General features: G+C 39.9%; 2 protein-coding genes across 2 annotated transcripts; both read left to right on the top strand.

The window, feature by feature from the left end:
- Positions 1–4767: 4767 nt before the first annotated feature.
- On the top strand, positions 4768–6658 carry olig2 (oligodendrocyte lineage transcription factor 2). Its single transcript, XM_041807566.1, has 2 exons — positions 4768–4842; positions 5211–6658. Exon 2 carries the CDS (start codon positions 5231–5233, stop codon positions 6050–6052), a length of 822 nt encoding a protein of 273 aa, XP_041663500.1. The 5' UTR covers positions 4768–4842; positions 5211–5230; the 3' UTR covers positions 6053–6658.
- Positions 6659–29126: 22468 nt separating this feature from the next.
- olig1 (oligodendrocyte transcription factor 1) lies at positions 29127–29894 on the top strand. Its single transcript, XM_041807885.1, has one exon. The coding sequence runs from the start codon at positions 29127–29129 to the stop codon at positions 29892–29894; it is 768 nt and encodes a 255-aa protein (XP_041663819.1).
- The last annotated feature ends 42195 nt before the right edge of the window (positions 29895–72089 follow it).

Raw genomic sequence — 72089 nt, forward strand, 5'->3', positions numbered from 1 at the left:
GCTTTTTTTGTTCCCTTTCTTTTTTATTTTGGAGGCAGATTAGCAGGATTAAGTATGGCTCACATATGCTCCTCCTCACTATTTGTATTCACCACGACACCGGGCCCACCGCCACCCAGAATGATGGACAGAGAGAGGCAGAAAGACGGAGGTGATGGAGAGGAGGAAATGTTGGAGACACTGTCGTCCACGTTACTTTGTGTACTTGTGGTTCAGCGCTATTTCCCCCACATTCAGTCTGAATAAAAATACCAGCATACTACACACACATTATAACAGATATTCTAAACTTTCTGGTGAGATTTAAACATGAAGAGCTAAATCTGGATTTCTGAATTTGATTTGGAAGGACTTGCCTGGCAACCTGACCTTAACCCTTTCTGACCGGCTCCATGGAGGTGAATGGGAAAGCTGACTGTGAGCCAGGCCGTTACAACACGCATCAGGGTTGGACCTCTTGTGGCTGAATGGGGACAAATCCCTGCAGCCAGGTCTGAAATCTGCTGGAAAGCCTGAAAGCAGAAGAGTGGAGGCCTGTAGAGCTGCAGAATAATGCCTCTGATGTAGGAATGATCGTCTTATTCCAGCAGCAAGAATCCGCGGTTTTGATTCTACTAGGGTTTATTTTTAGGCTTTTATGCCTTTACTAAGATGGGACAGTGGATAAGAGGGCAGAGTGGGGACTGGCGTGTGGGAATGGAGCCACAAAACAGATTTCAAGCTGAGCTGCCTGTTCTGAGGGCTACTGTCTCTGTGGGGCATGCAGACTTAACCTCTAGGCTACCTATGCCCCATGGTCCTGTGATTTTTAAGAATTACTTCAGTCATAAAAATGACAGATAATGTCTTAAATAAAAGACCAGTGGAAGAGTGCAGGCCTACAACTTAGCGATTTCAAACTGCCTACTGCCACTGAAATATGAAATTTAACAAAAAAAGAAGGAAAACAAGTCTGATTCAAGATTTTATTTGCATTGATTTAATTTCCTTTCTGTCATAGATTAATACAAAATCCGGTAGGTTAAAGTCCTCATGTAGGAATAAGCTTTCAAACCAGGTTTTAGATTTTTGACATTTTTCCTCCATGTAGAATATTCTCTACTGCAGAAACAGTGACCTTTCTTTTCATTCAGTAGAATCACGTTTTTTTACTGAACATGTTCAGTCATACACAAGCCTAACCACAGAGTTGGCTGGGCCCTTGAAAACCCCAGGGCCCTCCCCAGTTGGGATTTCTTGATGATGTCAATGCATGTGTGTTAGATCAGTAGCATTAATGCTAACGTCCTGGCTAGCAGTTTCTTCATTTTGAAGCTGAAAAATGTGTGAACTTATCGTGTGGTTCTGCTTTTGAAATTCTTTATTTGGGCTACTTTTAAACCAATTTTTGCTACTTTTTGACAGTATTCGCCACTTTAAACCAATTGTCTCAGCTTTTTGCCCTCATTTGCCCTCTAATTTTGCCACTTTTAAGCAATTTTTTTCCGCTTTTCAACCACTTTTGCCACCTTTTCACCACTTTTTACCAACTTTTGGTTGTTTCTTCCCACTTCAAACCCATTTTAGCCACTATTCACTCATTTTGCTCACCTGTTTTGTCACTTTAAGCCAATTTTTGCTGCTTTATTTGCCACTTCTTTTTGCCTCTTTAAACCCATTTTAATGCTTTTTGGCGTCATTTGTCACGTTTTTGCCACTGTTAACCCATTTCTACTGCTTTCCCCGCATTTTGCTGTGTTTTGCCCCTTTTAACTGATTGTTGCTGCTTTTCACCCACTTTTGCCACTTTTAACCAGTTTTAATGCCTTTTTTTTTGCCATTTTTTACCACTTTAACCCCAGTTTTTGCTGCTTTTCCCCTACTGACCACCTTTTTGCCACTTTTACCACATTTTGCTGCCTTATACCAAATGTTACGTCTAATTCTTGCTCATACAAATAACTTGATTTAGTGTGCAAATAAACATAGAATATAGGAGGAAAATGATTTTAAAGTAGTATCAAGTAGAACCAATAGCCTAAACAAAGCTTTAGAAAAGCAGTTTTGAATGGAACTATAAAATAATAACACAAAAAAGTAAAAAAAGGTCAGAAAAGTAATGTAAAATATCTATTTAACCCAAAACGAAGGTGCAATGTGGGGGAGCTTTTGCATCATTATGATTGGCTGCAAACGTCTTAAAGCAGGCTCTAAAAATAAAAAGGAAACCACAGTGTGCAATACAGATCTGGAGATGAATAAGGCCTTTTTGATCTGAACTCCTCTCAGGATTAAAATCAAGGTAAATAGAAATAAGTCTGATCACTGTAAAAAAAAAAAAAGTCAAAAACAATGAAACGAAATAAAATAAGGAGGAAAGAACCCCAGCAGAATAGAGAGGAAACGGTGTGTGTGTCTCCCTGTGAATCCAGTGGCTCAGTGAGACTGTGGGAATGTGTAATGAAGCAAACTGTGGCACAGATACAAACCTCCTGATTTAAAATGCCTCTTTACCCGCCTTCATTACCATAATCTTATTTAACGGGAGTAAACACGCGCAGGCAACGGACACAGGCGGGAGAAAACAAGCAAACAGAACGAAGGTGGGGGGCAGCGTGTGTGAGTCCGGGGGCAACACTGAGTTTTTTGGCATCGTCGACGGATGGACGGCGGTGACACCTGAGTGACGGTTACAGTGACGGGGAACAGTCGTCTCTAATTGGCTGGACAGGTGACCTCATAGTTCCGGTCAACTGTCATATCAACGTTCGATATTAGTGCGCGGGTTATGTTTAACTACGGCTAACCATGTCAAAGGCGAAGTCTTAATTATTATTATTATTTTTTTTATCAATAGAGTATTGATTAGGCTCCTCATGACTAGTTTTAACTTTTTAAATGCTTGTCATTTAAGACTTTGCTGTACTTTTAGCTTCAAGTTTTATCAGTTAAGGAACTATGTTCTTTTTAGCTAGGCTACTTTTCATTTTTGAACATACGTAGCCTTTAGACCTGCATTAAGCTTACACTCTTTATGAAGAAGGTGGCTGCCAAACAAAATATCACTGTATTTGACAATATTTGACAAGTCTATCTATCTATCTATCTATCTATCTATCTATCTATCTATCTATCTATCTATCTATCCAGAACTAGCATATATGGCATAAAATAAATCTGGTTTATTTTTTTGTATCAGGCTTTTAGGAATGAGTAAAAAACTAAAACAACAGATTTAACATTTTTGAGTTTCCTTATTGTTTCTTTTTTTGTAAACCAACACCAAATGTTTGCCTCTCTTTATTCAGCCTATATTAATAATGTGTTTTTAAGGCTAATGACACGTACAGCATACTTTGCCTGTATGCCCTACTACAAGAACTAGCTTAGCAGAAAATAAATGGGCTAGTCTGCTTGATATCTGATTAATGTTTTATATTTGGCAGTTTTAGGACAGAGTAATTCAATAAAAATAGCAAATATTACTTTTTTGTTGCTTTATTGATTTTTAAAAAACGTAAATCCACACCAAATTCGGCCTTTCTTTGTTTGGCCTATATATAAATACAAAGGAAGCTCGTCCTATTTTAGCCTATATCCTGTAAATGTACAGGATGTTTATTTATTTTATTTTATTGGTCCCTTGTGATAGGGTTGTTGTAGGGTTTCGTATATTTTTTAAAAATAGAATTGAATAACAAACTGTGAAGTTATTTCAGGCTAAAGCCTGGTATTGGGTGAATATTAATTTATCAACATTAGATTATTTCAGTCTTCGACTACTCCTTTTCCTGATTCAGTAAACAAACAGGCCTACAGGGGAGATGTACCGGGCCAGTTTTATGAAGACTTGTTGAGGCAATTATCGTTGATTGCGTCTGACTGCACAGCCCAGCTCGCCGTATTTGGTAACAAAGCAGCTGTCAGCTCCAGTTCACTTCAGCGGCTCGAGCCCTTCTGTCAGCCAGAGGGCCGTCTGAGCGCGAGCGGCAGGCCGCACTGCTATCGCTCACGAGGCACTAATTGAAAATGTTACGGATCATAACCGTTAAAAACAATTTTGCACACTTCATTAATTGACGTTAAAGATGCACTTTAACAGCAGCTGCTGGTCGGCAGCGGCTACAAACGGAAAACAGCGCATTAACAGCAACACTGCGAGCAGGAAACATATTGCGCTGCTTATTAAGTTTCGACCCGTTATTACTGTTCATTTGAGGCTTATTTTATGGTCCGATAGGCTGAAGACGGAGGTTTAAGAACAATAAAAAAAAAAGTATGGAAGGAGGGGAGAACTTTAGGCCAGAATAAAGTATTATACCTTCTGCGTTATGGGTGTGAATTTAAAAAGAGTTTGAATTATTTTACCGAGGATAGAAACGTATTATTCAGAACGAACTAATTAACTCCTGACCCGCAAAAAAAAATTTAACCCGTGTTTAGTTTCCAGATCAGGAATAAATCTTTCACATTACCTTTCACTTTTAAAAGGTTCAATATGGTTTATGATTTGCGTGTCTTAATATTAAAATCCACTCATGCGCGGGCCAACATTTCCACAAGAAGGAGCCATATGTAGGAGGGAGTGTGTCTGATTTCACTTAATGCGCTGCGTTAGTAATTACATCAGGCTGGAGGACCCTCAGTCATCTCCTCCTCCCTCTCGCTCTCTGATTGGTCGCAAGGAGGCCGTCGGTACAGACACGGCGTTGTCCTGGTGACCCGGCCTCCGTGCGCTCGAGCGCAGTATAAAAGCGCGCAGCCTGACGCAGGCGTGCCAAATGGACTGTCAGACACGATCCTGGAGTAACAAGTGGATTTGACGTTTATCTTTTCTCGCCACCGTGTTTCGAAACTCGTTCGGTAAGTTTTCCCCCTCATGTTTGTTTATTTGTTTAGGACAGGCTGTCTGGATCGACATTTAGTGCAACTTTAATCAACTTTTTGGATGTTTTTAGCTTCATTTAGCAGACAAAGTGCTGCGTAAAGGCAATAAGGAAAAAAACAAGGATTGAAGCAAAATGAATTTGCATGGCTCATGCTGTGTTTTCAACATGCTTTCAGATTTGTGCGTCAAACTAATCAAAATTTTGTTTAAAGTATTAAACTGATGATGACAGCATATTTCAAACAGCGCTGCATTCAGTTAAATGTATGTTGTCTTGGTGCGTCTGTGCGTAAAATGTGGATGTGTCTGGCTCCATAATTAACCCAGTTTTAATTTCTGACAGCACCGTGCTGGACCTGGACCATGGACTCAGACACAAGCCGAGTATCGAGCAGACCGTCCTCCCCAGAGGTGGACGACATCTTCCTGTCAACCCTGAAGAAGTCCGTGCATGGTTTCTCCGGCGCAGTGTCCTCCACACAGAGCGACTCTCCTTCAGAGATCCCCGGCCTGCGCGGCCTCTCCGCCTCCGATGAGGAGTCCCTTGCTCTCCGGCTGGCCTCAAAGAAAGACCGTAAACTCCTGTCAGAGAGCGAGCTGCAGTCGATCCGCCTCAAGATCAACAGCCGCGAGAGGAAAAGAATGCACGACCTAAACGTGGCCATGGACGGACTCCGGGAGGTCATGCCGTACGCGCACGGACCTTCTGTGCGTAAACTCTCCAAAATCGCCACCCTGCTGCTGGCGAGAAACTACATCCTGATGCTGAGCAACTCTCTGGAGGAGATGAAGCGGCTGGTCAGTGAAATCTACGGCAGCAGCGGACACCACAGCGGCTTCCACCCGTCAGCCTGTGGGACTATGACGCACGCAGGACCCGTGCCGGGACACCCCACCGCTTCACACGCAACGCACCCGGCTGTGCACCACCCGCTCCTCCCGCCGGCTGCCGTCTCATCCGCCTCCCTATCCGCGCCCGGCATCGCAGCTGTCACTTCAGTCAGACCACATCACGGACTTCTCAAAGCTCCCGCTGCAGGCGCAGGGCCGCTGGGCAGCAGCTTCCAGCACTGGGGCGTCGGCACCGGGATGCCGTGTCCGTGCAGCATGTGCCAAGTCCCGCCTCCGCATGTGTCCAGCATGAGCACCGTCACCATGCCGAGGCTGACCAGTGACTCCAAGTGACTCCACGATGCACGGAAGCGAACTTTAGGGGTTGCCACAGACTCTCTCCCCACATTATTACCACTTTTATTTATCATTGTTGCATCCATGGAAAGACCAATGCATTGATTCTCCTCTCTGGGACTTTTTGGGTTTACAACTAACTTAGTGTTTATGATTAATAACATCAACTGTAACAATTGTTTCTTCAATATCTCTTTGTGCAAACACAAATTCAGACAGCTTTGATGGCTCATGCATCTGTTATTTAAAGATCTAATCTGTGGGCCTGCAGGAGAAAAAGGGTCTTTATTTAACCCCAAAATGTAGAGTGTAAATATGTAGATGGATTCTTGAGTTGAAATAGTTGGAGATATTATATATTAGAGTCTTGTTAATGTGTGGGAAGACTCCCCCACCCCTCACATGTTGCACCTGCTTTATTCTGTCTGTCTTATTCAAAGCTTTTCTTTTTGTTTCCTCCTCAGTAGGCTGTCGATCTCTGCAAACAAGGACAACTTCTTTATTTTTTTATTGAAAAATGAAAATATTTATTTACTTATTTGAAGGGGGATTACAGATGAAACTCTGATTATGTTGGGATTTGAAATGTAAAATAAAGATGATTAATTGGAAATGGAAAAAGGCTTTGATGATGATTTCTTTTTTTATTTAAGTGAAGGAACTAAATGTGAGCTTTAAAGCAGCGCTGAAAATAAAAGACAGAAAGCTGCATCAAGACCAATCTTCTACATCACTCTGCTCTTATTTGTGAATTTTTGCATGCATTTAATGCATTAAATTTACAATTTTACCTGAAATTTTTAGGTATTTAAAGTCTCAAAGCTGTAAAAATGCTTATTTTCCACCAAGGAAACCAGAGGCCTGCATTAAGCTTTGCATTCACCTGCCATTAATTGCTGTGGAAGTGAAAATAGCTTCATTCAAGTATCCTCTGCTAAAAAAGTCATCTTTAGCTATAATAATAAATAACAATCTTAGATGAAATCCATGTTATTTATAGTTAAACTTCAGCCAGAAAAAGGCCGACAGGTTCTGTTCTTTTAATAATATCACAAATTAAACAACCCTTAATTGAGATAGATGGAATAACCATGTTTTAAATATCACATACTGGAGTTTTACTGAGCTGCTGGATGATATTCAGATCACAGTGTAAGAGTTTATGATCCTTCACAGCTGTGCACCAGGTAACTTCAGCTGCTCTGAATCAAGCACAGTGAAGATTTTAACACGCACCTGCTAATCCAACTGGCTGATTTAATCTGCAGCAACAAGACAAAACTTTATACATCTCAGCTGTTTTACTTTTTCATTAAAAAAAAGTGACAGAAAAAAAAAAGTAGTCGAGTCAAACAAAAAAAAGCTCTTCAGGCAAAGAGAGGCCAGTGACGAGTTAAGTCCGGTACACTCTAGGAAAAGGTAGCAGCTGCACAGCAGATTGTGCATGCTGTTGCAATGTTTTCCAAAGGCTTTTGAAGCTGGAACGATATGAACTAAATCTCTGAATATTCATGCACGCATTTGTTTATTCTTCTCATTACTGGGATTGAATTATTCAGAGTCCTTCAGCGTTTTGTAGGACATTTCAGTGAGGGAGAGGTCATTTGGTGCAGCACCTCAAAACACTGTCTACTTCCAGATAGAAGTCTGTAAGAGTCTCCTAAAGACTCACTGAAATCAACTTGTTCTGAAGTCAATAATTGTGATGTTTAAATGATTCCATCTGACCTCTGTTAGGGTGAATACCTTCACCATAGCACTTAAACACATTTCCTCTGACTTCTTCTCCTACTAATTGGAATTTATCCACATTTGACGATGCTCTTTGCAGGTCATTCACCAAAAGCACAACCACCTAAGGGTGCTGCCCACAGCCCTTGGGGCTAAAAAAAAAAAAAAAAAATTAAAAGAATCATATATAAATAATAAAAAGCATTAAAGTGCAAATAGGTTGCGTTAACTAGACTTCTGACCCCATTCTGCCGTTCATGTTTTGTGTGGAACCAAAAATCTGTGTTAAAATATGGTTGAACTTTTCTTACTTTTCATAAATCTGTGTCAAGATCTATGAAAAGTAAAGAAAGAGCTACTTAAATTGTAATTTTTATAAAAGCAATATTATCTTTAAACATAAGCTACTTTTTTTTTTTTTTACAGATCTGACAAAATAGAGACAATTGCAAAAACTTGCTTTTCTCTTGTTCTACAATTTAAAAGTTTGTGATTCACCAAACAGGATTTTTGTGTTGGTTGTGGCTGACATTCGTCCTAACCTCCAGATGAAATAATATTTTTTTAGGTATTTATTTGGCAGAAAATAACAACTGGCTAAGACAGCAAAGAGATGCAGTAAGTGTCATACCCCCAAAAATGCAACATGAAGAGATTTGATTTTTAAACAATACTTATGTTTTAACCTAAGAAGAGTTCAAAAATCAATCTTTTGAAAAACTATGTAAGCAGCTTCCTAAAAAATGTGAGACCACTCAAAATTGTTCCTAAATTAGCATCCTCACACGCATGGAGGTGATTCTATTCCAGTGTCTGATGAATTTGAACACGTTCACACATGTTTATTCATCAGTGACCAAAGCAAGCTGCCTGATTTTTTTTTGCACCATCAGTGGCATAACATCACCCATCAGCAGTGCTAAAAGAGACACCTGAAAAATGTTGTTAAAAATGAGTTATTCCAGTTAATGCTTATTTATGAACTCTTCACTTTAACCACTTAAAGCCTGAAAACACAAATAATAGCCAGAAAATTCTCATTTTTTGGAACTGAAACATTTATTTCACTTTCTACTGAAATTGAAAAAAAATCTAAATTTCCCTAAAATTTAACAAATATATTTTTAGTGTATCATTTCATTCATTGGGTGTTTTTGGTAACTGATAATCCACTTGAGGGCATTTTATCATTTATCAGATTGTGTTCATCAGTTTTTGAGTAATTTATTAAGCATTTTGTCTCCTACAGAGCAGAAACATTCAACAGTATTTAAATATAGTGTGAGAAGCGTCTCAGTACTGTTTTTTGGAGGAGCAGAGCGAAGGAAAGTGAGAGCTACAGTTACCCTCAGCCCATCATCCTTTGTGCTCCACTTACTGGTTTGATCTAGCAGCATGAAAATGATCGATGCTACCAGTGGTGAGGGAGAACCTAGTGACTACGTTTTTAAGATTGTGGAGGCTTCAGCAACTTTTAAATCTGACATATGGAAGCATTTTGGTTTCCCAGTGTCAAGAAATAAAAAAGGAGGAAAGATGACAGACAAACAACAAAAAAACAAAGCAGACATTGCTAGACTGCAGTGACACACATGAGGGTTAGAGCGGCCACTTTGCAAATCAGCCCAAAAAGATTTGCAAAGATGTGAGGAACAGAATCCAGCCAGGCCAAAAGACTCTTATATCTTCAGCACTATTGTTTAATAACGCTGATGTCACCTTTGTCCTAGTCTTCATTTGTTTTTGTTTTTCATATTTTTGGACTGGACTTGTTACTGAGGTATTATTGCACCATGACATTTTGATACACCCCTGTTCAGTGCTGTGGTCTAAGTGATGTCACCTCCTGGTTTCTGATGTCACAGAATGGCGTTCACCATGCTGGAAATGTGATCCCAACATAACTCTAATTCACTCTAGAAACAGGTAAAGAAGTTGAAGTTAAGATTGACTGAAAGGTCAACAGAAACCGTTTTCACATCTGCCCAAGTGTTTAAAAGGGTGGACTGATTATTCAGAGCTGTGGCTGCAGCTCCCTTTCCCTCTCTCTGTCTGCCTTGCAGTGAAACACTGTGATTTGCCCATGTAAGTTATTATGTGAATGTCAATCACTGAGCTTGATGCCATCACAGCTTCATAGTTGAGGGACTGAACAGAGAAGTTGCTCTCTCACCCCAGCTTGGCGCAGCGTGGTGACACACAAGCTTGTGCAAATACACACTATATATACACTATATAGACAAAAGGTATAACCATTTCACCAACAGGGACTGTAAGGACTTATCCAACTAGATCGAATTGTGGAAGAACTGCTGAAAATAGCCAAAAGCACAAAAATAGTGGAAAATAGCATAAAATGGCATAAAAGTAGCTGGAAATAGAATTCAATAGCTCAAAAAAGGATAAAAATATAAGAAAGTAGCCTAAAAAAGCTGAAAGTAGCCTTGAAACAGCTGTAAATAGCATAAAATAGCTGATTTTGGCCTAAAAGTAGCTGAAAATTGCATTCAATAGCTGAAAAGCATGAAAATACCTATATTTTAAAAATTATAAAAGTTAGAAATGAAAAAGTCAAAGCAATCGAATGATGAAGAAACTGAATTTTTTAAAGTTCAAACCGTGTCGATACAACAAAGTATAAAGGAGCAGTTAGCCGGCGCTGAATAATAACAAACAAAATGGCCAACGCCAATATCACTAGTGTAGATGATCAGTGCATCCCTGCTTATTACATGTACCTAAATATGGAACCCCCCAAAAGTTTTGATACTTCTCAATACCATTATTCAATAAAAATGATACAACATTTGCTATTTTAATCATCAAAAAGTTGCAAAATATTTAAACATCTGCTTCATAAGATGGGTGTGCTGGAGAGGAATGAATTCATCGAAAATTGCAGAAAAAGACATACACTCTGTCTAAACTGCACAAAAACACTGGCAACATTTTGGTACCAAATTGTGTCAATGATTTTGTGTATTTGTGTAATCAGGGTGCAGGAGTTTACTTGTTATTTTAGGAATTCATAATCCCCAGATGTATCCAGTATTGGGTCCTGGTTCCTACACAGGCCTCAGTATCATTTGAGCTTTACTAGTCTTGCTTTAAAGTTCAAAAATCTGGAGTTGTGGTAGCTAGTTCTAAAGCATATAATCCAAATAATGATTGTACTTCAAGCACCTTCTATTTAATATGTTTCAGGTGTCAATTATCAATGAAACCCAACATAAACAGCAGTCATTTCTTCTTTAAAGGGTTTATTTATTCAACTCAAAAATAGCTGGATAACTTTAATAATGTTTCCCCTGAAACATTTTCAAATAAGTTGATGCAATGGCATCTGAGAGTTTTTCTTCTAAACACAAAGATAAACCAAAAGTTTAAAGAGTAACAGAGAGAGGAGCATCTTTTCAGCTCTGCCTGAGCTCTGTAGCCAATAGCAGCTGGGCTTCACATGCCTATGACTGGATTTGAATAAACAGCTCCTTATCCACTGTTGGTGGCAGGCTGACTTATCCATTGATGCTGAGAGTGTGAGGTTGATTCTGCGACAGTTTAAATATTCATAACTTTGGACAGAAGGGGAGCATCGGTCTTACACTGTTGTAACTGGATTTAAACCTTTGTGAAAACAGCGCACAGATGTACGCTCTTTCAGCCCCACGCATCGTGTTGTGTTAGCTGAAGGGATTAAAGATTGGTGGGATGCATCAAAGGTGGCCGAATAACAGAAAGAGAAACAGTCTATGATGGAGAAAAGGAGGAATAAGGGAGAGGAGATAAACAAACAGAGATGCTGTCACAGACAAAGAGAGGATTTAACTCTTACAAGGGAATAGACGGAGCTCTAAGGTGAATATGAGACCTCAGAGGTCGCTCTTTCCCATGGGACTGATGTTTACTTGGACTCAGGCTCATCTGCTCATCTTTAACCACCTTTAAGCACTATGATGGACTCTAACACATAAAGAAACACTGACTGTATGGGTTAGATAAGCAACAAGTGGTGGCTAAGATGACTATTTAGCTATTTTTGTGTGCTACTCTGTTTTATTTTGGCCAAAAGGAAGAATTTGCCATTTTGGGAAACATTTCTCTCTTAATTAAGACTGGAAAGATGCAACTCTGATACAGTTTATTTGGATTTAATGTCAACCACTGAGCGAGTGGATACTTCATGGCATTAGAAATCCAGAACATAACATCGCCTCAACCGCAAAGTGCTTTTAACACTTCAGTTTCTCCATATCAGTCATAAAACAAGCAGCAAAGATTGTCTTTCAGTCTGTGTGCATACACTGTTAGGTTGAGCTACAGTTAAAGCTCATTACAGCCAACTGACTTGAACCACTGCACTGTCACCAACATACATGCACAGCAAGAGAATCTATTTAATGACTGTAGCATATCCACCTCCATAGACGTAGGTGGTGACCCCCCTCTCCCCTTTTGGCTAGTAACTGTGGACCCCCATATTTTGCTAATAAGTTAGAAGGCAGCTAAATGATTTTATGTTACACAATAAAAACATATACAAACTTTATATCTCATGAAGCTCAGCATTAGTTCATAGAGGACACAGTAGTCAAACACCCAGCCGTGATCAGCTGACAGCCAGCTGAGCCAATCTATTGCCTCCCACAGCCAATCGCAGGTCTTTTTCTCAACACAGCGGCCCATTTAAATATGACGGACTTCTCACTAATTCCTGCTTACATTAATACTGATGCACCATGCTGCTGCCGGCAAAGCTTAACCTCCTCCACCCCAGCCTTCTCCTTTATGGCATAGAGCTTCACAGCCAGCTCGTCCATGTGGGCCCCATATGGGTTTGTCCTTGGGTTCCATGGTGGCCCTACTGTGATTGCCCATGTGAACTGCAAATCTGGACCAGCCCGTAAGAAACCGATATATAGGCCCCATTCTGGAGATCCCTGCAATTGTTTACTACAAGTAGGATCTATCTTGGATCTCTAGAATGGGGCCTATATGGGACTCATTGAGGCTGATCCATACCTGCAGTTCACATGAGCAATCACAGGTGGGACCACCACGGAACCCACAGACAAATCCACATGGGACCCATATTGTAACCCACATAACCCATGTGGAGCTCACAAGGACATGCTGGCTGGGTTGTTGCACCATCATATCAAGATTCATGCTACTATGTATTAATTACCTTTGGGCTAATATTATTGTATTCAGTACACATTGTCATAAATGTGACCATCCATATGGGGGTTTCTAGCTCCCTGGAAGGTCAAAGCATGCTTCTTGACTAACCCAGGAAGCATCCTTTGAGCAGAGCCTTCTCCGCCAAGTAAAACTGTACATACATTTTTTCAATAAAATGGTGAAATGTATGACGAGAGTGTTCCTGACTGGAAAACATTTTTCTTGGTTCAGAAATATGATTTAGTGTGATCGACTGAAACGTTAACATGCCTTTTAGTAGTTAAGCTTTTGTCAGACTTACACAATTCAACCTGTGTAAAAGTGCTGATTGCCTCCAATCATCCCCTCCTTTCCTAATGCAAACATTTCTGATAGCCTAAGTCTCCAATCTGTACCTCCATCAAGCAGCTGAACTGAAGACTGGAGCAATGTACAACAAAATATACAACCACTTGAACACATGAAGCTTATAATATGTAGAATTTTTTGCTCTGAAATATCTATTTTGATTGTAAAATAACTCATTTTTAGTTGAGTGCTTACATTACTTCAGATATTTCCAACATTAAAGAAAATAAATTCTTGATTATCATATTTGAAATGGGACCTGTCTTGTTACTGTGGCTGTCATGACGGGGCCACCATCACAGATGTGACTTGTTTACAGTACATATAAAAGTATTCACCCCCTTGGATGTTTATTGATTTTACAAATGAATCATGATCAATGTAATCTGGCTTTTTAGACAAAAAGATTCACAAAAAACTCTTTGATGTCAAAGGGAACACAGATTTCTACAAAGCACTGTCAATTAAATAAAACTATGTCATGTAAAATAAGTGATAACATAAATACTCGCCCCTTTAAGTGACTGACCTGATTCAGCAGAGGCAAGCCAATTGGTGCTAGTAGTCTCACAATTAGTGAAATGGGGATCACCTGAGTGCAGTGAATGTGTCTCAAGTGATTGTAGTTTGGAAGGTTCAGTCACTGGTTGATCAAAAATCCTGGCTACCATCAAACCGTAATGTAAAAAGAACCACCGAAGCACCTCAGAATAAAGATTATTGAAACGTATAAGTCAGAGGATGGATACAAAAAAATTCCACAGCACTGAACATCTCCTTCAGTTAAATCCATCATCAACAATTGGAAGGAATATGGCACACGTGTAGATCTTCCTAAATCAGGCCATCTTCATAAACTGAGTGGCCATGCAAGAACGAGACCAGTGAGAGAGGCCACCAAGACACCTATGCTGTAATGTCCACTAGACATCTACTCCAAATTGGTCTATTTCCTCTCACAGCTGTAACACTTTAAGTGTTGAACAACAACAGAGTCTCATTAGGCAAAATCTGAAATTACAAACAACAGCATCTGATGCCATAATGACAGTTTCTACTTTTATATCAGAGAGTAATTATATGAATGTGTAATAGGATGAATTCACAGCATCAGTGCATCATTAGTAAAGAACATACTTCTAAGCAGAAAGGAGAGCAAGGCTGCCTCATGACATGCATGACAGTTGCACCTAACCTTCATCAGATGCTCACTGGTCACATGATGTAAACTACATCAGCCCCACTTGCCACTGCAGATTTAATTTTCTTGAATATATCCTGCTACATCCACACATCAGCTTACCAGGACTTTACACAGATATTTACATGGGGATTTGCATGAATACATCCAGTTTGAAGTTGGGGCTGAAAAAATAGTTTGTGTTCATATGTGCATCACACCTCCACATTTTGAGACAGTTTTCATTTTTAGGTTTTGTGCCAGAGTGAAAACACCAAAGCGTTCTCTTTACGCTGTGGTTGAAATGTAGGACTAAGATGTTTCTGCACAGCAGTCTAACTGATTGTAGGTTTAGGCCAGCACATTGACAGCTCTAGTTGGAAATAATTTAGATTATTACTGCTAATAGGTTGGTTATGGCATTGTCAGATGGGTCCATGCAGAAACTCTTTACCATTTATAAATCAATCAGGATTTCTTTAACCTTGGGTATTTAACAACTTAACAATACTTGTGCCTGTGTTTGTGTGTCTGTTCAATAATCTATGAACAGCAGCAGATGAACTCCTCTTTCGGGTGGATCAATGTGTTTAGTAAAAAGCCCAGAGGGACAAAGACAGAAGGGAATAAGAGAGTGAGAGAGTAAGGGAAAGCAAAAGAAACAAAGCGAATGAGCAGAAGATCCATTGAGTGTGTTTTTTTGTGGCTGAAGAATCGTCCCCAGTAGCTTTGAAAAGAGGGATAATCCTGTCAAGTAAGCAGACCTTTGGATATTCATGACTGGCCGAGCGGCTCGGCGGACTGAAGGAGGACACAGTCAGGATGGGATTAAACATCAAAGTGAATCTGAGGAGAGAAGGACCGGGACATGAATCAACCAGTGCAGGAACACAGAGGTCTCAGAGGGGTGTGCTGGGGTCCAACGGGGGGCCAGTTGTCTGGTGGGTGGACAGCACTTTGATGGGGGCCTCTGGATGGCCATTCAGGAGGATGATATGGTGCCATGTGTACACCTGCCCCCCAATCTGAGAAACATAAGAATCAAATTTAAAAACAATACTAACTTCTCATTGCTGTCATCCTTCAGTCTGTTGGACATTTGGAAACTAGCAGTGGTTGTGAGCAAAATGCAAAACCAAGGGCCAAAGATACACATCAGTCTCCAAATGTTGGCAAACAGTGGACACTCTTCAAAGGTCGCTGCTTTGTCTGCCATTTCTGCATCATCTTTTATACATGATGTCCTTCCTCTTGAGAAATTTCTCTTATCCTACCACTTACACTTTGTAGTATTTGGTGTCATTATCTATACAGGGTTTGATGTTTAGCCCTTTCAGCAATAATATTTCTGCTCACAGCAGCCATGCCAACATAAGATGTTTTAATATCCAGAGCCCCAATTTGTCAAGTTACTGAAGCCTGCTATCACGTTGCGCTGCAACATATGTCTCTCTCTGAGTTGTTGCTTCCCCAGGGGTCCCTGTTTCATAAATCAAATTAGCACCATGCTCAGAACGGCTGTCATCTGATTTACAAGCAGGCTGGACAGAAGTGTACCACTAGTATGAGTTCTTTTTTTTTACATTTTTAGGTTTGCATTGAGTTATTTTATCAAGAAATGTGGAAGAAGGAGTCAGCAGCTGCTCACATCATCTGAGGTAGTTAACAGTCCACAGCGGGGGGTCCATCGTGAGTTGTGTCAACATCTGTGATAAACCTGCTGCAGTTTAATCAGAGTGGAGGCTGAATAGAAAGGGAGAGTGTAGGCTGCTTCAGTCCGATCTCCAGGTCTTAGAGGGGATTTTAATGTGCTGAGAGGCTGTGAGGAGCAGGAGCACAGTGGGAGGTGAATGAGCTGCAGGAGGAGGTGGTAGTTGTAGAGATTTTGGTCTCTCAAAGGGGGGTTGGTTGGACTGTTTGTGTGTGATGTAGGCTGTAGGCTGACAGATGTGTCCATCAGCGCCTGAAAGAATCATCTTACATGCACTGCATCCATCTGCCAGCCCGCTATGGCAAGATTTGGTGGAATCAGAATGTCTTCAAATGTAAAATAATGCGCTCTATTCACAAAACATGTGAGAGCAGGTTTCTCACAATGGACACATAGACTTAACCTTTTAAACTCTGCCTTATGGCACGCTTGTTCAAAAAGTCTAAAGAAACAGTATGGATCCACATGAGACTCAAAATGTTCTAGAAATACCAAGTACATCAGGCAGAGTTCTACTTAATGCCATTATAATGCTGCACAAGAAAACTGTTTTTCAATTTAATGGAATAGCGCTGTTATTGAAGTTCTTCTGGTTTAGTTTTTGCATTTCAAAAGCACACATAGGTAAAAAAATATTAACAATAAACAGGGCATGGTTTAACATTCAAACCTAGTCTAAGAAAGGTTGTGGGGGGTTGGTGTGATGGATGAAAAACAACCTCCAAAGGCCCCAAGCTGGAACAAATCTGGCAAAGTTAATATCCACTGATCCAACAACCATCCATTCATGGTGTAGCAAACAGAGGCAATTAAAACACCGAACACCTTTACTCCAGCAGTTCCTTTCATCTCTTCCTGGTAGATCCCTCATTGCCCCCCGTCAGCTGGGAGATGTGATCCCTGCAGCATGTCCTGGTTCTGCTTCGGCGTGTCCATCTAGCTGGCGGTGCGCGAAATTTGTCGAGACGTACAACGACCAACCGCAAACAGGCCATGTCTACACATATGTCAACGTATTTGGGGTAAAAAGTAACACATACACAGAAGTACTGTGTCCCATCAGACACGGCTAACATTGGTGAAAACTCCAAAAATCCAGCAGACTAGCTTTTACTCAGAGATAGAGAAATGCCTTAAGGTGCTCAGGGAAAAAATCCTGAAGACTCTCATGCTGAGATTCTTGTTGATTTTACATCAATTGTAGGACACTGATTCAGTATCTTCCACCTGTTTTTGTGCATACCTAATCATAGTTAATAGTAAAGGTCAATGGTGTTTTTGGAATTACTCTAATGTAGAGATGTATCAAAATCTCACAACACTTAATACCTCAGAAACAAGCCCTTGGTATGGTATCTATTGTGACATCAGCATTTATTAAAAACAGTTGCATTTGTAATATTACAATATGTGCAAAATAGTGCTGTAGGTGCACATTTGGCTTAAAAATACTGTGTATACTAATACTAATAATAATACTACTAATAATACTAATACTAATACTAATGTCCACCACTGAAAAGAGCTGTAGGTTTTTGAGGATATACCTTGTGAGCTGCTGAGTCCTTGTGCTCCAGTGAGGAAGTGGTATTGTGAAGGCTTCCTAAAGAGTCTTTTGGCCTGGTTGGATTCTTCTCCTTGCAAATTTTTAGGGTTGATGATTTGCCAAGTGGCTCCTCATGTTAAGGCGACCTTACACCTAACAAGTTTTCCTCCGATTTCCAAGTTGCAGACAAAATTCCAAAGGTGGAATAAATCACTGGAGTCTTGCGAAACACGCAACTTGCTCGCGTTGTCTCAGTCATCAGGTGTAAGGTGGTCATAATACTTGATTTGAGCAGTTTTAAGGCAGTCTTCCTCAGTCTTGGCGTTACGACAACGTTGCTATTGTCCAAAGTCTTAAAGGGATAGTTCTGGATTTTTGAAATTGGGTCGTATGAGGTGCTTGGCTATAGTAGTGGCATTAGCATCCAGTGATTTCTGTAAAAGTCACTCCTGTGGTTATAAACAGCTCAAAGAGATCTGTGGCATAATAACTATAGATGGAAATGTTTTTATCCCCCATAGTTTAACAGGTTTTACATAAAAACAGGCCAAGAAAATATGTTGACACGCCTGTACGTTGTGTCGAAATCATACAAAGAACTTCATTTCTCCCAAAAGAACCCTCAGTGTCAGGCACTAATTTATGACGCAGCTTTCTGTGTTTGGTGTCTTTCCGCCGTTCACCGATATCCTCTGATCAGCTGTGTGGGTCTGTTGGCTTCTACAGGAATAATAACACCACGCCAAGCTAAAAACAAAGATAATATGAGCGAGTTTCAACTCAGATGATGATGTGCCATTTACTGTGGCTACGAGAATGAAGCGGAGTACATCGAAGAAGAACTTACACAGATGGAGAGTCAGCAGGCTGAAATAGAGAGCAGAAAAACTTGATTTGAAAGTTTTGAGCAGGAGAGATCCTGAGTTACCTGGTGGTGTAGATTTGGAAAATGCAAACCTATTCTCAACAGGGAAAAACATCTGGATGAAGAATTCAGCAGTTTGAGTTAAAACATGCAGCTGACCAGAGAAATTCAGGAAATATTGGGAGTTTTGTGCACATGTGAATTTGAATTAAGGTGTCTTAGTGCGATTAATGCTAACATTTTAACTTGTATTTTAAAGGTTCAGCTTTAACTGACTAGAATTAAATACGCTTTTTTTAACATCATATAACAGTGCTGGCGTTTCAGGGTTTTGTTTTGCCACACAGGTAAAGGCTAAAATAATCTTCACGTCTGCTAAGTGATCAGCTGCATTGATTGTGCTTTCTTGGAAGACAAATCCAGAAAAAAAATATCCTTGTATTTGATTTTGCCTTTGATAAAGGTTTAGGTGACTTGAATTTTTGCCTGATTATCTGATTCTTTGTGGGCCTTAAATACTCCTTTAAGCAATGCTACTGCTTTCAGTCCACTTCTGTCATGCAAAAACAGCTAAACAGACTATTTAAACAAAGAAATAGAAAGAAAGGTTAGTTAAAGATTCAAAGAAGCAATCAGTGGGTGAAAATGTTGAATATTCCTTACAATTTCAATGAAATAAGTTCCTCCCCTCAGGTCCCAGAGACCAACCCCACATTTTCACCCAGATCACCCTGATTTTTGTTGTCGTCTCTTCATGTGTCAGAGACACATTCAGTGTCTTTTCCTCTCTCTCCCCGCTAACAGGCTCACTCTCAGAAGTCTAATTTTGAAGACGTGTATCCTCATCCATCATACTGCTATCACCTTTCACTTTCACAGTGACTTTGGCCTCGCTGCACCGCCCTCCATACAGATGGGGATAACCTCTGAAAACCCACCCTTGGCCTTGTACCGCTAATAAAACCCTAAAAAGAAAGCCGCCCCCACAACATTTAGACTTTAACTCTCGGCATTAATCACTAAGTGTGGAGAAGAAGGAGCTGCGTGTTTGACTTTGGACGAGGATTCCTGTGATAGTTTAGAGTCTGTGAATCCATCATTGTCACGCTTAAATAGGATCGGGGGGTTTAAGGATCCTTAGTGGGGTAACTGACACTTCCCTATTAGCAAAGATCCTAAATCTCAGAAGTGGCATTTATAAAGGAACATCTGCTAGAACAATAGGCAATTGCTGAGTTTGGAAAACTTTTAATGCAACAGTGAATCATAGAATTATGTTTTAGAAAATCAACATAAAACATGGGAGAATGCTAATGAACATTTTCAGATTTTCCAGGATTTTTAAGGTTTAAACTAAAAGAAAATGTCCCATTTTGCAGGAATACAGCTATCAAGCTCAAAACAAGCAACATTTGTTGATAGGAAGTGTCAATAAAGCACTTAGCACCCTGAAATATAAATGTGGCAAATGTCCATCTGTATTTAAACAACCGTGACCAACTGAGCGTGTGCAGCTATTGAGAGAAAAGTATTTAGGCTCTCTTTCACAAAGGGCCCGAGGGTTGAAACCTTACACCCCTCCCACCTTCATTATCCCCGCCGCGCTATGATCAGCACCAAATGCCGACTATCCCAGGAAAGCGCCCACAAAGCATGCTGGGAAGGACAAAAGCAGACCTTCAGCCGATTGGTTCCACCTTATTAACAGCTTGTAATCTTCTCATGTCTTTGGCCGCGGCTCACAGAGCAGGAGTTAGTGCGTATAGAGGAGCGAGTCCGCCCGTCAGCGCTTTGAAGCAGAGCAGGCTTTTCCCTCTGAAAAGTGCTGTTCTGTTATGTTTCCATTGTGTCTACTGCTGCACCTGTTGGCCTGCAGGGACTCATGGAGGAAATCAGTCATTGGCAACTGTTAATTTCTCATTAGAGCCTCTCTGCACATTGTCAACAGATGACAGTTTGACATGTAAAGACCATAGCAGGTGCAGCTCCTCATTTAATGCTCCTATTAGCAGTTCTGTCAGAATCACAACAAAACAGACAGAGATAAAACAGTTTTTTCCTCCAAAATGTCTACGTTTTTTATTTAACTTTGACTCGGCCACTTTACCACGGTTATGGGCTCCAGTTTTTAAATTGATATGGGAAGAAAGTTGGCAGAATTTCCTCAAGATTTGAAGGTCCTGCTTGTTGAAGACTTTTCTAGACAAGTCAAGAATATTCAGGAGGTGGTCGGCTTAAATCAAGAGATTCCTTCATGAATGCAAATACAGAGGCTTTACATCAAGGTGAAACCCACAGGTAACATTCAAGAACTGGCAGGCCAGATTAGAGTTAACCAGATAACATGTAGAAAAGCCACAAGATAAACCTGTTCTATCAGCATTGCATTAAATGGTACAATCACCTTTCAAATTTCACAGACCTGTGGCGGACCAATCAAAGAGTGATCCGTTCAGGAGGTTCTGGGCAACAGGCAAGACAACGATAGAGATCAAAATAAGAAAACAGAAGACAGCTGTGTAATTGCACCCGATTCAGAGAGGCTTCTTCAAACACTGCCATGATAACACCTCTCAGCACAGCAAAACACATCGACACGCCATCAAGTGATGCACAAAAGGGCTCAATCAGACCCCTGACGTAAATGGACTCCATTAAGTCAAGATTGAGCCCAGACCTGGAGCAGAGAGCCTGAGGAGCTGTGTCTTTCTATACAGTGAGATTCATTCATAATTATGCCAATTTGTACTCAATTTATGACACAATGAAGGATGTTTTGTGTGATTCTCACTGAGGAACAACCTGCTTACTCAACCCTGGTGGTCCAATCCAAGGATGCAACTCTTTTTTAAAAAAACCTGAAACAAAATTTGAATTGAATGTTGCGTCATAATGTACACTATGTATAGTCATTAACATATTTCTTAAGAGCATAATTTAAAAAATCAATTTCAAAAGATCAGAAGCAGTTCAAAATCTACTTTTTCTTCACTGATGCTAAACAATAATACAAAAAACACCACAGAGTTCAACAATTGTATTTATTAAATATAGTTGCTATATTAGCATTCAATTTCTCCAGTTTTTGCTTCAAGTCTCATCAACCAGAAGTACATTTTGTGCCACCATGGTGGCATTTAGGATGAAATTAAACCTCTTTTAATGAAACACTGGGAACTTATAGATTAGAAATCTTGGCTACAATCAAATGCCATTTTTGCAGAGGTGGAAAAGGTACCTGACTGTTGTACTCATTAAAAAGTACAGTTACCTTTAAAATCTACTTAAGTAAAAGTAAATGTCCTGGTCTTTGAAGCTACTCACATAAATGTAAAAAGTTTAGTTTAAGTGTTGAATAACTACTGAGGAGTTGTACACTTAACTATGATCGTTCCTAATTGGCAGTAATAACAAGAAATTGATTTCCAACCAGTTTGTTCAGGAAAAGTCACATCTCTATAATAATAAAGTCAGATACACAGCAATATTGTCAGTGTTAATTAAAACCATATAGAGTTACATTTAACACTTTAAATGTATTGGCCCACACTACATGTAGTTAAACTACACTTTTAGATTATAGCAGAGCTACAGTATCTATTTAAAACCAGTGGGAAGGGCTCCTCTGTCAAGAACAAAGCAGAGTCAACCACATAGCAAGGCAACGCATACTGAAGAAGAATATGCACTGTGTGTCTTTCAGGAGCATGTACGGCAGAAGCTCTAACCCAGTGAATAACTTCACTTATGGTGCAAAATGTGTCCCACATTAAAGATGGCTTTACACCATCTCTCTGATACTCATGTAGTAGCTTCACATGGTTTACAGCTCAGAAAACTCCTCATGTTTCTCACACTGGCATCCTGAAAAACCCTTATTTTAACCTCCGTCTGAAACGCTTCGTTTTCGCTGCTGTCTCTTTAACAACCCACCGCTCCACAGACCTGCTTTCCTCCGATTGGCTTATTTTCTGGAGGCTGGCAGGTGGCAGGACTCAATGTTTTGTGCCCGCCCCCTCCAATGTGGCTATGTTGCTATGTTAGTACTTGTAAACTTTGAATGAACCGGTCCGATTGAGTAAATATGGTGAATTTTGATATACGTCCGTACATGTTAGACCAGGAGTCTGACCCTGGTAGTTTGGAGAGAGAGGGGGAAGAAAACCAGCAGCAGCGAAGGATAGAGAAGGATGTATCTGTTTGGTAAGTGTTACTGTGTTACTAAATGGCTAAAAGGCCTTGTGGGGGCGGTCTGTTCCGCTTTGCCGGCAGCACGGAGGAACCAGTCAGGAGATCCTATTGCGATGACCTCATCAGTTCGCTCCATCGAAATCTTGTCTCGGGAGAATCTCGGAGAGATTCCCAACGAACTGTTTTCATCAGTTTACAGTCTAATTCCAAAATTACTGCCACATACATTTATCTTGCCATTTAAAAATTTACATACGTGAAGTATGGACTCCCAACATTGTGACTTTATATTTATGTTTTAAAAATTGTTAAAGTATAATACCCCCTCTTTAAAAACAAGAAGATTCCACCAGAAAAACGAACAAAAAAAGAATCACTGAGCAACAGACAACACCCAAACACACATAAGCCCATGTAAAACAAATCTAAACACTTGGCCAAAGGGCATGATGGGAAACCCCACCCCAGTAGGTCAGTTGACTCTTAACAGAGTTGAACTAACACTGATGGATCAACACTGTCAAATAACTCCAACTCTGAAGACCACTTCACTCAGAATGGAGTTAGAAAGACACTTTGTAAGTCGAATACACTATTAAATGTTTAACACTGAGATATCAACACTTTTGCTGTTTTGTGAGGTGATGTGGAATCATTCTCTCTCTGTGGGCAACTGCGTGGTCAACAGAGGTGTATTAAAGTACAAGAGTATTGTACTCAAGTGAAAGTATAGTTACTCTGGTCCAAACTTAAGTAGAAGTAAACGGACTGATTTCAAAATGTACTGAAAAAAATACAAGTAGCCAAAAAACCCCGACTCAATTACATGAATTTGAGTAAATGTAATTAGGCACTTTCTACCCCTGGTACTCAGGAGGATTGAAAGGTTTACAATAATTCCTGCAGAAAAGCTTTTAAGTGTACAATAGTGCCAATATTGCACTACCTCTATTTTCAAAAAAGGAAAAACTTTTATTTTGGAAAATATGAAGTCAGTTTGAAAGCAGTGCTGTAAAAACTTAAGGTTTTGTAGCTTTTATGTTACTTAATAGTTGTATGTTCTGATTTGAGAAATAGACACTTCTAAACTATCATTAATTTCTGCATTTTCATTGATAACCAAGGAAGTAGACTAATGACACCATTTATATTGTAATCACAATGTTGATTTGTAATATTGTCCATAGTTGCACATTATTCCCACATCATATAGCACTTAAAAACATCCTACATTCATTTATTCCTTCAGTTGATCACAAAAGAAGAAATAAGTTTAAATAAATTATGTTTTTTTTTAAAGACTGTATCTCATTTTTAGGGGTTCCTTATGCTACTAAAGTAGCAAAAGTGCCTGTTTTTTAAGAGGTATCACTATGCGTGTATTTTTCCCTCTGTATTGAGAGACAAATTGACCCAGGAGGTTGGCTGAGGTGTCTTCCTGTCTGTCAGCCGCAGGAAACGACGCCACACAGACGACTCATTGAGCTCCCAGGTGCAGAGCCACCATTGGACGGTTCTCGCCCAGATGGATAGTCCTCCTTCCACCATAAAGACACTAGTCTTCCTCCTGCCCTGAAGCCACCGGTGCTCCTGCCCTGCTCCAGCCTCATCAAAAGGAGGCGGATATGCTGGCCTGCAGCCCCAAATACAGCTCACTTTTTTATCCCTTGTAAGTGTGGATTCAAAAAATGGGGGAGGTGCAGTTTTACTTGTAGACACCGGCTTCTTTCTTTATGACTTTTGCATGAGTTGCTCCTTGCAGGTGTCCTTATTCTCCTCCTGACACTGAAACCACATCCAGACATACAGTGAAAACCATCATGTCTTTTCTACTCGTTTATTACGTCTCATTGTTGAAAAAGGCATTAGTATCAAATTGGGCTTACAGGCACGCACACAAACGCACACATGCACACATTCATCGTGGCTGCCTGCACTCTGTTCTCCTGCAGGTGCGAGGGCCATCCGCCGGGCCCTTTTCATGAGGCCCTCCCTTTCCTGTCCGTCTGCAGCCGTCCTTTCAGCTTCAATCACAGCAGCAGCCGGACGCCACCGGACCGCTGGCGGGGAAGGGAAGCGCCTCCACACACATCTTTCACTTGTTGAGCGACAAGAGAGGAGCGGCTGGGGGAGAAAGAAAGGGTCTTCCTCCTCTGCATCTCCTTCTGCTTTCATCGTAAACAACTTGCTTTCTGTGTGTGACGGTGCTGTCCTCCTTTTCAGACGCTCAGATGGGCTTTACAAGAAAAAGGAGGAGGAGGGGGGGAAGGAGTGCAAAAAAAGGACAGAGGCCAGGCTCCCCGTGCTATGGAGTGATGCTGAGGTTCTTTTTTGTGGCTCATGAATGGCACGTTTGAGGTTTCCAGCCTTGCTCGGTGCCCCCGGCCAGCTTCACCTGTGGTCGGAGTCAATTGGCCTGTTGTGTGCCTGTCTGGAAGCATGCCCAGCTCTCTGCCAGCTAATTTGGTTAGCTTAGCCGCTAAGAACTGAGCAACAATAACCTCCACCTCAAAACCATCAATTAACTCCCGGCACACAATGATGCATCCATTCACTGTCTGCCAAAACTGTTCTCTGACACGATTAACGCCCCGCTAATACTGCTAATACCTGCTCTCTGTCACATCACAAAGTCCTGGACACTTTGATTTAAATTAAAAGAGCTTTAATGACTCTAGTGTTACTTTCCATTAAGCTAACAATGCTTTCAAAAAAGGGATTTTCAAAAAACTTCAGAGAAATAAGTCTCTAATGTGGTCCTGCATTATTAGGAGTCTACTGTGTAACTTGTGTCTGCACAGTGGAACACCATCCTGCTAATGCACATACAGTAACAATGCATATTTAAGGGCATTATTTTGCTTAATATTTGCTGAACCAATCTAGCATTTTATCACTCAAATTGTGGTTTTACATCAGGGCTCAGGGCCAGGATCTGAGTAAACTTCCTTACCCATAAGTCAGATTCATTTTATCAGTGTCCACATGGCAATGGCGTTTTGGTGCCTGAAAACGGAACTTTTTGGAAATGGGCTCCAGAGTAGTTTTTCAAAACGCCCCCGTCTCCATCTCCATGTAAACAGGGAAACCAGCACTTTATGAAAACGGACGTGCACACTGCAACTGCAGTAAATATCCATGCGCGAGTAGGCTTATGACGCATGCGCGGATGGCAAGCGAGATGTATTTCGTGCCTGACCCATACGCCGTTGAAGGGCGTATGGGTGGAGTCAGAATCTGGTGCAGGCCTGAAAATCCCACCATCATCTATTGTCCTGTCATGTATGCTACATCGTTTTTGGTGTTTCCCACAGTCTTGTGTGAACGGAGATCGTTTTCAAAATGTTGCCGTCTGACCGTGGAACTTTTTGGAAACGAAAACGGAAACGTAGTGTAAACGAGGCCTTACATGGTCTACGTGTACTCAAGTGTTGTCCGCAGGAGATGTGAATACAACCATGCTCGAGTACAGGTTACTCTTCCACAGAAAGACTTATGAACATCTCCTCTCTCTTCAAAAACTGTTATATTCAGAAACTTTATTATGCCAACTTTATTTACAAAGCATGTTTAAAACAACCAGGGTTGACTGAAGTGCTTCACAGAGCACATGCTATTTTATCCTCTGAGCTGCATGGTAGATGTGGAAGTAAAAGGAGGGTTGTTGTTGGAATCTGAAATATTAAAAGCATCCATGGTAGACTGTAGGATGGACTCCATGTAGTTGCCATTGTTGCTCCTTCCTCTCGGTGAATTTTCAAACCAACATAAATACAGTTACTGACTGAATCCACTTGTGTCCAGGTCTAGGGAGGGAGGAAGTGGGGAGTAACTGTGCTCTAGTATGGTTCAAAACAATTGCCCTAAAGCACGGCACACAGTAAAGGATTTTTAAAATCTTAACCAATTGTTTTTGTGTGAGAGACTCCAGAATAAACAAGCTATTTGTTTGCTTCCTACTACATCTAAATTTGTAGAGCTCTTTCCTTTGTGATATGTTTTATAGGACACATTGCATAAACACTTGTGTTGTTGTCAAAAACTGAATAGTCGGTCCTTCATTTCAGACTTCTGTCTAACTTGGTGCTTCATGGTTACTATAATTGCCATGGCTGTGTTTCATGTGCTTCCTTCTTTGTTTGGCTTTCTTCCTCAGCTGCCCTCAGCGTTCCCGCCACACTATAGGATTTCTGATCGTAAATATTGAACGTGTTTACACTGTGTGAATTTCACCCGATTCAGCCACAAAGTTTGAGTCGTACGACTCACTTGGAAGTTGCACTGACTTTCAGTTGGATCTTGCATCATTTGTTGCGCCGTATACAGGGGGTACAACAGCTGACCACGACCCGACTACAGCCCAACAAGCTGCTCCCAGCTGGTCCGATGGATTTCACACTCGTTTGATATTTTGGTCATACGACGCTCCCAGAGTGAGAGCAGAATCACAAGTGGAATCCTCAACTTTGGGGTATTTTTCCTTTGTTTACTGTCAGACAGCATCTTAAATCACGATGACTTTTTATTGCCCTCCCCACCCCGGCTATAATAAGAAAATAAACGAGCAGGAAATTGTCATCCAGCTGACACAGCAGAGATAGCAGGAAAGTGAGAGAGTGAGTGGATATGACTAGATGATATGACTTTTACCTCAGTGTGTGAAACTTATTGAAAGGAAACTCCTTTTCTGTCACGGTCTGTCCCAACTTCACTCGTACAGTGTGAGCACTCAGGTCAAAATCCAACCATATAGTATGAGCACATAAATTGAGCTTACACTCCACCGTGACTGTCATAGAGTCGACTTGATATCCCACAGAGTATGCCCGGCTTTAGCAGATTGGAGAGGGAAAGATCTCTCTTAACACACCACACCAAACAAGAAATCCGGTCAAAATTCTGTCTTTAGAACCATCTGATAATCGGGCCTTTGCTGACTTTGGACAGAAGGAGGAGGTCAGGCTGAAAATGAGCACTATTATCTAGTAGTGTTTGCTCATTCTAAGATGGTTTTGGACAGGCTGAAAATGCCACCAAAGACAGCAGAATCCATCTACTGGAGACAATGAATGTTTTTCTCCTAAAAAGCTTTACAATAGCATCACATCTAACCATGAACTGATGACTTGCATGATTTAAATAGTACAGGTCACTTACTAGGTCTTCCATACAAAAGCTTTTAATATAGGCTTATTATTTTAAAATGCTAGAATCTCTTCAAATATTGTAAAATCTTAGAAACATTTACCAATATTTATGTTTTTCAACAATGTTTCACTTCCTTTGGGCGCTCTATTTTTCTTAGATACAGGTATGGGGGCTACAAGGGGAAAAAATGGGACTCATTATGTCTTTCACTCACATTAACTTGTAAAGTTAAGCCTTGGGAAGCAATTTAGGATTGCCTTTGGGTTTTTTGAGCCTGGGATCAAACCACAGATTTACCAATCACTGTTGCCGGGCAAGCAGGAAAAAATACCTTAACTTAAGTGATATTGGTGCTCAGAAAAGTCCTCCTTTGATGTGTGGGACTTTTGCACTGAAATGCCTGTGCAGTAAAATCCATTAAAACCTCTTTTATATTCATCATAATTTAATGTTATTATAATGCATTATGGTCCATTTGATTTCAAACAAGCATTTAAAAAACAAGTAAGCAGTAGCAATGTCTGATATTGCAAAATATTGTATTAATATAATATTTTTTTTATGACCACTGGAGGAGGATCATCCTATTTCAATTAGGGTATAAATTAGGCATTACTGGATACTTATACAAAAGCAAAAATAACTTCAGAATCAAAATGTATTAAAAAGATCACTTAAATGTCTATTGAATATATGCATATCTCTGTATAACCCCTGCTTTAAGACTGTGGAGTCGTCTTGGACACAGTTCAGTCAGAGAATCTGATCTTAATCTGATTATAATACAGGATTAATAAAATGATCCACCAGCTTTTTCTCCCGTTAACTGCCCAAATTTCTTATGACGCTCTAATGGAGATGTCTTAAGTGTGTTTCTAAAGAGAACATCATGTGTCTGGGAGGAGTTGAGCTGAGGTGGGGGTATCTGAGGGGAGCATTTAGCTCACTTATCCTCTGTGTGAGCTGTCATTCTCACTGCACGCAGCTGTGGAAATGAGATCAAACTGAGCTGAAGCTCTCTGCAGGCAAAGAGGAGATCAACAGGTAGAGGAAATGAAGGTCTGACTCCTGCAGATTGTGGATTTCTCAAGCAGTTTTTGTTCTTTTGCTGAGACTATTTTTATACCTTCTTAAAAGATATTTTGAAACAAACTTCAATCAGAAGACAGGATGAATGTCCCAGTGATGAGGGCCCAGGAGCAGCCTCATCCTCTCTGCGGCCCTGGCCCGGTACAGGATTTACCCCACTGTCCTCCAGGGTTCAACCTCAGCTCCCGCCTGAATCCCGCTCCCATCCTGGGCCTCCAGAGCACCCAGAGGTCATCCAAACCACAGAGGGAGCTGAGCCCTGAGGAGCAGCAGGAGCTCCGTAGGAAGATCAACAGCAGGGAGAGGAAGAGGATGCAGGACTTAAACATCGCTATGGACGCTCTGAGGGAGGTCATGGTGCCCTACGCCTCCTCTCCGTCCGCCTCTTCTTCCTCTCAATCCCATCAGCCTGGAGCTCCTCCAGGACGTCGGCTCTCAAAGATCTCCACCCTGGTCCTGGCCAGGAACTACATCCTCCTGCTGGGCTCGTCTCTGCAGGAGATGAGGAGGCTGCTCGGGGAGGTTAGCGTCGGGATGGGGGTCAACTCAGGCCCTGTGCCTCGTCTACTCCTTGCTGGAGGTTGGCCCCTCATCTCCGGTCCCAGTCAGCTCCTCCTCACTCAGGAGTCCCTCCTCACGTCAGCAGCCTCTTCATCCTCCTCGTCTTCCTCCGCTTCGTCATCCTCTGCTGGTAAATGTCCTCTGCTGTCTCCAGGCCCCATGGAGGCCTCGTTGGCTCCTGTGCAGTGGAACTCTGCAGGAGCCTCAGGAGGGCCACTGTGCCCCTGTGGAGTGTGCAGACTACCCAGATTCACTCACTCCACTCCTGCTCCGAGATTCCCAAAGTGATGCTTTGAAGAGCTGGGTGAGAGGATTTCTAGAGACTTGATGACTGTTACATATATGCAACTATTTTATAAGATCTTATTTAACATTTTTTAACATGTTTATAATTGTTTATGCTATTAAACATTATGATTTTGTCTTTTTAAATTCAGTGGATCTATTATGTAGTTGGTTAGCCAGTTTTTGTGTGTTATAAATCCATTAACCACACTTTTTATCCAAAAATAAGTTGCATTCCCTTTGTTATTTTGCAGCAAGCACTGACTTGTCAGGTGACAAATGAGGGGACTCATAATCATGAAGTACCCAAATCAAGAACTGTAAAAAAGCTGCCAGTTCAATCTATATCTATGTTTGTTCTCCTATCTGTGATTTTTTGTTGTAAAAAATGAGATGTTATGTATTTCCTGGCACTAATAACAACTTAGCAATATAACCAGATGATATTTGTTTGCTTGTTTTCTCTTACCACTTTATCACCTGTGGAACAATAAGTATTTCAAATTCAGTGAAAATGCAGTTTTTTCCCTTTTGTGTTTTTGGATTGTTAAAATCAGAATATATTTATAATGAGTGCATTTTCTATAGAGCATTTGCATGCAGAAAGAGTAAACACTGTATAAAGGTCCTGCAGCAGATGTGGTCTATAGTTTAGAGAAGCACAAAGGTTGCTCTCCATTCTTTAGCTTGCTGAAATAAACCTTTAAATAAGAGTCTTAGGGAGAAGTGTTAAGGGAGACATCTCTAAAGTGAAAATCTCTCTATATTAAACAGATTTCAGGTGCTGGTGGCCTAGTAGTTATGCATGCTATGCTTCATGTATAAAGGCAGTCTTTCCTTTACAAACTTTCTCTCTTTCCACCTCTATCTGCTGTCCTTGCTCTCCAATAATGGAATGAATGGCTAAAATAAAAATATTTATTTAAAAAATTTTCACTGTTCTTTTCCTGGCCAGATACAGACGAGGATGAAATCAAGAAAATTTCCATTTTTCCCAAGAATTTTCCCAAGTGCTGTTAAACTGTGCAGAGCATTTTTCAGCATAACATCTGGGTTTTATTTTGGAAGCTAACATTATTTTGCTTTGCAGAGAGCAACAAAAATAATTTCACAAATAACATAAACTAACAGTGTCTAAATTATTACCCCCCTGATGCTAATAGTCAGTTGTGTCTCCTTTTTTCTGAATAACAGCCTGCAAATGATTGTTACAGTTTTATACAAGCCTGTGACACGTCACCAGAAGAATCCCAGCCCATTCTTCTTTGGCCAATCTCTCAAGCTCCTCCAGAGTTGATGGTCTGCTGGCATGGACCTTGGTCTTCAGTTCATCCCACAGACTTACAATGGGATTCAAGTCAGAGCTTTGTGCAGACCAGTCAATAATGTTCACTTTGGTTATCTGGAGCAATGTATGTTTTGGGTCTTTGTGTGTCGGAAGATAAAGTGTTGACTCAGACCCAGTTTTGAAGCTGACTCCCTCAGGTTTTCTTTCAAAATCTTTGCATATCTATCTTTCTTTATGATTCCTTCCACCTTTGCAAGATTCCCAGTTCCAGATTTGGGTGATACGCCTCTCCCTTCTTTCTCCAAACATGACTAATGTCTCTCTGGCCAAAGAGCTCTAGTTTGGTCTCATCTGACCAAAGGACATGCTGCCAGTCTGCAGAAATTTTCTGCAGCTGATCCTTAGCATACTTCAGTCCGTCTTGACGGTGTCTCTTCTGCAGACATTTTTCTTGGTCTGAAACCTCTCAGTCCATTCCTGTGTAGGGCTCTAGTGATGGTCTTCTTTGAGAATACAATTCCTGGCTAGGCTAAGTCCTTCACTTGTATCTTGGCAGTTGTTCTGGGATCTTTAGACACATCTATCACTACTTTTCTTTCCAGAGTCTGAAATTTTCCACTTCTTATCTCTGCCAGGCTTGTGGTTCTCTTTGAATTTCTTAATGATACTTCTCACTCCAGTTCTTGACAATTGTAAACACTGTGATAACTTTGCAGATTACTAAATTAAAGCACATCATTGCACAATAGTGGTGCAAGCTATTGAACAGTTCTTAACTCCTTGGTCTCCAAGAACAAAAAATCAAGTCTTAAAATGGATTATCTGTTCCATATTAGTTGTACAGAAACTTAATTTCTAAAAGAAAGAGTCTTCAATTCATACAGATTAAATCTGACAGGACATTTTTTCAGAAAGTTAGAAACTTAAACTACTGATTTCCCTTTTTATCTCCACTGAATATGCAGGGAACAATTGGAGGCAAGCTCCCTTTGCTGTCCCACATTTACTGGGTCTGTAGCGATGATGCTGAGTTGAATCACCTCCTCTGCCTGCTCCACTGCCCGAAACACAGTGAAACAGTCCATCTCTCGCCATTCATAACCCCAACAAGCAAAAGATCAGAACCCACCCGTGTAATTACATTTCTGCAGAAAGAGGGCCTTTTGATTATTAGCCCCCTCCTCTCAAATTCTTGATGTTGCTCTGTGTTAAGGAGCCAGGACGAGTGATTCGCTGCTACTCATTACACTCACTTCACAATATGTTCAAACGCCCAGAAAATGTGTCACCCTGAATGGGACTTCACTCCCGCAAACTCGCCTCCCCTCTGGAGGAAAGCAGGCGGCGAGAATAAGAGGGCACTGGTAGGAGGGAGGATATTCTCCGCCGCCGCCGCAAACCTGGCCCTTAACACGGTCTGCATGAATAAAAATAATGCAAATAATCATAATCATAATGCTGATAAAATACTCAAAATAATTGCTACCCCAGAATAAGAGGATTATGGAGGGGGATATGTGAATGGTGGCGAGTGAAAGGATGGGAATCTATTAGCATCAGGGAGCACAAAAGAGGAGCTGGATGCCATTAAGTGAGATTAAGCTAAATAAGGCTTGATTTTCTTACAAGGAAAAAGGAGGAAGGAGAAGAGGGTGAGAGTGAAGGAGAAGAGGAGGAGGAGGAGGAAAAAGAGGGGAGAGTCTGATTCACAGATCAAAGTAAGACGACCAAACTTCACGTCTTTCATTTACATATAGCTGCTTTATCTCCGGGGGGATTAGCTACCTTGCTATTTTCTCTGGGTTGCTCTCTATCCCGCCACCTTTTGCCCACCATCCATTTCCTCCTGCTCTTAGGATGGTTCAGCCCTTCTTCTTTTCTCTTCTCCCTCCTTAATTTCTCCCCCCTCTCGTTCTCCTCTCTTTCTCTCGGCTCCTCCAAGAGGCTCTCACTTTCTCCTGTTTGGTGGTTTCATTGTTGCGGCGTTGCAGGGGTCTGTTCGGGCTTTGTGTTAGCACTTTAACTCATCTCCATTTCATCACTGTTGTTCAATGGGCCGAGGAGAGCTTGTAAGACAATGAACACACACATGCACACATGCACACACAGAGACTTAACACTGAATACAACTCGTTAGAGACCAAACATACGAAATCTGTGTCACTTTTCAAGGAATGTTTCCTTTTATAAAGGGATATTTTGGTATTCTTGAAGTTGTATTATATGGGGAGCTTGGCGATAGTCGTGCCATAAACCTCCAGAGATTTCAGTTAGTGTTGCCTCTTCAAACAGGACATGCATGGGGAAGTTAGGCAATGTAACACCAAAGATGGGTAATTTAACGTGACCGCCAGAAACAAATTTCCATTCAGCTCTTCTGGTCTAAGTCAGTTTCTTCAATTTATCTGCGGAAAGTTGAAGAAGGCCCCTAAAACACCGTGTTCAATAAGGCAGGGAACTCTGTATGGGGTGTGATGCAGGCTGTAGGTGTCTGTGATCTGCTATCTTTTGGGATAAAGAGATTTCGAGTCAGGCCTTCTCATCCAAGATTAGTGCATGACCTCATAAATGCTCAAGAGAAGGAATGGGCAGAAATTCCCAAAGAAACACTCCAAAATCTTCTTGAAAGCCTTCCAAGAGGAGTGGAGGCTGTTATAGTAGTTAAAAGGGGGGCAACTCCAGACAAAATAACATGCATTTGAAAGCAATGTCATTACAGTCCCCATTGGTGTAATGCTTAGGCATCCAAATACTTTTGTCCGTATCGTGCTTCTTGTGTAGGTATGTCAATGTTGCACAATAAATCAAAATGAAAGTTTTAGGGTTTGAGATTTTACTATTAGCTACCGCACACTGTAAAATACTGGAGCCTAAGTGAGTTCAGGTATCTGTTATTGCAGGCTGATTTTGAAGCCTGTGGTTTCTGGGATATCAACCACATACAGTGTGCACCCATAAAGACATAAACTATTCTAACTTGGTTATCTACTCCCATTGGTTTTGTTATCCAACATGATCCTAACCCCCTTGATACGTCGTATGTATTCTGGATGTGACTTCCAGTGCCTTTTCAAATCTGTGTTTTCCACAGTAATGAGATGTTAAACCCTTTCATTGAGTTCTACAATGTAATGTCAAATAAAAATATGTAATGTAAAATAAGTGGCTGAGTAGATAGGGCTCTGTTCTTCTTTGCTTTGTCAGGTTTCACAGGGATTGGGCGTGAACAGTTCTTTTCAAGTCCAGCAACAACTTCTCTATTGGGTTGAGGTATGGGTTTTGGTTCGGCCACTCCAGAACGTTCACCTTGTTGTCTTCAAACCATTTCTATTGTAGATTTGCTATATTCGCTGTATGCTTCGAGTCATTGTCTTGCTGGAAAATAAATCTTCTTCCAAGCCGTAGTGCTCTTGCAGACTGAATAAGATTGTCCTCCAGGATTTTCCTTTATTTTTATGCATTCATTTTACCCTCTACCTTTATGAGTCTTTCGGGGCCAGATGCTGAGAAGCATCCCCACAGCATGATGCTGCAACCACCGTGCTTAACAGTGTGGATGGTGTGTTTGTGGTGATATTCAGTGTTTGGTGTCCGTAAAACAGAGCGTCTTGTCTGATGGCCTAAAAGCACCATTTTGGTCTCATCAGACCAAAGAACTGTCTTCCACTTGACCATGACTTTTGGTGATTTTTAGTTTAGATTATATCTGAGTTTTCTCCAACAGGAGATTTCTGTTTGCCATTCTCCCACAAAGCTTTGACTTTGTGAAGAACCAGGGCAGCAGTTGTATGTATCAGTAACCTTTCATCTGAGTTACGTGGAGTGTTCTTTTGACTTGATGGTGTAATGGTAGCCAGGAATTTCTTGTATTCTTTTTGAAAGCCAAATTATATTGACCATATTTGATCTATAAAATTCTAGAGGGTGAATACTGTAAATGAGTATTATTTGCTAATTTATTTTTTTAAAGTATTATTCTGAAGTAATTAAGTTTGCAGCAATGGAGAAAATGGAAATCAGAGCTTGATTTTTGTTGTTTTGACCTTAATGTCTATGTTTGAGTAGCTGCTCCATAGTTCATTTAATATGTAACCACAATGTCAGTACATGAGAAGCAACTATTCAATTGAAAATCAGCCCTCTAACAGCCCTAATCCAGATGATTTGCAAATCTTTAGAGCTACCTTCAGATTTTGTAAAGACAATGCCTCCTCCTGTGACCACACACCCTCTCAGCTGTCTTTTAGCCGGCACATTCGGGGTAATGAGGTTTGATGGTGGCCTGTAAACTTGTAATGAGGGCGGCGGTGTGAATAGGGCGGAGGGCTGGGATGGGTGGGAGAGAACACGATGCTTAATGAGCGGGCCGGCGGGCTCAGCGGTAACCCCGTTGTATCGGCTCGGTCTGAGAAAGCCGGGGTGACGGAGGGGATCGGGAGTTTGAGGGTGGGACGGCACAGGAGGGCTGGATGTTATTTAGGGAGGGGAGGAATAAAGGCTGGGTTAGAAAGTAAATGGGGGTCCTGACCAGCCCCTGTGCTCGGCTCATTGTGGAGATGAAATTTATGGCTCAGGACTTCCTCAGCCAAGGACTCCCCACGTTGACTGGTTAAGTGTCGTGAAACAGTCGACAAAGAGCGGAGGCAAACAACACTCTGAGATGAGAGGCTGCAGGAGAGGGGGACAATGTGTACGATCAACACTGGAGACACATGTTGGAGTATAAACATGCTTCAGATGAATCCAAATGGATGAAGACACTGATGCTGGGCAGATAGTCTGTCATTTATGCTTTATATATTATAAGAATTCAAAGCATAAATCATCTGGGATGGCCAAAGCAGGGAGACGTTGTGAACGTATGATAAAGTAATTCAGAATTTAGACAGTATATCAGGTAATTTATAGACTGCAAATACAGAATTTACTGGTTCAACATTTAAACAACTTCTCAAATACTGTATCTTTTTCTCAGTCGGTCAGTGTTGCTGTATAGGTTCCAGAATGTTGCCGTTTTTATGCAATTCACACCATTTTCACTCTTATTTTCTTGATTTAACTTAAAGCTAAAAATTTGATGGAAGATTCAAGAATTTTTTACAATTTTGGTTGGAACATGGGGAAAAGCCGCTACTCCTTTACACTGAAAAGAAGCAGCAAAGGTGGTGTAGGCATCTCACAGGAGGTCTTTCAATCACATCCTGAAAGGAAACCACAGAGAAGACCAAGAACTCACTGGAAGGATTATAAAGTATATCCTGTCTGGTCTGGGACAACTTGGAATCCCAGAAGGAGTAGGAAAATGTTGCTGAGGAGAGCGATCTCTGGGCTGTCTTGCCTGCTACCACCAGGACCTGGCCCTGTGATGGATGGATAGATCGATGGATGGAAATTTTGACAGCTTAAAGGCTCATTTATGCTCTGTGTTTGAAATCCATACAGATCTGTTTGTTCATACTCTGCGTTCATTTCACTTGTATCCAAAATTATCCAAAAGGGCGAACTCAAGTGGATCAGTTTTTCAGTGTCCACTCCAACATAACCGACGCACATCAGTATGAGGGCAACAGTTGTAAAGTTTATAATGCATGGATCTATTTACATACACGCACAGAGCATAAATAAGCCTTTAGTATACAACTACGTGCTGTGATGCAACATGCTGAATGTTAGTGGTAAATAGACTTTAGCTTGATAGCCCTTTTCTAGCTGTCTCACTACAAAAAAGTGCGTTTTATACCAAGTATGTAACGCTTAAACCAGGTGTCAATTGTGCAATTTTCAGCTGATTTAGACACAACTTTTGAGACTCATGACTCACTTGGAAATCACTTAGGACGGTTTTAGCCTGATGTGCGTCATTTGTCATGCAATGTACAGGGGAGACATGATGGTCAACACTGGCCTGACCAGCTGCTTCTGACTGGTTAGATGGATTTCTTGCATGGTATACATTTTAGTCTTAAACCCGATACACTCGCATAGTAAGAGCATAATGAGCAGAATCCTCAACTTTGGGGCCTATTTTTAACCCACGCCGATGAAATCGGCAAGGGGTTATGTAAAGTGTTCCGTATCTTTGTTTGTTTCTTTGTTTGTATGTGTACAAGATAACTCAAGAACGGAAAGTTGGATCTTCATCAAACTTCAGGGAATATTGGGATAGTGACAGGGAAGAATCGATTAGATTTTGGTGATGATCTGCGCACCCGTTTGGTTTTTCTCTGACTTTGAATTTTGAACACCATAGTAATCATGGGAGCATGAGTTCCTCGGTGGTGCTGCTTAGGCGTGGGTCTGCCCTTCAGACGGCCGTTCTAGTTGGCTTTAGAGACTGACTTCAGTCACAGCGAAAACAACAGGAATACCTTTTTGATGTGCCTTTGACTACTATAAATGAAATAAACAAGCAGTAAATAGGCTTACCAGTGGGTCTCCAACTTACAGGGAATATTTGTTTTTATTTAGCCACTGGTTGTGCTTGCTGACACGGCTGTGTGTGTGTGTGAGATAGAGGATGATGGGACCGTTTTGTTGCTGTCTGTAGCTATTTGAAGTGTGGAAACAAGACAACAGTTCTGATTTCAACCTCGCTTGAGTTGAAGATTGTATGACACTTGGCCGATGAATTCACTGAAATACACTTGTGCAGTTTTTCAGCAAACCCTCAGGTTTTGGGTGGTTATTTTTTAAACAATACTTTTTTCAGACGGCCTTAGGTCTAAATTGGTTAAAGAAAAAAATTTATAGAAGCTAATTCAACTGAAGAAGAAGAGGTAATTTACTATGAATGCACTTTTTTGAGGTTTAGTACATAGCATATGTGGAGGAATATGTTTGACCTAAAATATGTAGTACTGATAATTACTCAAATTTATTTACAATCTAAGTTCAAACAAAGGTCGAGCAAAGATACTCAAGAAAATACCCTCTAAGTTTCCAGGAAGGTATCATAGAAGTTTCCCAAAAGTCCCTGAGACACATTCCAGATAAAACTCCAAAAAGTTACACATCACCAAACATTCATTGAAACCTTGTGGAAACGACTGCTGAAGATTATACAAAAGTCAAAATAGTCACAAGCTTATTGACAAACAATCATTGTTTTTGAGATTCACAGAAAAGTCCTAATGATTTTTTTCATTAGATGTACAGGAAAATTCTTGGAGATATCAATAAATGTTTCTCAGAAAAAAGCCCACAGAAAACATTTTGTTTCCTCAAAGATTTCAGAGAAATTAACAATAATAATTCCTTTATAATTTAAAAAAATGCCAATAACAAGTTTCTTTTCTGCTGTCTAACTAAAAAAATACAGAGAAAATAAAATGAAAGCACTTCATGGACTCTGATATTTTTTTTCCTGGCTCACATTCATGACCCACTGGAGACAGCTCTGCTACCCACTTTTGGGTCCCGACCCACCAGTTGAGAACCAATGACCTAAAGGGTGTTGAAGCCTCCAAAAAAAGGGTTTAAAATCACCTATGGATGAAATGAAACTTGCAATAAAATGAAAAAAAAATTGCCAAAAAAGAAATATGTTGATAATTGAAGTTTTTTTTTCAGTGATATATAGAAAAGATTAAATATTGTTGATTTTCAAATCAAAAATGTGGATCATTTCTGGTATCTGCAGATGGCTATAGCTGCAAAACTAGGTTGTGGACATACTGGGATTATATTGGATGTTCTTTTATGGCATCAACAGAATGAACGACTACTGCCTAGGCATGAATAGTCAGCAGATTATTTGATAGATATAAAAAGTAAAGATGAAGCCACAAACTGATTTACGTTGGTTTGTTCTTAATGTTTCCGGCCCTCTAAATTAAAGGCCTTTGTGTTGCCAAACCATCCTGAAAGCCGGGACCTGCTTCATTTTTACTGGTGAATTTTAGGCTAAAATTTCTCCTGTTTTTTTTTTTTTTTTTAAACATATTCCCTCCATCAGCACTAGAGGTCTGAGTGATGCCAACGGTGCTCTTACTATCTCTTTTCAACAAAAACAGTCATTTGTATTATCACTTGCTTGTAATGAGATTTACCACGTGAAGACATCACACTAAGTTTCTAGTCGTAAACCAAGGTGCCTGCAAGGGAAGTGAAGTTTTAAAGTCAAATATTCTTTATAAAAAACACAGAAGTCGTCTCTTGTCACATGCCGTTTCAAAGCTGGCTAAAATGAGCCAAATCTGGGGTATATTCCTCTCAAATGTGTGTGCTTGAGTGTGTGTCGCTGTGGTAATGAACCCCCTGGCCCTCCGTTTGCCCTCTGAACCCTCAGTGGCCTTGGAAGCAGGAATTCCAGTTAACACATCACAGATCGCTCCTCTTGTCTTCTCGTTTTGTGCTTCTGTCTCTTCTCACCAAACGATTGTGCCGCCTGTGGACGCGGCCTGACAGCCACCGGCCCTCGCCCTCCTCTGTTTTCCTGTCCGCTTTCTTCCCTTCCTTTCTCTCACTCCTCTGTTTGGGCTCCTCTTTCTTGCCTCCCTTTCTGCTTAATTGAGTTGTTTGGCAGGCGGGCTTGTCAGACAGCGCCGTCTATGTGGGGAGTCTGAGGGGCAGGGGGGCACCGCCATTGTGCTCCCAGAGACGGGTTAGTTTTTCACTGTTACTGCTGCATGAGTGAGCATGGCCCAGATTCAGACGGGGGGAGTCACAGTCAAATTTAGGTAATATTGTGATCGTCTTTTTCCCCTCATATTTGACTAATGTAATAATATCCACACTATGTTTTGTCTCATGTTGCTGCTAATTTTGCAGTGGATCATTAAAACTTTTTTTGTGCAGTTAGATTTTAGACTCTAAAACATCAAAAAAACCACATTTTATAGATCCTCACTGGAAAATCACATAATTTATTCTTCAAATCACATAGAAAACTCCTAAATGTGAAAGTCTAGACAGGATTTTAAGTGTAAATCTAAATTATTTGAAATGATTCTGTATATTTATCTGGCTGAATGATAAAGTTTGGACATTTGAAGACATGAGAGTCTCCTCAGAGTAAAGTGCTCTGCAAACCAATAAATATCCTGACCATACGAGGCTGTAGAGCGGTGTGAAGAAGGCAAACAGTGACTGTGTGTTCAGTCATCAATCATCAGGACAGAAGAGAGAGAGATGCAAAGGAGGATTCTTTTCCGCTTTCTTTTTTACGATGACAAGTGTCTAAGTTCAGCGGTCGTGTTAAACCAGCTCAGTGCCAGCATGAGAAATCCAGGATTTAAAATCAGAGTTCCCACTCTTTTCTTTAGGTCATTTTCAAGGACGTTAACAGGTCATTTTAAGTGGCGTGTTGGCTGGTATCATGAGGTTCATTAAGCAATGATACTTTGTTCCTTTTAGGGGAAGTCTGGTTCTAAAAATGCACAGTTGATGACGATACACATAAACTAAATCCTGCCCATAAATGATGACAAACTGACAAAATACAAACTGCAGATCAAAAGCACTTCATTTTAATAATAAAGGTGCCTTACTGTCATTTATGAGTTAATTTGACATCTTCACCTAAAATTTAAAACAAATATCTCAGGAAAAATAAAAATATCTTGTGCTTGCCTTCCGCAGTATGTTAGAGTAAAATACAGTAAATAATAGTAATATTACAGCAAAAACAATTCTTTTCTTGCTGGTCTCATACATCAAACTTAGGTACAATTTTCTGGTCTACAGCTCCAGATAGCATGTATTCGATCCTTAATACTGTCCATAAACTACTCTTATCATTTGATGTGATTCGTAACATTATTTAGCACCTCTGATGAAAGAGCCAGCCGTTTGGGAGACTCTTTAATAAAACAAAAAAGAAGACAGTTTTAGTCATTTTCAGAATAGCTAGAGGTTTTCTAAGACATTTTGATTTTCCATGACTGGAAAATTGGTTTTCCAGGATGTGCTAATGGGCCCATCCTGGCTTCTATCTACTGCTGTAACTTCAGAATAAACAGATGCAAAAGGAAATTTTTGGACCATGGCAAAAATATTTTTTACTTCAGTTTGACAGTGAAAGTTTTGTTTTTGAGTAAAATATACATCTGTTGTTTCATTGCATACATATTTCTCCCTACTTACAAATAAGACTTCTTAGTTTGAGTCCTTTATTTGCAGGAATGTAAAAAAAAAACTGCTTCACAATTTTTTTTCAACAACAGAATATTGAGGTTTTAAGGAAGAGTTCAGAAATCTATATTTAGTGGTATAATCCTGGTTATTTATTACAATTTCATGCGTCTTTGCATGCCCTCTGTTAGTCTGAAACACTGCTGCCGGGTGACTTCTTAGCACAGCCCAGCTTTGTTGGATGGCCTTCAGATGATAACTCAATCAGTAACAGTATTTATGTCTTAAAAAACAACATACAACTAAAAGTGTTCATTGACAACCTAAAAACCTTAACGCAAAGAATGTTCAGATTTTGTCAAGAAGACTGAATGGGACTAAAATGTTAGCGATCGATTGTCAGACATCCAAAATCCCTGATATTTCTCCACTGTGTGTATGATCCAAACACAAGCAGAGACGAGGTGAGAGTCGAGGTATCTCAGGATTTTTCAAAGATATTTTCAAAAATGAATTGAAGTGCTGATAGTGCGTAAAATAAGTATACCAAATTTAAATTAACTTAAAATATTACTGATTAAATTCAGAAAAAGCAAATAAATGTTTTTACAGAACGTTAAGACGATAATGTCACTGGCTAAAACTAGTCTAAAATGTTTGTGAGTTTTCATTGACCAAATCAGTACTTAAACTTTAAACAGAGGACTAAAATACGACTAAAACTAATGAACATTTTAATCTAAAAGCTAAGACTAAATAATAATAATAAAAAAAAAAGCTGCCAAAGTTAACACTGATCAGTATCAAACTAAGAAGAATGAAGGTAACTGTAGGAATTCAGAAAGCACTGGAGGAGAAAGTCTAACATGCATTTAGTTTAAGGGAAGATCAGTTAGTCTCCATGTATTTTTCAGAGCTTACATGAGAAGAAAAAAAAAATATTTAAGGCATAGTCTCCCAAAGCTTACCAATTAATACAACTTAAATCTGGCTGTTCAATTAGCTTTTATTTTTTAAAAAGAATTTCACAAATTGTTCATCTTTTTAAACTTGAAATCGTTTCCCATGAAGCTTTTTGCTGTTCTTTGTCCTGAGATAAAACCAGCTTCTGGGTGCCAAGATATAAACAAATCTAAAAGTTCCAGTTTATTTATTGTGTTTATTATTATTAGTGAAACATTCACAGTAGCAACATATGGAACAGACCATCTTAAGTGTCCTTGGGGTCCTAGGATCTCCTAAGAAATGTAGTCATAGCTACATGTTGTTTTTTCTCTTCTAAGAACACTGTTTTATTTAGAATTTTTTAAGTAACAATTATTGGAAAACATTTTTAATTGTAAAAAATAAGTGGAAAACGTGTGGAAATGTCATGTGCATCCATGTTTGTCTCCTTCTAATTAAGTGCCTGAGTGTACTGCTGAGGTTGTAGGAAACTACGAATTATGACCTATGAAAATCAGTGACTCTTTGAATAAATAGTTTGATTTAATCACAGTATGCGTCTACTCGTGGCTGTTTGACAAAGCAGGAAAGCAGCATGAAAAAATGGTTGATAAATTTACGCAAACCTGGAAATAATTGAATGAAAACACATGTTAACTTATAGAGTTTATTCTGCTTTCTTATCATCCTTTGAGTGTTAAAAGTATAAATATTAAATGAAATATATGATGGTGTGCCTGTTCACAACTCAGATATATAGTTTTGGATGATTATAAAGCCAGCGGCCTCTCATCTGTAAGAACCATCAAAATTAAGAACTTCATTTAAGATCATTTTATGCTTCAGTCATGGTCTAACTGAAAGGTTTGAATATATGAAAATACTAGTGTGTGTTAAGTTAATAAAAAACTGAGACTATGTAAACAAACATTTGAACATTAAATTTTGTGTGGAAATAAATCAGAAATTATTACTTGATGTCGTTCATCTCTCTGTTGAAACAGATTCTTCCTGTAAAATTCTTGTTTCTGTTGTTTTATTGTGTTATCACTTTTAATCTTCTGTGTTTCCAGTTGTTTGTGTTGTGTTTTTTGTAGCTTTTTGACCGTCAGTGAAGCCCGCTTGTCTTTCCCCTCAGGGTCGACAAACCTGTCCATCTGCTCACGCACACGCCAAAACAGACAGCCAAGGGCAGAGGGGCTCTTTGTTTATGTGTGCGTGTTATAAATATGAGGAGTTTTTTTTTTTTTTTTTTTTTTTGACGGGTTGGGTGTGTAGTCAGTTTACATGATACAAGGTCTGGACCAGAGCCACTAGACTTCAGCTCCCTCCCTCAGGTGGCCCCACCTTTTTTAACTTTAAAATTATACATCCACCCACAGACACAGTCAGGGCATCTCTGACAGCTACATCCCCTTAAACACACACCCACAGACACACTGGTGCCATCACACAGCCGTTCTCTTTCTGCTGACCAGCAGAAACCCTGAACGCCTCCACCCAAGGACAGTGTGGGTGTGTATGCGTAGGTGTGTGTGGATGTGTGTGTTACTGGGGGCCACAGTCCTCTCCTCCAGCCTGCTGGAATGCCAAAACCAGCCGGCAGGGTCAACGCGGGAGTCAAAACACTTCAGAGGAATGCGGCGAGGCCGAGCAGCGTCGTGCATTTTGATCACGCAGGTACAAGATTCTGACCCAAAGAACAATAAACTGGGATGACTTTTACTTTGAAGGCTGGGAAACGCTCTGCTGTGAGTTAAAGGTTGGGTACGTGTGTTGGCAGTGCTGCTTTAGAGGTCAATAATGAGGGCAAACTCTCTACGATGCTCTTAAACACTGATAAACACTGCCTTTGCCTTATTAGTGAGAGAAAATCAACACACACACAAGTCAAACTTAAAAGGTAGGTTTTTTAAATACGGTTATACGAGGCACTTTTTGATGAAAAGTGGATTAGCCACAGGAGAAGCACGTTAGCACGGCCCTTATGTTGAGACACTGAGTTTGAGTATGGAAGCTAGGCCATACATTCAAGGGAGCTGGAAAACTGATCTAGAAAGTCAAAGTCTATCACCATTACTATGCCAGCAGCCAGAAAACTTGTTGAAAATGACAGTGCCTTTAAAAAGTTTCCACCCACTTGGATGTTTTACACTTTCAGTGATTTTATAAATCAGTCATGGTCAATATAATTTAAATTTTTTGACACAAGACTCTTTAATGTCAAATTGAAAAAATGGTTTTTACAAAGTAATGTGAATCAAACGAAAATATTTAAGGTGATATAAGTGACTGCATAAATGTTCACCCTAATTCAACAGAGATCCAGCCAATTGGTGCTAGTAGTCTCACAATTAGTGAAATGGGGATCACCTGAGTGCAGTGAATGTGTCTCAGTGATTGTAGTATAAAGATACCTCTGTCTGGAAGGTTAAATCATTGGTTAATCAGTATCCTTGGATACCATTACATTAAGAAATAAAAGAACACTTCAAGCAACTCAGAGATAAGGTTATTAAAACATAAAGGTCAAGGGATGAATTTTCCAACTTTCATCCCCTGGAGTTCATTTCAATCCATCCTCAAGAAATTAAAGGAATATGGGACATGTGTAAATCTGCCTTCAGTCAAGACATCCTCACAAACTGAGTGACTGGGCAAGAAGGAGACTAGTAAGAGAGGCCACCAAGACATCTAAGACTACTCTGAAGGAGTTACAAGCTTCAGCAGCTGAGATTGGAGAGGCTCTGCATACAACAACTGTTTACAGGTTCTTCACCAGTCAAAGCTTTGTGGGAGAGTAGCAGAGATAAAGCCACTGTTGAATAAAACTCATGTTAAATCTCAAAAAGTTTGCCAAAAGGCATGAGGGAGACTCCATGGTCAAGTGGGGGAACATCTCTTTGGTCTGATTCGGTCCGACTAAAGACTGACATGAATGGGGGTGAACATTTATGCAATCACTTATTTCATATAACATTTTTTTTAATTGACATCACTTTGTAGAAATTCTTTTTCATTTTGACATTCAAGTGTTTTTTTTTTTTTTTTGTAGGTTTTTTGGTCAAAAAAGACAAATTATATTGACCATGATTGGATTATAAAATCAGTAAAAGGAAAAAACATCCAAAAAGGTGATTTAATTTTATAGGGATTGTATATTACCACTAAAAATTGGTTCTTGAGTTTGAGTACTACAGGTAGAGTGTGTAACATTGGGAATACTAACAACATATAGCCCAAAATACACTGGTGCAATAGTGTCATGTCATGTTATGTCACATCAGTCTAAATATTACACTCTGTACCTTTAAGCTTTTTATACCAACTCATAAGCTTAAAGACAACCCCCACCTACAGCATGCAGGATACCAGATTGAAAAAATAACAAATTTAATACATTCTTTATGGGAAAAAACAAACCAAACTGAAATTCCAATACATTTTATATGAGGTAATAAATTAGGAAGCTCCTAACATGAGACAACCATGAGTTTAAAATTACTATCAGTTGTTAGTTTTATTTTTAGTGTTGGCAATCATCTCATCCAACCACACTTAAACAAAAACAATTCTCCCTTTAATAACAGAAACATGTATTTCCCATAGCTGCTTTTTGAAGGTCAAATTAAATTCAGTGTACTTTGATGGTATATAAATCCTCCACTGAAACTCAGATGAATCAGCATAGCAAATAAAATAGCTGAGCCAATTCACATTGATTATACTGAACAAATAAATCTTGGCAAATGAAGCTGTTTTGGCTGCAAAACCAGGGTAGATGTTTACTCAGATAGGGCAACAGACGCAGGTGATTCCATCTTTTAAGTGTGTTGTCGGTTGGAAAAATACAGACACAAAAAAAAGGACTGAGTGGAGGAAGTAAGATGACAAATTCTGTTTGGTGACTCAAAGACAAAAAAAGTTGCTTTTAATTTGTTTTTTAGAATATTAATAAGTTAAATTTGATCTATCACTAAAAATACTGAAGGCATGTTCACAGCCTTTGTAACTATTTTGACAGCTTATTTGTGCCTCTTTAATAAAAGTGATATGCCTTTTAAACCTTGTAAAGTTCTTAGCTATGAGCTATCTATGCATAATCTTTTAGAATATAATTCTGCATAGGAATGAAACACTGAAAAACTCAACAACTAACTGGTACTGAAGAACTACTCCGTCTTTGTATATGTGGGTGTGTTGGGCATTGCACCCACCATCCTGAGTCCTCTGCTGGGAAGGTTATGGTCCAGTCCTCCTGTGTGCAGGTGTCATGGCTGGACCTCTTCATTTGCATACATTAGCATGCTGTCAAACGGAGCTGCTGCTGACAGCTTCCAGAGCGGACTGTCTTCCTGGACCCCGGCCCAATCCTGTCGGCATGGTTACACAGCACGGTGAAACGCAGCGCCGCGGGCTCATGGCCAGGACGATTGGAGCATCAGGGAGATGTCTTTCAGCGGACGGATATCAACTCATGCAAACGACCTCCAAATGTCACTGAGTGAGGAACAGAAAACAAGAATACATAAATGTTGGCGTACAGTGATACACAGACATTTTAAGTCTATTTTACTGGAGAAGAACCAGAACTTAACCTACAAACTCTAAATCTTTCAAAGCATTTTGTTGTAACTGCAAGCTCTCCAACTTTCCTACCTCGCATAAACTTATTAGAGGCAAGCCAACACATCTTGGCGCATGCACAGGGAGGTCAGTCACCACGTCACTGTTTATTACATGGGACAATAGATAGTCTCTGCAACTGGTTTGCAAATGGTCTGTATCATTAGTATTATGAAAACTAAATCTATACAATAGAGAGCATAAAGTCATGTCACCCTGTACAATGATGGGCTAAGTGCACTATGCTTGTCCTGTTTGTCATGTACAATTTTTGCTTTTTTGGATAGCTTAAAACTACAAAAAGTCAACATTGTCTGTCAAGACAGCTTCAATAAAGAATGTCAAAACAGATCACATAATAAAGCAGACTATCATAAATACTGACCTCCCCTTCATCGATGACTTGTACTGGTCCTGGGTCAGGAAACGTTGCAGGGAACTGCATGCAAAAAGAACAAGGCGCATAAACACTTTCTTCCCCCAGACTGTCCAAGAGTCACTCTGATGACCACTCAGCAGTAACAGATTTACTCTGAGGACCACTCAACAGTCACAGAGTCACTCTGATGACCACTCAACAGTCACAGAGTTACTCTGATGACCACTCAACCACTCAACAGTCACAGAGTCACTCTGATGACCACTCAACAGTCACAGAGTTACTCTGATGACCACTCAACAGTCACAGAGTCACAATGATGACCATTCAACAGTCACAGAGTCACTCTGATGACCACTCAACAGTCACAGAGTTACTCTGATGACCACTCAACAGTCACAGAGTCACAATGATGACCATTCAACAGTCACAGAGTTACTTTGATGACCACTTAACAGTCACAGAGTCACTCTGATGACCACTCAACAGTCACAGAGTTACTCTGATGACCACTCAACAGTCACAGAGTCACTCTGGTGACCAATCAACAGTCACAGACTTACTTTGATGACCACTCAACAGTCACAGAACTACTCTGATGACTACTCAACAGTCACAGAGTCACAATGATGACCACTCAACAGTCACAGAGTTACTCTGAGGACCACTCAGCAGTCGCAGAGTTACTCTGATGACCACTCAACAGTCACAGAGTTACTCTGATGACCACTCAACAGTCACAGTTACTTTGATGACCACTCAACAGTCACAGAGTTACTCTGATGACCACTCAACAGTCACAGAGTGACAAAAATAGAACTTTAATTAAGCAAGCACCTTAGCCCTGCTTAATGTAAAATATCCTGCAGTCTCTTATGGCTTTACTGTAGCTCCAATACTGTCAGAAAGCTTACTGTGATAAAATGCTTTACCTTCATATGCACATGAACCCCAAACTGGTTTTGGGTTTAGTGTCTTATCTGTGGGCGCTTTGACATGTGACTGCAAGAGCTGGGATCAAACGGCCAACCACCTGAATGACATCAACTCTCCCACCCATCCAAAGCTGACCCAAGAAAACATCAGTGCTTCATTTTTGATCCCTCCCTCCCAAACTTTAAAATAAAAAAATCATATTGAAGGTGAGCGTACTGTCAGGTCATCCTTTCTGAAATAAACTGCCCTTTACCCCCCTCCTCCCCTCTTCCTTCTGTCTCCATCCATTCCGCTCTTGGCAGTCGTGCCCGGACCTTTCACAACGACTTGTTTGGCCCCAGATTTCTGGACACTGGGCGCCAAGAGACACAGAAGCCAAAGAGTCAAAACGGACTCTCTCTCTCTGTTCAGCTCCTCCCGCCCTCTCATCTCTGCCTCCTCGGCGGGTGTTTGTCATCCCCCGCCGAGCCAAACAGACGTGTGTTTACTAGTTTACTGTAGCTGGCCGGGGAGGCTTGTCGGCGTGCAGGCCGGCACTTTGTCTCTCACACTGTGAAACACAACAGCAGTTAGACTTCTCTCTGACAGCATGCTAATCGTCTGATTTAACTCTCCCATGTTTAATCATGAGGGGAAACGAAGGGAGAGAAACAGAGAGGAGAGGGAGAGAGGGAGATTATGATAATTGGTTCAAAGTTCTTTTGTGTTGGATCCCATCTGTACACTTTGAGAGTGAGGTGTCACTTACAATGTGTCTTTTTTTGTCAGCGCAAATAAACATACAAAAGGCTGTGGTACCCTAAACGGATAAACCCTAAATGGATTTATTTGCCTAATTTTTGTATTATTTCAAGAAATGATCAATTTTATGCTAATCTGTCAAAAGTTAATCCACCGACCATACTCACATGGCAGCCATTTTTCTCTAACATCATGCTGAGACAAGACACAGTAAGGTAAAGTTAAACAGAACCGTACGGACTCCCCCAAATGCATAGCTAATGGTAATGCTAGCTACAGGCTAGGTCTCAGTGTTATAGCTGGGTATGGTGAGGCAAAAGCTAACCCTAGCATACTGTCACTCAAAAGCTAACTTAACAGGTTGATGGAGCACAACATAAAACAGAAAAGGTTCATTTCTAGCTTATGGTGACACAAGCTAGCTCACAGTATTGTTAGCAGGATATAGTTCAGCAGCAGCTTACACTAGCCTTGACAGTAAGATACCGGCAGACAATAAATGGTAATGATAATGCTAGCTAGCTCATTGTACTGTTAGCTAGATATCAGCCAAGCTGAGTGGCAAAACATGGCTGTTTGCTCAATGGGCAACAGATTAAAACAGGAGGAAAACAGACTAACATCCTCTAAGGATATTTGGACTAGAAGTCTGTACTGTTTCCTAAAGACAAGGTGGAATGCTGACGTTGATGTATGGTCATAAATAGAGTTTTTTGACATTACATCGACCTCATTTCAAGTGCACAAAGCAGAGCCTGAAGGCACACAGCTGGTTCATCAATGATGGATGTGAAACTGAATTAACATCAAAAAGTTATGTTAACACAAAGCTTGTTTTGTTGACCTATTCTTACTCAAGCTAATCTGTAAAATGATCGCTCGGGATTTTTTAAAACTAATTGAAAACATTTTGGTGAAGCCTTTTCAAAAATATATATATATCATCCTGAAGCTGTTACTTAATCTAGTTCAAAATGAACTCTTTTTAGACTCTTTTTAAATTTTTAGTGGGATAAATCCACACGGTACAACTTTGAACTTTCATAGTGTATCCTATAAACTCTACATTTACTTCATTAAGTGTTCATGGAAATAACTTCATTATTTCACCAAATAGAGATCATGTTAATTCACAAAGGCTACTTTAATGAATTGCTGATGAATACAGATTGACTCGACAATTTTGTTGGTCTTAATAAAACCAGGAATGTTAATTTGACAAGGCAGGACTATTTCTACAGCCATATAACATAATCCGTCATAAGACTTGTCACCTTACATATCTATGATTTTGCCTTATGGTAGATATACTAAAATTTACAATCTTGACCGTCTTTAAGGTAAGAGGAAGGTAAAGGGAGTGGGTTTTAACTCATCAATAACTGAACGCTCATGGTAGCAACTGTGATAGCTAAGCTTCATCTTGTGTATTTATTAATGTACCATCAGGCCCGCTCACAGATTTGGCTGGGCCTCTTACAAACCTTACAAATGAGCCCTCCCCAGTGGTGATTTATTGATAGTATCAATGTAAGTGTGTGTGATCAGTAGCATCGGTGCTATTATCCTGGCTAACAGCTACTTCATTTTGGAGCTGAAAAGTGTGCCACTATTTCATCTCTTAACCACTTTCTCAGCCCATTTTTGCCACTTTTATTTGCCATTTTTTTCTAAACAATTCTGCACACTTTTTTTATATTCCAAATTTGCTCTTTGAAATCAAGTTTTGCCACTGTTAACCAATTTATTTTGACCATTTTTCTGCCATTTTCGCGTTTTTTTATACAGGTTAAAAAAGCTTATCATAGCATAACTTTATCATGATTTTCCTGACCTCCATGGGCCCAGTGACGTCTCTCCCCTTTATCCCCCCCTCATGGGTGGCCTTGTGTACCATTTCAGCTCCAAGCATTTCTATAAACATATTTCATCAGCTGAGAATCTGTGCTGACCACAGTGAACACCATCACGATGTGGTCATTAAAAAGACGTCAATTTTCAGCTGAAATAACACCGTTTACTGCTTATCCCCTACTGCTTTTTGTCACCAGTTTACCCTTTCTACCACTTAGCAGCTGGAACCACAGAGAAGTCACATGCATTGTCTCCATTAACATGGTGGCACAAGCTAGGATAACAAAGACGCTAGCTGGCTCAATGACAGCAGGTAACGTTAGCCTATAACCACTTAAAAGCTAAAATAATGACACAGCAGCAAACAGGAAGAAAGGAAAGGCATAAACTTTTAGGTACTGGTAAAGCCAGCTGGCTCACAGTATTGTTAACTGGGTATTGTTACACAATGGCAAAAAAACTTAGCATACAGTCACTTTTAGCTAATATTTCTGTATGTTAATGATAGATTATTGTATTACCAGCCAAGTAAACACACTGACACTAAAATTACAACAGTACTGTTGTAAATGTTGGCTTTTTTGACAAAGTTTCTATTGATATCTAATTAGTTGTCACATGTTTTTTTCTACTTTTCACTGGTCTAATAATAATGCCACAGGTTTCTCATTGTAATTTCATTTAGAATAACAATCAAACAGTAATCTTCCTGTTGATCATACTTCATGTTAACTGGACAGTTGTTAATGCAGCAGCATCAGTGTGGGAGTCAGAGGGAGTTTTGGTGTTTAGAACATGTGAGATTTACAGACACTACAGTGTGACAGCCGCCACAACAATCCTCTCTCTCTGTGACACAGACAATGGATGGACTGTTCAACCACAGACGTACAAGTGTCCCGGCCATCTGTCTGCATACCCCCACAGTACAAACATTGTGCTACACGCACACACAGCTACCGTCCCCCAAAACCCCACATACACCCCACTGTCATACATGTGCATTATCCCACAGGGTGATTTAAAACTTTAGTTAAAAATTGAAGCCCACACTGTGGTTTATTGTGTCCACTATAAGGTGAAGTCACATTCTAGACTGACTCTAAAAAGGGATTTTGGATTGGGTTCTTAATGTCTTTATGGGCACTTGATGTGGGGATTATTTTATTCAAACTTGTCTGGTTGAAGAAGGATATGAGTTCTGCATACTTAGGGGCGTGGTTGGTGTGACTGTAAGCCGGCACAGTGTAGCTGTTAGTGAGGTGGCTTGCCCTCAGATTTCACATATTTTGCCTGCTTGGCGATCTGTACACGAAGCATACCGTGGAGCAAATCATTTCCTTTCTAGTCAATCTGTGCGGCCCCTCAGCATGTGTTGTGGTCTATCTCCAGTGCATCTTAAAAGCGCTACTCTACTTTGCTCCACTGGCTGCTACCAAAACATATCAATCCACGTAAAGCAGATCCATTCAAACAGGAGAAAGAACATGCAAAGCATCCAGTCAGAGGGTCACAGAGGTAAAACTACACCATTGACTAAGAAAAGTTCATTTCTGAGTTGGAAAACCAAATGGATGGAACAACACATTCTGTTTAGAAAACATAAACCTTATAACTAATGCACTCACTCTGGTAAAAGCAAAAATATCACTCAATAATACTGAAATGAGCAGCAAACCAACCTCATAAAGTCAAAATAATCAATTGTTTACATACTATTGCTGCATAAACTCAGATCTCATCTTGTGATCTCTCATCTCCAGCTGCTCAGACCTCCAGAAAAGCATCAAATAGGCAAGTGTGTACAGCACTGGTCAGAACAGAATGCCTTAAATATGACGCAAGTGGAGTATGTGGAGTCTGAGGGTTAGACCTCAACTCCACTTTTTTGTCTGTTTATCAGCTGATCTAAAGTTTACTTCAAAAGCCCTCCTCAGTAACTAAATGATGACATCGCTCAGGCTTTGTTCAGTGTTTTCTAAAGTTCAAGATCTTAATGGTTCCTTTTTGTTTAGAAAATATGTACGGTTTTCTTATTTTCTGAGATGTGAGGATTATGTGACTTATTTTTTGGACCAAAACTGTCCCAGTACAGCCACGGACAAGTAGGTCACAAGGACTTGGGGGACAACTATGTAAAATAAAATATATAAATAAGAAAGTCAATCAAAATAATATATTGGTTATGCAAATAATAGCCACTTGCAGCTCTATATTATTTATTAACAACAATTATGACCCAGAGGCTCCTTACGATGTAAGTCTTCTTTTAGCAATGACATGAAGAGGTTCAGCTCTAAGCTAAGTCAGAGAGAATTCTCTAGGGCTAAAACACACATTTAAATCTAGAGTATAAATAGAGAGAAGAGACAAAGGGTGTGTGTGTTGGTGTTTTAACATGTCTGAATACCAGCAGAATAGGATCGGGTCACCATACAGTCTTTGTGACTGATAAGTATTGAAAGCTCCTGTGGAAGAGAGATTCCTCTGTGTAAAAGACTGTCTGTTAGAGAGACAGAGAGAGAGAATACAAAAGAGATTAAGAATAGAGAAAGAAAGTCTGCAGCCTTAAGAAACATCCTCCAACACCATCTGAGACTTGACACTGTGTGTCAGATTGTGTATTTCATTGTACTCTGTTTTTTTCAGTCTTTGACTTTTTCTTCCTCGAAATCAGTAATCTTGAGTTTCTTATTAACAGTGATATTACATTCCTGTGAACAGTGTTCAAATAAAGCAATGTTTTATTTTTATAAAGTGATGAAATGGACCCTTACATAAGACCCAGATACCTTTTAGGTATTGATTTCAAAAACACCCCTCCATTTACCTTAAATCCTCAAGTACAATGGAAGGATTTTTGTTGAAGTCAAATGTCAAATTGTATTTAAACAATAGTGCTTTGACACAAAACTCCTTTTTGGGTGCATGTGTGAATACCAGGACTTTTCCCTGCTACTCTCCGATAAATTTCCCACATGAAGTCAGGGTGAGTGATGGATGACCACAGCAGAAAATATTCTAAAAATTCACTACAAACTAGTGAGAAGGTGATGTTTCATCTACTCATCGTAACTCAAATTCTGTAAGAAGGTTCTCTAAGATAAAATGCATCACCTCATATGCACATTAGTGCTAATCAACTATCTTAATGATCTTATCTTCCTCATGTAAATCTGTCCACATCCTCGAGTGTTTAATACTTCTGATCATGTCTAGTCAGCATTCTTGCACAACCTTTGCACATCTTGCAACCATACTGTCAATGCACACAGACTTGTGTGTACTAGAAAAATACCTTACAAGAGCTTGTATATATTTAAATCATAAGTTATGATACTTTTTACAGGTTAATTTATTTTTTCTATTTAATGTTGAATTCCTGTGCATTAGGAGCAAAGCTAACCAGTCAAATTTCTTGTTGCGTAAGCATACTTGCCCAATAAATCTAATTCTTAGACTGTGCTTACCGGGTAAGCAAGGAAGGACGCCATGGTCGAGGTCCAGATGTCACACCAGGTACACACAGCTGCCATTTATTCGCCTCTGGTTTATTGCTCAGCTCATATTTGTGTTTGACCACAACTCCATTAATTGGGGTTGTCTAAGTTGCATTCATAACAATACTTTATTGATCCCCAGAGGGGAAATTCTTAACCTTGCAAAGCAGATGAATACACTAGTTCCTTGTTTCTCACTGGCAAATCCATCTTGCAAAGCTCACATCTGAATCTTTTGGGCCTGGTTAGAAAGTGACAGGACCAATCAGCAGTGAGGGGCAGTACTTTCAGGTGCGGCAGAGTTGTGATGTAAGCTAGCAGCAACAAGAGGCCGGTGCAATAATGGCAGACATTAGCGTGGATGCTGCTAAAGCGCCAGTTTTATCAGAACTTGACGACATTTCTTCGTTAAAAGAACAAAGAACAGCAGTGAGTTGTTTTCTTGTCAAGTCGTGTACTGACATGTCTATAGTCACCATGGTTCGCGTTATGCAGTTCTATATGGAGTTCGGTAGCTGCTCATGTCACGTGTTTTGTTGCTCTGAATGACCTGAAAAGATGTAACACAGAGAACGTTCATCCAATCACCCTCCGAGTTCTTTTTCAAAGGCTCTGCCCTTTCCCAAACGCTCTAAGTCGAAGGTTTTCCAAATGGATGTGTGAAACAAATCCATCTGGCATGTCAGGTTAGGAAATTCTGGCATTAATACAATAACCTTGACCTCCAAAATCTTATCAGTTCATCCTCAAGTCAGAGTGGATATTTGCTCAAAGTTTGAAGAAAATCTCTTAAAGACTTTCTTTAGATATTGCATTCACAACAAGCGGCAATCTCCGGTCAGAAGTCCAAGCCAGTGCAGAAGTGCAAAAATTTGCAATACCGCAAGTGCCCACTTGAGGCTGGCTGCAGGAACATCAGAAGTCCCGTACACAACACATATTTAAAAGCTGTTTTTGCGCAACAAATAAACTGGTTTAGAGCCTGGTTCTAAAAACCAAATGTGTCTCATTAGCTAATGTCTTCATGTGCTCTCACTGTAGGGGGGGGTGAATTTTTTTGTACCAGAATCGTTTAGAGTGTATTTAGGAAAAACCTCATTGCGCACTGATTGGCATGCTCATTTAAGTGACAGATAGCTTGTGAGGCAGATGCTACCTCCAGAAGGCCAGCTTTAGTGCTAGCTTAGCTAACAGGAAGTCAAGCTAAGTGGGCAGGCTCTTGTCTGCCATAAGGTTGGTCCAAAGTTCGGTTGAGACTGCGATTTCAATATGGAGGCCACCACGGATTGGCTTAGAAAGCTGTTTGAGTCTGCCTATTGTAATCAGATGGCTGAAGTGACACAGCTTTGCCCAATTTTTTTCTACTGTCTATGATTCACAAGCAAGGGAGAGACATGAGACCTAATGGCCTTGACCTCAGACCTATGAACCTCAAATTCCAATAACTCGGTTAGCCCAGCATTCTTGGTGTGCAATGTTTTGCTGTGACCAATGAATTCCTGGAGCGATGAGCAGTGGAGCATAGCCTGGGCAGCTGGAGATGAGAGATAACAGACAACAGGGGAACTGAGTTTACAGTGGAATAATATATAAACGACTGATTATTTTGCCTTTATGAATTATTATTGTGTGATTTTTGCTTCCACTAAGGGTGAGTATTTTTTTTAAGAAAGGATGTGTTTCATATAAAATCCTTTTGTTTTTTCTGCCTCAAAGGTGAACTTTCCTTTATACATGGCATTGCCTTACCTCTGTGACCTCCTGACTAAATGATGACCTTTGGCTTATACCATAGACTGAAACTTAACCTTGATGTAGTGATAATATTTCCTGTCAGGAGTCAGTGCATTGTTTTGTATTTTGAAACTGCTTTGCACATTTTTTCTCCCGTTTGAATTGATCTGCTAAACAAGGATTGACATGTTTTGGCAGCAGCTAACCTGAAAATAGACCTGGCATGTCTCTGAAGTGGAGCAGAGTGGAGTAGTGCTTCTGGGATGCGAGCAATTTGCTCTGCAGTGTGTTTCACATACAGATCACTGCGGAGACAGAGTATGTGGAATTTGGGGGTGAGTCAGAGCGGACATTAAAGCAAAGTTTGAAAAAGATCCCTCAGAGGGTTCCAGAGATATCATGCTCACAAGAATGGCCTGGACTAACAGCAAGACAACTCAAAAATATGATAACTCTGGCATCGAGGCAGAAAAACACTGTCATCATAGCATGGGATACCACCTGGTCTGACAGAGATAACCTCCCCAGCATAGGACGAAACATGAAGGAAGAAATTTCCAGTAGTGCATGTGTGAAAACAGCTCATAATAATTTGTCTTTCTAGGTAGTATAAGGAGGCTGGTTTCAACTGATCAACACAGGGTTCTCTTTTGTGTTTTGTCCTTATTCAGTGTCATACAAAGACAAACGAAACACACACCTGCATTCAAAGCCACAGAGGAGACACTCATGTGACTGTCTGAATGGTGTCACTGCTCTCTTTCTTTCCTTTCTTTATTTTATTCTTTCTGTCTTGGTCTGCAAGCGACAGGCTGAGCTCTATATAATCTGTGTACCAGCAGCATACTGTACACAGAGCTGTCCCTGTCTGCAGTATGAGAGACAGTTGGTGGTCACAGTGTAATTCACAGTGAGTGCTGTCACAGTGAAGGAAGCAGAGACACATTCACTGTCTAACAGATGGCTCATACATGCTGCAGAGCCTGAAAACCTTCTATTCTCACACTCAGACGCTTCAAGGAGTTGAGACTGTTTCAATGCCCGCTTGTTTCACACACAACTGACAGAAAACACATTTTCAGCTGGAAATTAAGTTAGCCTTGGATAGTTCATAAAATATTATCTAAAAGAAAGCTGAGTACCTGGAGTATTAATCTCTGGATCCCTCTAATGTAACTATTACATGAAGAAGTCATCAATCATCATTTATTGTCTTTTTTCTTCTGTTTGTTGCATAGCTGAAAAAGCTGTTCTTCTTCTTTATTATTCAGGGGTTAGCTAGCAATTTCATTGTTTTTAAAGGTGCAAACTAAAGTGGACCTAAATGGACACTGGTGCTGGGGTGTCTGCTAAAAGATATCTTTTTATTATCCATGATTCACAGAGCTCTAGGGTGATAGCACATTCACTGGATCTATAAACTCTGATATGATTCTAGTAATAATAATAATAATAAAAGGCCCAACAAAGGACAAGAGTTGGAAATCAGCAATAGCTATAAACTCTATTAGTCTAAAATTAATTTGTAAGTACTGACATATTGGATATAAACAAAAAATCCATCATAGTGCATCACTAAATACAAATCCAGATGATATGATACCCTTTCAAAACCAAGGTAAGGTAAGGTAAAAGTAGATCAAAAGTCTTAGGCACCATATATAATACCTGTCTTGCTTTGAATCACCACAGGTTGTCTGCTATCTCCTGCATTCTGACTAAACTGCAGCCTGAGTGCAAAGAGCAATCAGAGTGGAGGAGGGGTATCTAGAGGAGCAGAGAGAGCATGAGGTGGACACACACTCCTGACCAGGTGAGAGATCGGTTTTAATACCAATACTTAATACTGAGATTTTGATCTTCTTTAAGAAAGCTTGGACTTATATGCTGCTGGTCTCTGTATTTCTGAGCCTTAAAAGATGCTGTCACAGGGACCGGTAGTTCTTTTATTTAGTGAGTCCTAATTACCTAGTAATTTTATAGTAAGAGGTGGTAATTATCTAGTCATTTTAAAAAAATAAGGTGGTATTATTTATTTAGCATTAATTATCAGGTAATTTCTTGTAATGCTGTGGCATTTAATTGGTATTTAGATGGTATTTAAACCCTAGCTGTAAGTCTCCAATCATAACCCTCATAAAATTTTAGCAGTTATCTGGTAATTAGTTGATATTTTTCCTAACCCTCATAATATCATTGCAATAATCTGGTTATTAGGTGGTATTTTACCAAGTAATTTCTTAGAAATAAGATGATAATTTGCTATATAAGCTGCTTGATAATTCCCAGGAAGAATTTTCAAGTGATTTTTAGGGTTAGGGTTAGGTGGTTAGAGGGTAAAATACAACGTAATTACCAGAGAACCGCCACAATATTACAAGGAACAATGATAATTACTACATTGTCACTAGGTAGATACATCCTTAGTATTACCATATTTCTCAGTTATTACTTGTCACAGTGCCAACTTATTACAGGGTTATAATTTTCTTGAAAAAAAAAATTACCACTTGTTACTATAAAATTACTAGATAATTAAAACCCACTAAAATAAAGTGCTACCCAGGTACCAAAATGTTGCCACTATATTGTGCAATTCAGACTTTTTCTCTTCTGCTAGAACCAGCTTTTGTTGGTAGTTTGACTTAACTCTTTAAAACATGTATTAACATAAGAATCAAATCATTGAAAATTCTGACAGTCCTAATCTAAATATGCCCGATATAAACCGAGCCTTCACAAGCTTTAGTTGGTGTCATTCCCTGCCAAAAGCAATGCACCTTAAGTAACAATAACCAGCCTATCTGTTGATTTAGTGCAGAAATGGGAAACTGGGGGCCACATGCAGCCCCCTTATTATTTAGAAATTTTAGACAGAAAATAAACTCTATTATGAAGCATTTATAAAAAAGAAAATTTTAGGAAACCTTCTTAAAACTTGTAAACATTATTTTTATTGCATAGGAGAAGTGGCTTGAATCAGCTTTTAGATGATTTAATTAAGTATTTAAGTTTAAAAAAGTGTTGGTTTGTTAAAATATGTTGACAGCTTTATATATTGATTAATTTAGTTACATTTTGAGGTATTATAATTGCCTCACAAAGAGTGTCTTACAATTTTGAACACTTTGGGCCTTTAGCAGAGAAAATTAAAGGGATGTGGCCTTCATAGTGGACAAAGTTAGCCATCCTAGATTCTAGTAAATTAATGTGTTATTATAACATTATTATTTTATATTATTATTCATTATGAATATTTTTTCCTCTACATTTTAAGTAAATTTATTTAGCCTATCAGTAGGTTTGTGGCAGCTGCAACTGGTTAGCCAAACCTGTTGTTTTAATCAAATAGCTGATCAGAATTATCTCTATCCCCTCAATGCAAAAATGACGTTTTACACTCTCTGTGATTTTAGTTGTGATGTGAAATCATCTGATAACTTGCCCTGAATGTTGAAATGAATGAGGCCAACCTGCTATGGAAATCTGGACTTGGTACCGTGTTAAAGATCTGTTTCTGTGATAATCTTCGGCTGTTTGTCAGATCAGCACTTGTTCTGTAAACCTCAGTTTAAAGACTATAGATAGCCATGTCTGGATATTGTTTCCCAATTAGGAAGAACGGCAGTCATTTCTACAGAGACTGTTGCCAACATCTGAAACGACAGCCAGTGTATTTAGCAATTAGCCGCAGTGAGGCCCGATGGGAGAGGGAGGGTCCTGGCACAGGGAGAAAACATCAGGGATGGACCTGGAGACGGGGCCGGGTAGAGACGACTAATTTCCCTCAGGAGGACTCAGATGCACACAGGAGCGCGGACGCATGAATGCTGAATGTATACGCACATATGCACCCACACAGACAGACAGCACCTCTTTTTGTCTTTGACAAAACCTCGGGGGAGTTCACAGTGTGAGCCAGCAGTGCTGACCAGTGTGTCGTGTATCTCTTGTCTAATGAGGAGGTGCCAGTCCCACCAGTTAATTTAGCACGAGACAATCGCACACTGACATTTATCGGCAATTAGGAGCTGCCTGAGAAAAATGTGCGTGTCTGTGTGGGTTAGCACGCCGATTAGGTCAACATTTCTATCTGTTTAAATCTGACAAAGCAGCTAATTCTGTTTGCATGCAAATAGTGTGGAATTGTTATTTTAATTGCATTGAGACTTGTAGAAATTAAATTCCATGTATTTTATGAGGTTTGTAACCTGTACAAGTATCCATGGGGGCATTGTAACACTCACTGGTACATTCATTTGTCCTGACAGGAATTTTCTTCTTTTTTAAAAGTTCCTTCTGAAAAATAACAATTTCATGTCGATGCTTAAAACTCATCTGTGGCTTTATCTCTGTCTGACTCTTTTGATAAAATATGTTGTTTGTTTCTAACACTTGTGTTTTATTGTGTATGTGGGCCGGCCTGCCCAAAGTAATGCCAGGGGCCCGGTGAGCGGCTCTCCAGTGAGATGTAAATGGTAATTGTGTAGACAAATGTACTTCAGATCAGCAGTGTTGGTGTTAGCCTCTTGGCTAATGAGTTTTTTTGGCCTGGCTCAGGTTAATTCTTGGGGTTAACAGAAAAAAAATGTTACCAAGTTATTCTTGTAGTCACATCCTTAAGAGGAGGGGACTTTACATTTTAAAAAACTGCATTCTTGCAAAAGAAATTATCAAAGGATAGGTAAAAAACTTGGTTGCTGTTGCCTTAAAGTAAATGAACCATAGTTTGCTGACCGCCCTGGGCCCAGTCTTTTCCAAACAGCAAAAACTTGTTTTCAAATGTGCTTTAGAAATCCATTTGGATTGACCAGCAACATGCTTATCTAAGAAAGATGATTTAGTCCTCAAAGATTTGAAATTTTTTCTGGTTCCTGGGGGAATTTGAGTTGTCCAAAGCCAGACAGGATATACAGTATAATCCCTCCAGCAAGTCATGGGTCTACTCCAGGGTCTCCTCCTAGTTGGACATGCCCAGAAGACCACAGGGAGGCATCCAGGAGACATCAGATGCATGAACCACCTTGACTGGCTCCTTTTGAGACAAGGAGTTGCTGTGATATAGAAATAAATAGGACTATTGTAAGCTTTCACTGGAATAAAATCAAAATTTAAAAGGGACATATTATGCTAAAATCACATCCATTAAGTCACATGTATTTCCTGAGATGGGTGGAGTCAGACAGCTCAGTAACATTTAAAGCCACAGACACAGAAACAGTTCGTTCTGAGCAGGGCAGGACTGGAGTGTTTTCTTGCATCAGACTTCATAGGCATGTTTAGGGACCTCTGAGATCAATATAAACTTGTCTTTAAAGGATAATATATGTCACCTTTAAAAATATGGTACTGTGACAACCCTAGCTGGAAAGGCAAGGGGGAAAAGGTGAGGATAACCGATAATTCATGATTTTCCATTTGCCAGCCATAAGCAACATTACATTTCCTCATTTCTTGTATCAAAATCCATGTCCAGTGTCACAGGTTTCAAAGATTTGAAACACAAAGTTGTTTGTATTTTCAGTCCTCAGATGAACCCATAGAGTCTCTTTCAGTCTCCAAACAGCTCTAAGTGGTGCAGAAGCGACAGCCTGCAGGATCAGATGTGATGTAATGCTGCTTGCATCACACTGTATCTCCCCCAGCTGATGACAGTCAGGCCTGTTTCCCCTGCCAGCACATCCCAGCTGCTATGAGGCAATGTAGTCTGCCAGGCACAATACGGCGTGTCAGCCCCCAACAATGGGTGACTTGTGCTCCCTGGATGGCATCATTGTCACAGTTTTCTTTTTCTTTTTTTTGGAGGGGAGGCTTTGTGAGTTGTTGTTTTTGTTATTGTTGTTTTAGCTACATGCCCCTCTAGGTTATTGTTATGTTACTGTTATTAACACTTGCATTGTTGCATGGGAGACAATAGATGAGGTGCGTGATGATGCACGGCTCATATGGGCTGGATGTGGGTCATGGGAAGAAGACAGGGTATGTGGGATTTTGGAGAATTTGCACATTAGGTTGTAGGGTTTAATGCTAATCCAGGTCAGTGGAGGAAGAGACTAAACAAGAACAGGAGAATGAGGGTGGACTCAAAGTGACAAAAAAACTTTTACAGCAGAAAACAACACAATCAGAGTCTTATGAAAAACATTCTATAAGCTACAATGACGATTGTGGGACTCTCACTTTTTTTCTAATATTTCAGGCTTTATGTCAATACATACTAGTGCGTCTCAAAAAAAAAAGTAAATATCTCGAAAATGTTTCTTTTTCCTGCAATTTGATTCAAAAGTTAAACTTTCATATTCTTGATTTATCACACAGTGGAATGTTTTTAAGGTTTTCTTTCATTTTTGTTTTAACCTTGATGATTACAGCTTACAGCTCACAAATATCAAACATCTGCCATCTTAAAATATTAGAATATTGTGAAAAAATCTGATTTGTTGTCAGTTATTTCAATCCTGAATAGAGCCTTAATCAGCTAATATTTTAAAACACCTACAAAGGTTTCCAGAGCCTTTATTATGGAGGAGTACACACAACCACAATCATGGGGGAAGACTACTGACTTGACTAATGTCCAGAAGAATCATTGGCATCCACCACAAGGAGGGTAAGCCAGAGCCAATTTTGGATATGTGTGCGGCTTGGCGAAAAATTGCTGCATAGAGCCCCCACGAAGGGGCGTGTCTGATGGACATAACTTCACATTTGACGCACAAACACTCAGGACTCAGCGGATGTGTCAAGCATAAAACAGACTTGAGCTTTCCTTGATTTCCTTTCTACAGACTTCTGCTCATGTATCTCATCACTTTATCTACATAAAAGTCAGAAATTGCACCAAATCCAATCAAGTAAGCATCTTCAAGGCAATGTAGCTTGATCATATGTTGTTCTGTGTTTTACCATATGGCCTTATGAAAGTGAAATCAAGCTGATAAGCTGTAGCATGCTTGGCTTCAGAAACTGATACACTGGGTTAGAGTGTGGGATGTTTGACAGAGCTAAACCATAGCACAGATGGATCCTGGTGCGGAGCATTTTAGGGGTTAAACAGTTGTATCCAAGCAATTCAGCAATTTGGTACTACATAAAAAAGACAGAACCCAGAAAGTCTTTGACACTACTGAGGGCTTTTTAGTGTACGGAACAACGATATTAAAAACAGTTCACTGACTTGTCTTAATGGCCATGATTGTTTACATGCAGCTTCAGCCTGTTGTCTAATTATGGCTGGGATGATCCTCCTTCTAACAATCTGAGTAACAAGCTTCTTTCCTATAAACAGGTGTCTCCTAATGACACCGGTGATGCCTCAGGCTGAAATGTTTACTGTCTCTTCTTCTAAACGAGTCATTTAAATGTGAGAGAAATCATCCCATGAGAGTGGATTTTAACTCCTATGGGGTTAAACACGATTGCACAAATCTTTCACAGCACAAATGATGCCATTTCTATCTTCATGATAGCCCAAACTGATGATATGCTGAAATTGTGTCCCAAAACTGTAGAGGTCTTTTGTACTTTTTATGTTTTGCATGCATAGTGGGACACACGATGGTTGTGGGTGTTTTTTTTTTTTTTTTCAAATACAAACTATATGGGAGCATATAACATGGATTCACACTCACATAGCATATGGTAACAAAGGATTATGACATTATGGCTAATAATCATACATACAAATATGTTTAAATGAGATTCCAGAAACCAAAAATTGTTGCTACAAAATGAACACCTTCTGGCCTTGTAGTTAAGAATTTTTGAATATTTTCTAAAAGCCCTTATTTTTGCGAAACTGATTTATCAACTTTAACACTTCCCTGCATATACCCTGTTGGACCGTTCACTCTCTGACTGGGAACAGGCATTTTAGCTTGGAGCTTTGTGAGGTGGCTCCACCTGATGACAGATATTGATTCTGCCCAGCCTGTTGGCTTTGAAAGGTAAATTGTTTCCTTGACCTGACACTTTCATAACCACACGCTAGCGAACTAAAATGGGATGAGTAAAATTGATTTCCCAGCAAAAGTCAGCTCTAAGATCAGGTGTCAGTCAACTGACAGTGAGCAGACGCATGAAGTAAAGTACATCTTTCTTATTCTGTCACACATTTGTTATCACAAAGTATCTCCTGCTCTGTCTCCCCCTCTCCCTCCCCCCTGGTGCTCCCCTGTTGTAGAGTTAAAGTCATAATCCCACCTCCCCTCCGTCTCACTTCGTCCCATGAGCTTCGCCGTCCTCATTAGTGGGTATTTTTCCCATGTTTGTTAATTGTCCTCTGCTTTTTAGCATCTGCCCCTCCCCCATCTTCTCTCCCTTCTTCTCTTCTTCTTCTCTCTTTCTCTCTCTCTCTCCTACCTTTCCCGGCTCATCTGTGCTCTCTAACAGCCACTAATTGTCATCATAAGGATGCGTTCGCTGTCACAACTGGAGAACAGACTGCAGACCAACAGTGTGCAGCCTGGCTCCTGTGGCCCCTGGAGGCCTCTGCTCTGGTGTCTGGGGGCCCCCAGGACCTACGCAGGCAGGAAACCTCCCTGTGCAAGTGTAGCTAATGAAGACAGGGTGAGAGTTTTAACTGGATTCACAAAGTCAAACAGGGGATTAGGTGTAAATAGGAGGAAGGACGGTACGATGGCTCATGAGGTATATTTATAACACAACAGTAAAGTAACAAGAAAAAAAACACAACTCCCAGTGCTGAGGATTTCATCCCTCAGTGTCACCATAGCCAACACTTCCAACTGTTTCTGTATTCTCATTTTCTTTTCTAGAACACGTTTGAACTGAAACGTCAGGATCAGAATTAGTGTTTACAGGACACATGCATCAACATTTCAATGAAACATTTGCCCATCTACACCTCTTCTCTTTTATGCGTCTTATCATTGTTTTTTCTTTAATAAGTTTAGATGAGCTTTGTCATTAGTACCTGTATTTATCTGACTGTGAAAGGTAGCCTTAACTCTCATGTGCAGCATAGTAATCACATAAAACACGAATTCTTTCCGCTCCACATCTGTAATAACAGCAACATAAACTGAGTGTGCTGGCTCTGTTGGCCTATGAGCTGCAATGGATCAACTCGGTTTGTCTTGCCTTGAAATGCTGCAGTAATGAGTTGCATGACAGCTTAAATCAACTGTTTATAGGTGTGTTTAAACTTACATCATGCTTGTTTTAGGTCCATGATGACTTAGACGAGGTTGGAGAAGCAGCTATACCTGTAGCTCCGTATGCTTGCTAGTACCTCTGTGACAGCTGAGTTCAATAAACAATTAACCTCTTATTTTCAACAAGTTTAATAAAATTATGTAGTTGTTATTTTGCATGAGCGTTTGTACTGTAAGTGCACACATCAGGAAATGCAGTGCTGTCAGTAGCAGCCTCAGCAGGAGAGAAATGAAACTAGAAACTACAGGTGCATCTACAAAGAAGTAAACACAAAGAGACTTTTTAGTAATTTATGCATTGACATAAGTTGAGTTTCTAGGGATCTAGTACATTTGAATATGCATTTAAATGTGTTATGCTGATCACATAACTTCCTTGGTGGAGGTAATAATAATACCATCATAGCAAAAAAAGCACGGGGATGCACAAATACCACATCGTTCCAGACGAGTACAAGTACTTACTTTGAGTACTCACCGATTACAAATATAATACTTTATAATATCTGTCTTAATAACTATCTTTTAAATAATTAGAAAATTTGTTCTATTCTCATGAGATGTTCATCCTCCACTGTTATCAATCTGTAAGTGAATAGTTTTCCCTTCCCTCGCCCTCATTTATGTTAGAATAACACCAAATTGGAAACATGGCTCCAATTTCGACTACATAGTCATCAGGGATGGAACGCTATCAAATTCCCACAGTAATATTTTACCTCAGTAATACCTCATACTGTTTTTGTTCATCCGTCAACTTTTCTCCTTTCTTATTTTTTGACGCCGGGAAACCAAAATGCCTCCACACATCAGATTTAAAAGTCTGTTTATTTTGATAAGATTTTGAGCGCCTGACTATTACTGTATTAGAGCTTTTTTAAACTGTGGTTTAGCTGCTTCTACTTAAGTTGGGGGCACTTATATTATTAGATAATACACACAAAAATTGTAAGATGTACAGTTTGCAGAGATAAAAACTCACCTTTATTTTTGTTGTAAATTGTTTTCAAATACCAGTAATCATGAGCAACTACTACCCCCCCCCCCCCCCAAAAAAAAAAAAACCTGTATCAGTCAACCACTATTTTTTTTCTAACAACCACCAACACAATGAAAACTTCCTTTAAATCATCTTGGTCTTTGGTTGTGCACATACTGTATTTTGTAATCTTATTTTCAAAAGAAAAATGCATTTTTTCTCTTAAAATGCTTGGAAAAGGGTGACAATTCTGTAACTTACATAATTTTTTTAATTTTGAACTAAAGTGACCATAATAAAATTTGATATTGATCAATATTACAGTTTTGTCCTCATTTTAGAGTTAAGAAAACAAGCAAAAAAACAAGTAAAGCAGCTGAAGGGTACATAAAGATTCCCTTATCCCTTCCCCCTCCCTAAGATTTTACTTTATGTCACTACAAATGAGACAATTTTAGTAACTTTGCCTGAAATACTGTAAAAAAAACTTTTACACCTGAAGGAAGGGCTGACTAGTTGACTTAAACATGAAGGTTAAAGGAGATGACTCTTTTAATGTGTGTTTATTTTGAGTGTTTGTGGTTTCTTTAACCTCCAGTTAATAAGCGATCACTCTGCAGTTTGATGTTTGTGTCTTTATGCTGGCAGTCATGTCTCACCATGCATGCACATGTTAGTGTGTCTGTGTGTTTGTGTGCAAGTGGGAATTGGTGCTTTGTGGCATGTGTGCCCTCAGCATGGGGCCGCGGTGGGCCCCGTGCCGGCCAGCTGGAGGCTCAATCTGTTGAGGGGGTCCGCCGCTCAGTGGTGGGAGGTCGGCCGGACCCACAACGACGGCCCGACCGTTTGCCCCGGCCTCCCCTCTGACCAGGATGGGCAGCTTGGCAGGACCAGCGAGGGATGACAGCTCCACACAACCCAACCCACGAGACTCTGCTGAGGAGGGGAGAAGGAGGAGGAGGAGGAGGAGGAGGAGGAGGTGGTAGGAGAGGATATGGAGGTGCTGGTGACTTTAGGGAAGGAGGGAGGGAGAGAGACGCTCACAGCAAGGCAGCAAAAACAGCAGCAGAGCAAAGACCAGGCACACTGCCAAGTGCAGAGAGAAGCAGATTCAGACGGCAAGATGGAGAAAAAGTTTGAAGTACAAACTCATGAAGGAGGGAGGAGAGGAGGGAGGAATGTAAGGAAAGGAAGGAGACAGAGGTATCTACAGACAGAAGACAGGGGTAGAGAGGGAGTAGATATGGAGAAGCATAAATAAGAACAGAGAGAAAAGACAGGCTGAGGAGGGAAACTTGACATGTTTTAATTTCTAACTGAAGTGTGGAAATTGCAATCCTATTTCAAAAAAGACCCAGCCCAAAATATTAAATAAAAAACATTGAACCTTACAGATCCTCATCCTGGTTGACATGGCCTTAATTTATATCATGGTGATTATTCTTAATTTTTTGCTTTTGTGATAACTGTATTATATTCTGATACTGGAAAATTAAAAGAGATAATGCTTTAAATCTTTATTTGAACATTTACTTTTTTTAATCATGCCATTTTAATTTTTCCAGACTTTGTACATTTTGTATGTCAAAATAAATCAATACCAGTTCCTAATATTGATTATCCATCTCATGAATTACTAATAATCAATATTAGGCCCAAAAATCTAATATTGGTTGACCCCAGTCTGCAGGGACTTAAAAAGTATTAAAAGTTGATCACCTTATCTAGCAAAAAATTAGGCTTTTAAAATGAATTAAAAAGTCTTAACAGTAAGACCAAACCTGAAATTTGTAACCTTAAATTTGTAAAAACTGTTGTCAGTTTTTGTATTTGTCAGAAGAGGTCATGGGTTAGTTATACTATTTTATAAATCAAGTTTTAAGCACAAGTGAGATGTGGTGGAACTTCACCAGATCTGACATCAGTCTGCATGCTTGTCCATTTCCTGGCCTATTGAGCTATCATTGCATGCTTCAAGCTCTGCTGTGTCTCTAACACTAAGCTAACTTTGGGATTGAGCGATGTGTGCATCTAAATGATTATCAAATGCAGGTTTCCTGAGAAGTGGTTGAAGGAGAAGATGTTAGAGCTGAGGCAGGGCTGTATGTTAACTCTTTTTGCTCATAGCACTGGTGCTACAGAGGCCGACAATCTTGTAGCACAGAACAAAAAAACCTGTAGCACAATATATAAAACGTTTCTTACATCTCTAAAACCAACATGTAACCAAAATATATGCTTAGTAAGTGCATGTACTTGAAATACAAAACCAAAACAGCCTTAATAACAGCTTCAATTAATGTCTAACAAAGCTAACAGCCAATCATTGTTAAGAACTTTGGGGTGCAGCAGAGAAAAGAGATGCTGATTGTTCATTTCCACATTCTGTTAGGTCTATACATTTATATATTGGTATTGATATCGGCTAGATTTTATTTATAAATATCACCATATTGTAAAAACCCTAATATTGATGGTATATATATATAAAATAAACTGACCTGCACATTCACCACGCTATGAAATAATCATGGAACATTACAAGACGGAGACATTTTAAAGGTAAAAGCAAAGCCGCAACTACACTCCAGACACGGCTGCTGCACTGTGTCACTCCGCCCAGTGGTTCACTCAAGAAATAGTTCCGAGTATTTGCTTCATGTGTCGTAATGTTACATAATTATACGTTATTATTTCATAGTGTGGTGAATGTACAGGTCACAACTTGTCCACGAGAGTGTTTTGGAGTTGTCGGATTGTGTATTTGATGAGTTTGATGAGGGAAAGCCGGATTACCGTAAGACACCAAAGTCATATCTTGCACCGACAGCTAAAGGTAACGAACCTATTAGTAAGACAATAGGGATTATGGAAATGGGAAAATTTGCCAAAATGTTGAAGTAACCCTTTAAGAAATATCGCTTTTATTTTGCGAAAAACTATAATGGAAACCCAGCTAGTGTTGAAAAAGTGCAAACTGTTTACCTCCCACCATAACCCATACTGCTGTTGTTTATCCATCCACCTGATGTTTTATCTTGAGTCATGTCAAGTAATTTAAATTTACTGGTGCACAAACAATTGTTTAAGAAAGTTTTTGAAGAAAACTGAATTGTCAGCCAACATGTATGAAGCACATCAGCAGTATGAATCAGCACCTTTGACTCTCAGCTTGATTAAAATCCATTCACTTTTCCGAAATGGTTAGAAATGGAGGACCAACTTGATGATTTGTGGCAACAACACAAGCTTTTAAACAACATCTGTAAAACCATACCACAGTCTAACTGGCAAGCAGAGGAGCTGGACCACGCTTCTACTGCGATGAATGTAGCAGACAGTTAACAATAACTTTCATTTGACTTGTTCATGCTAAAGTCTTGTTTGAACATGTGAGATTCAGAGTTTGATAGAGGTGACTATTGTTGGTGACTGAATCTGTTAGTATGTGTGCTGTGATGGCTATCTCATTGGACGCCCCACAACATAAGATCTGTCATTGTCAATCACCATGTGTGGGGGGTCTAACATAGAAGAAAAATCTGTTGTTGACATAGAGGCAGTGTTACAACAAAAGAAGAAGGTCTCAAAAATTTAGAATATCATGAAAATGTCATTTCCCCCCTTGGGATTAATTGAAGAAGTGAAACTTCCACATTTCCTGATACATCGCATACAAACTGACATATTTTAAGACTATTTTTGTTTTAACATTGATAAATACGGCTTACAGCTCACAAAATAAAAAATAAAATCCACTCTCTCAATATATTAGAATACATCACATCAGAAAACATCAGTCAAAAAAGGATTTATAATACAGAAATGTTGACCTTCTGGAAAAGTACGCCTACTTATGCACTCAGTACTTGGTTGAACCATTTTGCACAAATTACTGCATCTATGCGATGTGGCACGGAGCCAATCAGTCTGTGGCACTGCTGGGGTGTAATGAAGCCCAGGTTGCTCTGATAGCAGCCTTCAGCCTGTGTGTATTGTTGAGTCTTGTGTCTCTCATCTTCATCTTCATCTTCACAATACCTCAGAGATTCTCTACAGAGTTCAGGACAGACCAGTTGGCTGGTTTATCAACCACACAATACAATGGTGAGTAAACCAGTTCCTGGTAGTTTTGGCTTCATTGCGGGCAGGTGCCAAGTCCTGCTGGAAAAGGAAATCAGTGTCTCCATAAAGCTTCCCTGCGGATGGAAGCATGAAAGGCGCTAAAAGGCTGAGTGTTGACTCTGGACTTGATAAAGCAAGGTGGACCAACAGCAGCAGATGACATGGCACCCAAATCTATCACTGACTGTGGAAACAGGAAACACTGGACTTCAAGCACTTCTGACTCTAGACCTTTCAAATCTTCCTCCAGATCCACTGAGCAACAGTCCAGTTTTTTCTTCTAAGTCCAGGTGAGACGCTTGTGATGTCTGTGTTTCAGGAGTGGCTTGACACTATACACAACACTTGTAGTCCATTTCCTGGACCCTTGTCTGTGTGGTGACTCTTGATCCACTGACTCCAACCTAAATCCACTCCTTGTGAAGCTCGCCAAGGTTTCTGAATCTGCTATGTTTGACAGTCCTCTGAAGGCTGAGGTCATTGGTCCTTTTCTTACCACACTTTTACCTTCCAGTCAGCTTTCCATGAATAAACTATCATACAGCCTCTGATAACAGCCTGCCCTTTCAGCAGTGACCTTCTGTGGCTTACTCTACTGGTGGAGGGTGTCTTCTGGACATCTGTCAAGTCAGCAGTTTTCCCCATGATTGTGGTTGAGTGTACTGAAACAGAGTCAGAGAATAAAGGCTCAGGTAACCTTTGAAAATTTGACCTTCCACAATATTCTAATTTTTTGAGACAGTAGATTTTTGGTTTTCATCAGCGGTAAGCCATAATCATCAATATTAAAACAAAGAAAGTCTTGAAATGTTTCACTTTGTAGGAGATAAATCTAGAATATATGAAAATTTTACTTTCTGAAGTAAATCACAGGGGGAAAAAAACTTTTACTTGATATTTTAATGTTTTGGGATGCACCTGTTTTCAAAAAAATGGTTCTGGCAATCAGCTAAGTCATTTACACATCTGTATCAGCCCTAATTTTCACAGTCGATGTATCTCTATGATTTTTAACAGGGGCTCTCTTCTTCAAGGGGCTTCATCTTTACCATAATAAATGTAAGCATTCAAAACTTGCTAAATACTTTATTACCAGTAATCCAAAACCTTTCCAGAGCTTCAACATTATTTTACCGTACAGGCCTGTGTTAGCGTGTGTGTTTGGTCCTATGAGTGTGTCTCTACCAGCCTGGTTCTCGGCTCTCTCTGACAGTTTGATGCAGGGCACTGGGGTTACATCTCAGGGACTGTTTTTTTAGCGGTCACCAGCCTACAGAGGGGACGCTAGCTGGCACCATCTGGTCATGAAATCCAACGTTTATCTGGCACAGTCTTGGCCAATGTCCATACCTGCTTGTTCTACACACGCACACACAAACACACACCCGCTTTCTGGGGGTCAAGCTACCCCTAAACGACAGGCTGAGAGCAGATGTCCGTCAACCCTCCCAGTCCAGTTAATTAAGCAGCGTAACAAACAGCATGGACACAACATTAAACAAATACACACATAAAAATACACACATACTGTACATGCCCATAGACACACCATTCAGCGATTACTTCTCTTAAATTTAAACTGCAAAACATGACAACACTTGAGCAGTCAAAAAGGCAGAGTGATTATCAATGCATATGTGAGTGTTAGAGTGTTATTTAAATTTATATGTGCACTATGATTGTCATAACAACAGAATTTTAATCTTTATTATGGCACTAGAACATTTCAAATGGTTCTGACACCTTCAATAATACCATGGCAACACTATAACCATTCCTTGGCACTTAATATTGGGTTATTTTATGATTTATATGATTTATAAGATTACAAGCCGACTTCTGCA

This window comes from Cheilinus undulatus, linkage group 15, assembly GCF_018320785.1.
Source record: "Cheilinus undulatus linkage group 15, ASM1832078v1, whole genome shotgun sequence".
NCBI classification, from domain to species: domain Eukaryota; kingdom Metazoa; phylum Chordata; class Actinopteri; order Labriformes; family Labridae; genus Cheilinus; species Cheilinus undulatus.

Excerpts from the sequence above, each read along its gene's own strand:
- olig2 (XM_041807566.1), top strand. The coding sequence starts at position 5,231 with ATGGACTCAGACACAAGCCGAGTATCGAGCAGACCGTCCTCCCCAGAG.
- olig1 (XM_041807885.1), top strand. The coding sequence starts at position 29,127 with ATGAATGTCCCAGTGATGAGGGCCCAGGAGCAGCCTCATCCTCTCTGC.